The sequence below is a fragment of the Nelumbo lutea genome, chromosome 3 (genome assembly GCF_056320005.1).
Source record: "Nelumbo lutea isolate HS-2025 chromosome 3, American lotus-T2T, whole genome shotgun sequence".
In the NCBI taxonomy this organism is placed as follows: domain Eukaryota; kingdom Viridiplantae; phylum Streptophyta; class Magnoliopsida; order Proteales; family Nelumbonaceae; genus Nelumbo; species Nelumbo lutea.
This window is the reverse complement of record NC_142686.1, coordinates 84,432,032-84,498,639: the sequence shown is the minus strand read 5'-3', so window position 1 is coordinate 84,498,639 and position 66,608 is coordinate 84,432,032. Positions and strand designations below refer to the sequence as shown.

Genomic DNA, 66,608 nt, shown 5'->3' with positions numbered 1-66,608 from the left:
CCAGGAGGCGAAATCTCAAAAGGTACTGCAAGTACCACCATGACACCGGGCCTGATACGGAGGACTAATACGATCTCAAGAATGAGATAGAGTCCCTCATCCGCCGTGGGCACCTTAAGTAGTTCGTAGGAGGAGAGGCTAGCACCTCATCCTCCCAACAACAACAACACCACCACCACCACCACCACCAACAAGTGGCAGGCATCACCGACATCATCGCCGGGGGCATGGCCTCAGGTGGAGACTCGGCCTCGGCCCACAAGGCCTATGCCAGGTAGTTGAACATCCAGGGGCCAGCCCCGAAGAAGTAGAAGTACTCAGATGGTCTGAAAAAACCGAGCTGTCCAAAGGAGACGAAGACCTAAAGGGGGTCACAATCCCCCATAACAACACCCTCGTGGTCACAACAATCATCACCAACTACATGGTGAAGAAGATCCTAGTGAATAGTGGCTCCTCGGCCGACATCCTCTTCTATGACACCTTCGAAAGGATGAAGCTCGCACCCTAGTGGCTCCAGCAAAGTGACGTTCCCCTTGTCAACTTCTCTGGTAGTGTCATCAGACCGGAGGGAAAGAACACCCTACCCATCATGGTAGGGACTGAACCAAACCAAGTGACTTGGATGAATAAGGGAAGCCATCTCTTCCTACAACCTAGCCCTCAAATTCCCCACCGAGCATGATGCCGGAGTTGTTTGTGGGAACCAACAAGCCGAGGCCAACTAGCCAAGGACCTCATCTCGGTTCCCCTAGATGAGCCAAACCCTAAGAAAGCAGTCCGCGTCGGGTCCAACCTTCCCCTTGAATGCTTATCTAAACTAGTAAATTTCATCCGAACTAATGCTGACGTCTTTGCTTGGTTCACCGCTGGGATACAACCAAATAAAGATGCACCCCGAGGACGAGGAGAAGACCTTGTTCATCACCAAGCACGACACATACTGCTACAAAGTGATATCGTTCAGCCTCAATACTACAGGGGCCACCTATCAACACCTTGTGAACAAGGTGTTCAAGAACCAAATGGGGGGGGGGGGGGGGGGAACATCGAAGCATTTGTAGATGACATGGTAGTGAAGATTCTGAAAGCCGAAGCACACACCTTGGACCTAGCCGAGACCTTTGACACTCTGCGTAGGTTCAACATGAAGTTTAGCCCAAGCAAGTGTGCCTTCGGCATAACCTCGGGCAAATTCTGGGGCTTCGTTGTCACCCAAAGAGGCATTGAAGCCAACCCAAACAAGATACAAGCCATACTAGACATGGCACCCCCTTGATCGATAAAGGAGACTCAAAGGCTCATCGGAAGAATAGTTGCTCTCAACCGCTTCATGTCAAAGTCGGCCGACCGCTACCTTTCCTTCTTCAACGCCATCAAGAAGATGAAAGATTTCCATTGGACGAAGGAATGCCAGCGTGCCTTTGATGAACTAAAGCTATACCTCGCCTTGCCTCACCTCTTCGCCCGGCCGGCCTCAGGGGAAACCCTGCACTTATACTTATCGGCGGGGGATGAGGCCGTCAGCTCAGTCCTAGTAAAAGATGACAGAGTACAAAGACCTATATACTATGTCAGCAAGGTCCTCTGCGATGTCGAGACCAGTTACCCCAAAGTGGAGAAGTTAGCCTTCACCTGCGTTATCTTGGCTAGAAAGCTCAGCCGTATTTTCAAGCTCACACCATTGTGGTTCGGACAAACCAGCCCCTTAAGGTCGTCCTCGCCAAGCCTAAGACCTCAGGACGCCTGCTCAAGTGGGCAGTCAAACTGTTTGAGTTCGACATCCAGTATCAGCCAAGGCCCACAATCAAAGCGCAAGCCTTAGATGATTTTGTAACAAAGTGCACCTTCAATAGACCCCTCGGCCGACCCCTCGAAGATGAACTAGAAGAGGCACGCTCGATTGAGGAAGCCCATCCAACATGGAGACTCTTTGTTGATGGTTCGTCCAACACCAAAGACGGCAGAGTGAGCCTCATCCTCCTCAACCCTAACGACATCATCATAAAATGGGCACTGCGATTTGACTTCCCAGCATCCAACAATGAAGCCGAGTATGAGACCTTCCTCGCGGGCTTATAGCTTGCCAGGGACCTTGGCTCCAAGCATATCGAAGTACTTAGCGATTCACAGTTGGTGGTGAATCAAGTCAACAGTGAGTACGAGGCCAGAGAATAAAGCATGGCCAAGTACCTCGCCAAAGTTCAAGAGCTAGCCCACCACTTCCAGTGCTTCTCCCTGCAACAAGTATCGCGAGTTGAGAACACAAGAGCCGATGCCCTCTCTAAGCCGGCAAGTACCTCGGACACAACCATCTGTTGCACTGTCCACATAGAGAAGCTACCTCGGCCCTTTATAAAAGAAGCCCAAGTACTCCCGTTAGAGGCCGATCCATCTTGGATGGACCCCATCATCGACTTCCTACTAACAGGACAACTGCCCGACAACAGGAACGAAGCTAGATGACTCCAACGTCAGGCAGCACACTACACCTTCCTGGAGGAAAAGTTGTATAGGAGATCCTTCACCTTGCCTTACCTCCGATGCCTCCATCAGGAGATCTGCGGTAACCACCATGGCGGCCAATCCCTAGCCCAAAAAACACTAAGCCAGGGATACTTTTGGCCAACTCTTCACAAGGATGTAGCCGAGCTGGTACGAAGGTGTGATCAATGTCAAAGACATGCTAACCTCTACCATTAACTTAAAATAACCCTCTCGGCTCTCAGCAGCCCCTAGCCCTTTGCCAAGTGGGGAATGGACCTCCTTGGCCCCTTCCCTCAAGAAACAGGGGACAAGAAATACCTCATCGTCACTATGGACTACTTCATTAAGTGGGTAAAGGCCGAACCCTTACCCACCATTATAGCTTGAGCAATCTAGAGCTTCTTTTGGAAAAACATCATTTGTCACTTCGGCTTCCCCCACATGCTGGTCACTGACAACAGGAACCAATTCGACGATGCTAAGTTTCGAGAAGGGTGCGCCTCCCTCGACATCAAACAATAGTACACCTCAGTGGGCTATCCCCAGACAAACGGCCTAGGCGAGGTCACAAATAGAACCATCCTGGACGGACTGAAGACCAGGTTGGACTAAGCCAAAAGCTTGTGGGCTGGTGAACTACACAGCGTTCTCTAGGTATATCAAACCACACCTTGGACGGCCATGGGAGAGACCTCATTCAGCCTAACCAATGGTATGAAAGTAGTAAATCCAACAAAGATCGGCCAATCAACACTTCAAATTGAAGCGTACGACAAGGTTGAGAACAGTGAAGCACTTAGAGCAAACTTAAACTTACTGGAAGAGGCCCAAGAGCAAACACAAATTAGGGTGGCCACCTACCAGCAACGAGTGACCCACTACTATAGCTCCAAGGTGAAAGAAAGACATTACCAAGAGGGAGACCTCGTCCTTAGGATGGTCACGGTCCCAGAACCTGGAGTAGGAAAGTAGGACCCCAACTGGGAAGGCCCCTATAGGATCAAGCAAGTCGTCGCCCCGACACCTTTCGTTTGGAAAATTTAGATGGAAGCCCTGTTCCTCAGACATGGAACTCAGAGAATGATAACTCCGTATTTTGATGCCTTAAGGGCATCATTTCAGGGTTACTTTAGACCATAGACTAGCTAATTTGTACACTTTTTCTAGTTAAATTCAATATTGTGACCTCTAAGTATCCCTGTGCAAATTTTGGGTAAAAACAGGAAAAATTATAGAGTTTCCTATAGATTTTGGGAAACTAGTGTGATTCCAACTAAGATAAGGGGTGTTTTTGTGAAAAAACTAAAAACAGGAGGGTGCCTCCTATCTGCCAAACCCAGATAGGTGCCTCTCCTATTGTATTAGCATACTCCCCTCTCCTTAGAAAACCCTAGGGCGCCCCCCACTCATTCTTTTCACCTCTAACAAACCCTAGTCACCCCAAACTATCAAATCTCCACCCTCCACTCTCTCCTGACCTCTAATCTCAACCATCCAAGCCTTAGCAACCCCTCATACCCTTAGATCTCTCCCTAGACAGCATCCTAACCTTACAACTCACTCCTTAAACCACAACCAATCACCTTAGGGCGCCATGTCACTCCAACCAATCACATTTCTCCAGCTCTAGGCAGCCAAATCTGCTCCCTCCATTCTAGGCACACAAATCTCAACCCTACATATTATTGGGTGCCCTCTCCTTCTCTTCTCAGCCTTAGGATCACCTTAGAACAATCCTAACCCTCCATTCTCAACCCTAGGGCACCCATATTTCTGCAAAAACCCAACTGTCGCCCCTCTCTTTCTCTTTAATCCCAAACCTATCATTTCTTCTCTATAAAAAAGACCCAAGGGGTCCTGAGAAAGGTTGAATTATGCCCCCAGGTAAGACGAAAGGTTGTTTTTAAGAAGTTCAAGGGTAGAGGAAGAGAACGCCCAAGAAAGAGGATGGGTTCCGGCTTGCAGTTCGCCTAGCCACTACTACCACCTCTGGATCTGGATCTCAACCAGCTTCCTACAGTTTTAGATTTACTTCTTATGCATATTTTTATTTTCCGCTCTTTAATTTATAACTTTTATTATATTTCTACAATTCAAATTAAATTTTTGTCTTCCTTTCTGCATATCTGAAATTCGGTCAGGTAAGACGGAAGGCCCAGCTCAAGGAGTTCAAGGGTCAAAGGATAGATCCAGACAAAGCTACCTTTGGCTGAGTTACAGATTTTTTATTTAGTTTTTTATTTTTTATTTCTGTTATTTATTTTTTTTTCTGCAATTTTTACTTTTACCAATGTTAGAATTTTGTTTTAATGGATTCCAGTTCAGTTAATTAAATTTTGTGTTTTTGCAATCTCAAATCTTGTTATTTTGTCCGGATTGAAGCACATAACAATTTTTCCATCGCTTCCTTGTTGATACGATCCCTTTCTCACCAGTAATTGCGTTTTGTAGTTGCTTTGAGAATAAGAAAACTTATAAATATTGAAACCAGTGTTCCGAAGTGGTTAACAACACGCTTCCAGACACACCAATTTTTTGGCGCCATTACAGGGGAAGCAACGGAGAAAAAATTTTTATTTGCTTTGTTCGGATCTATTTCATTATTAGTTTTTATTTTCGTTTGATTACTTGATCTATAATATCATTTTAATTCTTGTTTCTCTTTGATTTTGCATGACTTAATAGCAAAATGTGGGGTATCGGAGCGTTGCTAGACTACTAAAGAGAAGAGAAATTGGGATTGCGATTCAAGTGTAGTCGTCCCAATTTATTTTTTATTTTTCTTTTTATTTTTGAATTCATCTTGGTATATTAGTGTTCTCAAATCTTTGGTTATTTATTTTTATTTTTATTTCTTAATGGATTCGACTATATTTTTGAGGATTAATTTTTTTATTTTGTTTCGACTATAGACATAGTTTTTATTTTTGTTTCAATTCTTGAGCGAACTAGATTTCTGTTTAGGATTGTTAGGGTCTGTTTTTTTCTTTATTTTTAGATTAGAAACTCATTTCATTTCTTGGATTTTTATTGTTGCATACTCTTATTTTTTTTTATTTTCTGTTTAATCCTTAGAGTAGCGAACTCCCTTCTTAATCTTTAGTTCTGTAGTATTATTTTTTTGCAAAATTAGTTCCTTTATTTTTTTCCTTTCTGTGATTAATCGTTGTTATAATTAATTGCTCCTTAATTAGTGGTTTAATTGAATAATTGATTGATAATTAGGAAATTGTTTAAAATTTGGAATTTCATTTTAAATTTCAAAATTTGAATTTGAATTTGAATTTCAAAATTTTAAATTCAAAAATAAAATTTATATTTTAAAATTTTGCATTTGCATTCCAACATTTAGGGTTTGATATGTTCAAGAGCATGCATCATATAGGATTATTTAATTATTGAAATTATCTTATTAGTTGTTAATGTGTTAGAGTTTTTCATTCTTTCAATTGCTCTCTTTGTTGAATTAATTTGTTTTTTTATTTTATTGTTGAATTGCATATTAGAGATAATTGTTAATGCATTGTAATTAGTTGCATTTATTTTGTTTATTGTGTTTTTCCGTTAATCCATTTAAGGGCAATTTAATTTTAATAAGATAAGGTGGGGATTTCATCACCCTTCCTTGGCCTAAAAACCACCACCCTTTCATGTGTGGTTCACCCTAAACCTTGATTTAAAATTTGGATAGCAAGATCCTTTAAGGGGGCCCACACATTTGGTTCAAATGGGTGCTAAATTTTAGGGAAGCTTGTAATTACTTTCCATAGCTGGCAGTTGGTGTCTAAGGAAAGAGGCTAACCGGCTAAGCCTAAGTGGATTTTGTAGTTACTTAATTAGGTGCTTGCGAGAGCAAGGGGAGCCTCCCACATCCCCATCTCTTATCTGACTAACCAAAGGAAGTGGCATAATTCCAAGTGAACCTAAGAGGATTCACATTAGTTGAACCACAAGTATAGGGAACCTTAGTTCAGCCCCTAGGACATGTGTTTTGCGTGTTTATGCTTAATCAGAAAAAATAAAACAAAATAAAATGAATTATATGGTCAGAGTTTGTGGAATGAGAAACTACTTCCAACCTAAGCCACGAATAGATTGGAACCATGTGCCTCAACAACTAGATAAGATTAATGGGACAGCCTAAAGCTTGATCAATTCTTCACTTATAACTAGCAACTGGTCCCATTTACACCTTAACCTAACGTTTGTTCCATTTATGCTAGCACGACCCACAAAGTTGATGATTATCCAGCGATGGCCTAGTTTTCGCCATTTATTCAAGAACAGGTTCAAGCAGCTCAGAGTTTCTTGAGGCCTAATAATAATCCATTTTCAAATACTTAGACCCCTGGGTGGAGAAATCACCCTGACTTTTCTTGGACAACACATCAACCTAACACACAGTCCTACCAGTACCATGCATCTAACTCCATGGTCCAGCAATTTCAGAGGCCACAAGTGCAGAGCCAATTCTAGTAGACTTACCCTAGGAATCAGCCAGTCCAACCTTATTAGGTTTACCCACAACCTTCTTAGACCAGTCTAGGTGACAAATTCATGTAGTTTCAGCAGCTGATTCTAGATCAATAGTAGTCCATCGCTAGATTAGAAAGACAAATAGGATAGCTAGCCGAAGCTAATGAGAAGAGAGAAGTATGACAACTACCGAGTCAACCGGTTATGAATCCTAGAAATCAGCCACTAGGTTTTCCTCCACAGAATGTTCAACCACCTCCTAAGAACCCTCAGTTTGAAAATGCTAAGACTATTACGACCATAAGGCATGGGAGGATTTTAGAGGACCCGTACGAGAAAAAGAAATTTGAAAACATCAGTGAAGAACAAAAGGAGCAAGAAGACCATAAGTTGGGGGGGGGGGGAAGAAAAAGGAAAGAAAAATTTAGAAGCACATATAGTGAACCGACTTGAAGTTCCCTTTCCAACCGCACTCATAGTCGGGCCGTTGTGAAAGACGAAAGAGGATTGCAATGAGGAGATCAGGGAGTTAATCAAGCAAGTCCATATTAGCACCCCTCTCCTTGATGCAATACAAAATGTCATAGCCTACACCAAGTTCTTGAAAGAGTTGTGTACTCAAAAGAGGGAGCCACAATCAGCCCCACAAAAAGTGATGCTCTCGGTAGATGTTAATGCGGTTCTCCTAAACCAACTCCCCTAGAAAATGAAAGACCCTGGTGGTCCTCTAATAAGTTGGGTTATCTCTCGAATCACTTTCAATCGAGCCCTATTGGATCTTGGGGCCAGTGTAAAACTGCTCCCCTCTATTATTTATGAAAGGTTCAGGATCGGCGAGTTAAAACCTACCCCGGTAATTTTGCAATTCGTTGACCAGTCAGTCAAGACTCCACAAGGTGTTATTGAGGACGTCATTGTCAGAGTAGAGGATTGTTACTTCCTAGTGGATTTTGTCATCCTAGACATGACCCCAACCGAGGAATTAAACAATAACCCAATAATCTTAGGACGTCCGTTTCTAACAACTGCTAATGCAAACATCAACTGTAAATCAAGAAAAATGGACATTTCATTTGGGGAGCAGGAAGTCCGATTAAATATATTTAGTGCCGCTAAGTATCCAAACCTAGGGGAAGATGAGTTCAAGGTTGATGTAGTGGACGACCTTGTAGATGCCCTGTCTACCCTTTGGTTAGCCCAATCTGATCTTTATCTATGTAGAAAAGAAAGCGAGTCTGGAAGTGTAGATGTGAGAAGTGAGTGAATGCATCTGGATGAAGACATTAAACTTAGCGCTGGTTGGGAGGCAACTCAATAAAGTTTTCAATTGCTTTTACTTTTAAGATTAAAGTTTTTGTTTTCTTGATTCGAGACTAGTTAGCAGACCTTGAACCCCTTGGGAAAACCCTCTTGATTGTTCCCTTTGGCCCAAGTCCCTTGGTAACATTCTAGTCATGCCATTAGGGACAATGGCACTTAAACTGGGGGTGAGGAAATAGAGATAAAAATTGAAAAAAAAAATAATAATAATAATAGCTAAGCCTTTAGAAATGCAGAACTAAAATTTTATTGAGAAATTTCTAAGTGTTTCCACTAAAAGAGATTGCCAAACAGAAAAAGTTGAGGAAACTGATAGAAGAATATTGAATTTTGCAAAAATTGGTAGCAAGTGATAGGAGTCAAAAGTGGTCTTATTTGAATATTGTTGAAACCGTTTAGAAATTGGACAATAGTCCCAAGTTTGCCATGACAGGATAAGAAGGGAAAGAATGAGAAATTAGACAAAAAATCTTCAAATTAATAGAGATATTGGACTACCCCAAGCAGTGCTGAATTTTACACACAACAAAAGAAAAAAAGGAAAAGAGAGAATAAAAGGTCAATGGACACCCTAGACATAGTAACCGGGTCTCTTCACCTAGGTGTCGAGATTCACGTCAAACGGGAAAGGGAATGCCAAAGACAATCACCTAACACTTAGTAACCGGGTCTCTTCACCTAAGGCAAGTGTCGAGATTCTCATCAAACGGTGAAAAATAACAATAAAAATGTGTGTGTATATCAAGTTTAGGGGTAGAAATCCACTGTGAAAAATGATAAGAAGAGTACCCGCCAGATTTTAAAAATCAATCTCATCTTATCAAGACAGTTTGCACATGGAAGGATACTGGTTGGGAGGCAACCCAATGTAGTTTTCAGTTGCTTTTACTTTTAGGATTTGAGTTTTTGTTTTCTTGATTCAAGACTAGTTGGGAGACCTTGAACCCCTTGGGAAAATCCTCTTGATTGTTCCCTTTGGCCCAAGTCCCTTTGCAACATTCTAGTCATGCCATTAGGAATAATGGCACTTAAGTTGAGGGTGAGGAAAGAGAGAGAAAAATTAATAATAATAATAATAATAATAAGAGCTAAGCCTTTAGAAATGCAAAAATAAAAATTTTACTGAGAAATTTTTAAGTTTTTTCATTAAAAGACATTCTCAAAGAGAAAAAGTTAAGGAAACCGATAGGAGAATATTGAATTTTGTAGAAATTAGTAGCAAGTGATAGGAGTCAAAAGTGGTCTTATTTGAATATTGTCGGAATAGTTTAGAAATTGAAAAATACTCTCAAGTTTTCCCTTGGCAGGATAAGAAGAGAAAGATTGAGAAATTAGACAAAAATTCTTTAAATTTATAGAGATAGTGGACTACCTCGAACAATGTTGAATTTAATACACAACAAAAAAGAAGAAAAAAGGAAAAAAGAGAATAAAAGGTCAATGGACACCCTAGACTTAGTAACTGGGTCTCTTCACCTAAGTTAAGTGTCGAGATTCACGTCAAACGGGAAAGGGAATGCCAAAGACAACCACCTAGCTCTTAGTAACTGGGTCTCTTCACCTAAGGCAGGTGTTGAGATTTGCATCAACCAGTGGAAGGTAGCAATAAAAATGTGTGTGCATATCAAGTTTAGGGGTAGAAATCTACTGTCATAAATGATAAGAAGAATACCCTCTTGATTTTAAAAATTAATCTCAGCTTATCGTGACAGTCTACAAATGGAAGGGTATATAAGATTTTTAAGCCAAGTTTCTGTAATGTTCAATAAATGATGGTTTTGTTAGACAGTTTTGTATGCCCTTAGCTTCAATCCGATTTAATGTACTTTTGACATTTAGTGTAGATAAATAAAGTGCATGTTTGATTCATGTTGTTTGGTATAATTCTGTGTAAGACCCTAAAACTGGACACTTATAGAGACTTGTGTTAGTTTTAAATGTTTAAATCCGTTGGATAAGTCTGGGGAGATTTATCCTGCCAAAGCTGACACTGGTGTGTTGCCAAATGTTGGGGTGGCCTGTCTCAACCGCCAGAGTGAGACCCAAAGCACATGCAGTGTAGGATTACTTGAATCTTTGAACCTGACCAGATTTCCAATATTGCCTTGGACCTTGGAGATTAATGGGCAAAACTGAAAAGTTATACCTGACCCCTAGACTTAATTATGATACTGCACTACGTGTCGGATTGGGCTGTCTTTGATATGCCAATCAGTGAGATTCTTAACGGGGGTCAAAACCTGGGTATGTTGGGACAGTTTGAGAATCTATCTGAGTGGGTGATCATACTGAAAGGATCAGCCCCTTTGTCGGACAAAGGTAATGATCAGGGACGCACTCTCTCTGATGGAAACCAAACTTCCGGTAGTTAATTTCAATCGTTGGAATTTTGTTTTGCAAAATTTATATATAAGATATATAGATATGTATGGTTTCAAAATGTTTGCAAATGGTTTTAATTCTCGGGATCCATGTGAGTAGAGAGTGCAACACTGTTCCTTGCAGCCGAGGGAGAGGTCCTCTCTTTTCGGGCAGTGTTTGATCATTATGGACTGAAAAGTTAAGTGTAAGACCATTTAGGGTTACACCTAATGGGTTAATCTTGCATCTACGCACAGTCCCTGGGTTTTTATAAGATGGCTTGGCCCAGGGACCACTTAATGTAAGTGTTGGGCCCAAAGAGTCCATGTAATGGGCTCAAGGGGTTCATTGGGCTTTCTAGTGAATTCGGCTAGGCCTTGTAACAGAGGTTGGGCCGAATCCATGTGGCTGATGTGTAGATCAATGCTTGGGTCCCATGCCATACAAAGAAGCCCAACTGGGCAGCAGTTTGGAAGCTTGTTGAGCACTTAATACATATTGGGCCTAAATCCCATTTCAAACTGGCTGATTTAATTACCCACTTAAAGGGGCAGATCTGATATTAGGGCAAACCAAAGGGTTGGGTCTTGACCCTATTCACTCTTGGAGACCAAATTCAAATAAAGATTTGAATCTGGTAACCTCCTAATAAGATCAGGAATGGGTTGACCTAATATATAGATAGGATTAAGATAATTCCCTATCTAAATACAAATTGGATTGGGATAACTCCTAATAGGATTATGAGGTTTCTTAATCACTAAGAAATAGGAGAAGCCCTAATCTTGAATTACCATCGCCGCCATTCACTACCTAGTTCGATCTCTCTGAGAGGGAAGATCAAGAAGGTGTTCTTGACATCAGTCTTTGTTGAAAGACTGATTGTGTACGATGTTCTTCGCTTCCATCGAAATCTTGTGAAGAATTTGGTTCATAGGACGAACAATGCTGGTTCTGCTCCAGCATCACTACGCCATCTTTAGTGAGAACAGATATTGGGAGTATTCTTTGAGCATAAACACCAACGTTGGGAGATACCGACTCTCCATATCAAATATAACTCTTCCCTTTCTCTTTGGTTCAGATCTGGTTCGGTTTTGGTTCGATTAGATCTTTGAATATTTTATTCTAAAATCAAGAAATATAATTCTCAGTTGTAAGGAAAGAGAGAAATTTTTGAAATTCGCCCACCCTATTCCACTGCATTCTTGGCGTCCATATGATGGATCTCTCCCTCCTTTCAGAGGTTGGGGGTCAGATCTTTGCCACACTACCAGCAATGGAGTGGGCTTGGGGATTGGGGATTTTGGCCATGGGGCAGGAATTGGTGGGAGGTACCCACCCTATTGCCATTCCTGACAACAAAAAAATCTTATCCAAAGGAATTGGGTGATTTCAACGTTTCATTGTGATTTTAGAGGACTACAGAACAGAATGCAGGATCAACCTTGACTGAAATTACAAAATAGACCAAAAGCAAGAGTAATGAAATTGTTTCGATAAAGGCATCAAAGGAATTTTCATCGCTTGTCTCTATGACACTTATTCTGCCCTCACAACTCTCCATGTGTTCCCAAGTTCTAACCATCGCGGGCGCCAGTGACGACATGAATTTTGATTTCAGACGAGTTCTTAGCTGCCTGATGCGTCTGTGATGTTTCTTTCTACCATTTTGTTTATAATAAGTCGATCCATTAACTGCATCAGTAAGCCAAGATTTCGGAATTCTGTAGTGGTCTCATGGTCACAGACTCAAAGATCAACCATTGACAACACATGACATTACTAGTCTTATCCCCTCACTCAGACTGCAAAATGCACTTCAAACGGATTCAGCAACTGACACTACATTAATGATTAAGCCTTCCACTGATGCAAGTATGAAAAATCATCAATATTGACATTGACTAAAATATGTTGATATACTACAAATACAAAGTTCACATCTTACATCCCCTTCCTACATTAATGCTACTACTCTGACAACAGTATTGTTTCAAGTTTCAATTGCTTAACAATTTCTTTCTCAAAACACAAACAAAAATAAATTGTTTTACTGTACCCATTTGTTCCTCTTTTTTTCTTTCTTTTTTTTTTGACAAGTCATTTGGTTCCCCCTACACATACACTTCTGCTTACTCGGACTCCTTACTAAGACTATCCTTCAAAATTGATACCTCAGTAACCATGTTAGACTGCTTGCAAGGTGAACAACATAATGTTATTGTTTGCGTACCAAGGCCAATATTCTTTGCCATGTTCTAGTCACAGCAGAAGGTGCAGAGATCTGTGCTTCAATAATCTTTTCTGCTACAGGCCCCATCTCATGTACAAATTGGACAGATTCTGAGAGTCGATTGAGTAAGTTTATCAGGGCAATTACTTCATTCCGTTGTAGTTGCAGCTGAAAAGCCAAAGGCAATATAGAAAAAAAGTAAGTCATGATTCAGGAACAAATGAGGGCTATTTACTCATCCTTTGCATACATTGCTAAGTGTATGCTCCTGGTCAAAGATGCAAGATGATCCAATAAGCGTGGCTAAACTTGTTAGAAACAATTTCCACCCTACTAAATCAGGGTTTGTGTAGGAGGAATAAGAAAAATTATGTTTTAAAACCAACATTATGATTAAGAAACTTACAGGCTGGTCCCATTTGTCATGGCCATCAACAGAGAAGAGAATCTTCAATGCAGTTCCTAAACCAAGAACTTGAAGCTTTCCCCAGAGTCGACACTTTTCACATCCAATGCAATCCATCAAGGCACTAGAATATGTAGAGTTGGTTATTTAATTACTAAAGATACTAGGAAAGCATATTAAAATGAAAAAAAAAAAAAGCAGAGGAAAATCATAGCTAAATGGAAAATCACTCCTCACTTGACATCCAAGAAAATTTTAGACCAAGTACACAAGTGGTGTATGGGACTGCTTTGACCAGAACATTGCATGTATTACTAATCCAGATATTATGCCATCATACAGGAGGTACATTTTGGGGTGATGCATCACCTAGGTGGTGTGTAGCGGTGTAGGCACGTCTTGGGGCTCGCCTTGCCCAAACGCTATATGATTTATATATAAACTTTTCAAAGTTTTATATATTTCTCATATTTTTATATTTTAAGTATATAATTCAAGGATAGGCATGATACACCAAATCATTATTTTTATTTCTTTCATAAGATAATAAATTTTTTCATTAGTTTCTCATTTTGTTGGGATTCTGATAGAAGGGATATTCAAGACCTTGAAGAAGAAACGAGTTCAATAGATATCCTCGTCAAGGTTCAAGTGATACACTAAAGCCCCATTCGTTTACCGGTAAATAAGCTTGGGAAAGTTGGTCAATGGGTATCCTTTTCCCATTAACCAACTTTACAATGTTCTTTTTGCATTTACTAAAGGACCCCACGGTAAAATAAGCCCACTTCCCTGGGTAAAACTTACCCATCTCCCTGGTGAGTAACTTTCCCACCCGGGGGGAAATTTTTTAAAGCATAATGGGATAACTTTGTCCATTTTCATATTAGCTTACCTGGGAATCCTGGAAATCAAAAGAACATGGGTAAGTGCACTTACCCGAGTAAGTTACAAAGATGCAAACAAACAAGGCCTAAGTATTTGAAGAAGCAAGGGAAATCAATCAATCATAGAAGGTATGCTATTTTCACAGGTCTTCTCCTCATTCTTCTTCTGGGAACAAAAGAAGGGTGGACTAGAACAAAAAACAGGGGCTCACAAGGCTCCACCTCTTCTTTTTCCATTTTTAGAAGAAAAATTCTTCTTCATTCTTTTCTATAACTAAAATAGGGGCTCTGTCCCTTCTGCTACTTCTATTTCAATGGCAAAAATAGGAGTTCATCCCCTTGTTGTTCTGTTTCTTTTTTGAGACATTAAGCAAACACCTAAGCAACTAGGTGACTAGCGCTCCCCTCTCGCTTAGGTTCACTTTGGTGCCTTGAAAACTATGGTAGAGAATTGTTACTGCAGGGTTCGGAGCTTGCAGGGACATAATTGATTACCTTTTTCCATGAAAATATATAACAATAGTAATGCTTTACTCAAGAATAACCAATAATTGAACGAAAGAAAGTTATGAAATATACCTAATGTTTCTGAATTGTTTCTGGATCTGCTGCTTCAGCTCAGGTCCACTTTGACCTTGCCATAACTTGGCTTCATCAAATGGCAGAGGGCATGCTGCTTGTAATTTGGGATTATAGAGCATCTGCCTCATCAAGGAACATGTTTTTAGGTCCTCTTCAGGGTTGCCAGTGTCATACTCGGCTTGTTCCAAGTAATCTTCTGCCTGAAATATAAAGAATAAAAGCATGCATTCAGAATAAATGTCTTTCTGAAACATTAACAACTGCAATTTCCAAAATTTTAATGCAGTGTTAGGACTCACTTTTGTCACAGCTCGGAGAACAAAGAGGAAAGTGAAGTACAGGTTCCTGACACGCTCTGGATATCTTAACACCCGGTCATACATCAACTCGAGATTTTGGCCCCACTGAAATTTCAGCAGAAAATAGAACACAAAATACCAGATTTAGATATCACTCAATGTCCTCATTTTTCAGAAGAATTACACTGAAAATCCATGATGGACACAATCTGTGCCCTTCTTACTGAATGAATCATTCAGTAATACACTGTTAAATTAAAGGATTACCCCAAGATCACATCAAGCAAACAATAATGAAGCACAGTGAAATAAAATGCATTCGGGGACAAGAATAATTGAAAATGTTGACCTAGATTTGGGTCATGACCAATCCAAGAAGTGCCTAAGGACTGACCATATTAGGAATATTGGTTGGTAACAAATGCGTCATTGTAAAGGACACTAATTTTGTTATCATCAAGAAAAATTTTACTCTCTAAAAGAAACAATATGTTGCAGGATGTGAGAAAAACATGACAACCAGATTGGTAGTTTCATCAAGGAGATAATCAGCAGCTATGTGAATTGAAATGGAGGAGTGAAGTCCAGAAATCAACTTGTATAACACTCTCTCTGCACAGAACTCTTCAGATGGATCTGCACAAAAATCAACAGAAAGATGGTTGAATCAGTCAAACTCGTCAACATGCTAAATTCCAAGTATAATAAATACAAACTAGCAATTGCATGCAATATACAGAAATACCATGGAGAAGTTAGAACCTGTCACTAAAGAATTAAACAAAGCTGAGCAACCAGTTACAATTATCAAGGATACAAAGGTTCTTGTTCTCTATAGTACTGGCATCTGTAGTTGAAAAATATGGTACAAAAAACTAATTCCAAGAAATAGGCACAAGCAGGCCCAACATCCTTTTTTTTTTTGAACTAGCAAGAAACTTGTCAATAAAGAATTTAACAAAGCTGACCAACCAGTCATCACTATCAAGGACACAAATTTCTTACGCTCTATAAAATTGGCATCTGTAGTAGAAAAAAAGGCACAAAAAACAAATTCCTAGCAATAGGGCATAAGCAGGCCCAACATGATACAACACAGCATGAGTGGTGAGCCTAAAAGTATTACATGATTAACAACATAGCCCAAAATAAGCTTTCTCCAAGGGTCCCTTGCTTTACCCAAGTATCAGCCAAAGCATTGGCTGACCTCTTTACCCACTTGAAGATTACTCCAGCTTCCCTTGGTAAGCAAAAGTTCTTCCTCCTTTGCGTCTAAAGGTCCATATCCCAAAGCATTTTGTCTGCAGCCATCCTATTAACGGTTTAGAGTCTCCCTCCACCTCAAAATTTTGAAATCCCCCCAGCTTGGCCAGCCTCAAACCTTGAAGTAGGGTGATAATCTCAGATTTTAAAGAGCCTCCCACATCTATAGGACCAGAGTATAGCGCTGTCAGCCTGCCCTCCCTGTCCCTAAATACTCCGCCAAGTCCTGAGGGCCCCGGGTTGCCATTGAGCTTCCATCAAAGTTCAGTTTTTACTCTTTGTTGTGCTGCAGGTGTCCATTGAGACTGAACCACAATCCTTGCAGTTGAAGTGTTTGCCACTATCAACCACCCCCTAAAGATATCCTCAGCCGAAGAATCTTTGAATAAATCAAATGCTTTCAGCCAGTCTATGACCTTAACAAGTATGCAGTCGATGACTTGGTCCTTAGTTCTCTCCGCCCCTTGGAAGAGTCTATTATTCCCCTCTTCCCATAGTGACCAAAGGATAGCTGCTCAAGTGGCTCTCCACATCTCCCTGCCCCTTTTCTTTGGTAGTGTGAGGAAACTTGATTCAAAAAGACTTTCCATATCCAGAGGGATCCAACTACAATCAAAGAGAGAAGAAAACAAATTCCACACAAAAGAAGCAAAAGGACAACATGATAGCAGATGTCTAAATGGCTCACCACAGCCCAAGCAAAGACAAGTAGACAACAAAACTTCCTTTGTGGGAAAAGATTTTGCCAAGTGAGAGAACTCAAGGAAGCTAGTTAAGAAAGAAGCACAAGAACTACAAGGGGACATTGACCAGATTCGGCTGTCCAAACAAGAAGAAATCCAAGAAAACCATGCTAAGAAGGGATATAAATTCATCTCTACCAGACCCATTTCAGACTCGCTTAACCCTCTCCTCAGTCCCAAATCCCAAGAGGAAATTACCATTACCAGACCCGTTACCATACTCGAAGGAAATTATTCTCTATTGTATAAAGATTGGGAACAAATAAACAGAAATCTATCTTTAAGAGAGATATCTCCAAACCAGATATCTTCCCAAAAACACACTGTCACCTGCACAAGCATCAAACCTGATTTACAAGAGGAAGGAGGGCAACAAACTATTAATTGCTTTCCAAGGAGACAACCGAGATGCCCTAAGATCAAGCCCAACATCCCACCCATTGTTTGCCATGCCATGAATGCTCACAATCACTTTATGCCACGAGTTCTATTGTTCCAATGGAAATCTCCACAACCATTTTCCCAACAATGCCGAGTTCCTTAGCTTAATATTGCCTATCCCCAAGCCTCCACTATCCCTACTCCCAGACACCATCTTCCTGTTAGACAGTCTTGTATGCCCTTAGCTTCAATCGGATTTGATGTACTTTTGTTATTTAGTGGAAATAAATTAAAGTGCAAGTTTGATTCATATTGTTTGGTATAATTTTGTGTAAAACCCTAAAACTAGACACTTATAGAAACTTGTGTTAGTTTTAAATGTTCGCAGCCATTGGATAAGTCTGGGGAGATTTATCCTGCCAAGGCTGATACTGGTGTGACACCAAGTGTTGGGATGGCTTGTTTCGGCCATCAGGGTAATACCCAAGGCACATGTAGTATGGGATTGCTTGAACCCTTGAACCGGACCAAATTTCTAGTATTGCCCTAGACCTTGGAGACAGATGGACAAAACTAGAAAGTTACACCTGACCCCTAGACTCGATTATGACACATCACTAGGTGTCGGATCGGGCTGTCTTTGATGTGTCAATTAGTGAAATCCTTAGTGGGGGTCAAAACCTGGACATGTTGGGGCAGTCTGAGAATTCATCTGAGTGAATGGTCATAGTGACAGGATCAGCCCCTTTGTCGGACAATGGTAATGATCGGTAATGCACTCTCTCTGATGGAAACCAAACTGCCGGCAGTTGATTTCAATCGTTGGAATTTTGTTTTGCAAAATAAGATATATATATATGTATATGTATATGTACGGTTTCAAAAGATTTGCAAAAGGTTTTAATTCCCGGGATCCATGTGAGTAGAGAGTGCGACATTGTTCCTTGCAGCCGAGAGAGAGGTCTTCTCTTGTCGGGTAGTGCTTGATCATTAAAGGCTGAGAGGTTAAGTGTAAGACCATTTAGGATAATACCTGATGGGCTAATCTTGCACTTGCCCACAGTCCCTGGGTTTTTATAAGATGGCTTGGCCCAGGGATCACTTAATGTAAGTGTTGGGCCCATAGGGTCCATGTGATGGGCTCAAGAGGGTCACTAAGTCTTTCAGTGAATTCGGTTGGGCCTTGTAATAAAGGCTAGGCCGAACCCATGTGGCTGGTGTGTAGATCAATGCTTGGGTCCCATGCCATACAAAGAAGCCCAACTGGGCAGCAGGTTGGAAACTAGTTAAACACTGAACACTTAATGGGCCAAAAGCCCATTTCGAACTGGGCTGATATGATCACCAGTTCATAGGGCGAATCTGAGATTAGTGTTGGTAAGAGGATTGGGTCTTTAACCTTATCCACTCTAAGAGACCAAATTCAAATTAGATTTGAAACTGGTAACCTCCTGATAAGATAATGAGTTAACTAACTTAATCTGTAGATAGTATTAAGATTAACATCTATCCAAATACTGATTTGGATTGGGATAACTCCCAAAATATTGGGAGGTTTCTTAATCAAGGAGAAAGAGGAGAAAACCCTAGCAGAAATATCAGATTTCGAACTAGGGGGTTTGAGTAAGAAAGAAACACATCCTGCAATCTGAGATTTGATCTCTCACAAACTCCAGAGAGAAGAGACAATTATGCCCTCTTCGTCCCTGGACTTCTCCTCCTTCAGCCGCCGCCACTACCTGTTGGAAGATTGGATCTTTGCAGCAACAGGAAGTCAAGAAAGCAGTTCTTGACAAGTCTTGCAAGAAAGACACTAGGATTCGGTGTTCAAGGTTTCCAGAGGGTTCTTGTGAAGAATCCAGTGTGTAGGACGCACCCTGCTGGTTCCGTTCAATCCACATCTGTGTCATCTTCAGCAGGAGCGGATCTTGGTTACTTCTTTGGGCGTGAACACCAACTTTGGGAGATATTATTTCTCCGGATCAGGTATAATCCTTCCTGTTTCCTTTTGGTTCAGATCTGGTTTGTTTATGGTTCAAATAAGATCCTTGAATAATGTATTCTAAATTTAGGGAATATGATTCCCAGGTAGGAAATTTTTTTGAAATTCGCCCCCCATTCCACACCTTTCTTGGCGTCCATTTGATGGATCCTACCATTCTTTCACTTCCCACTTCACCAAATGATCTTTCTTTGTATCTCCTGGATTCCACAAAAAAAAAAAAAAAATCCCTCATTAGTTTCTACGATTGATTGGCCACTTTAGTGGGGATCCTAAAAGTTAACAAGTAGTAGACTAGCAAATTAGTCAAGGTTGATATTATGAGAGCTATTGTCCCCTCTAAAGAGATATAGTTTTCTCTTCCAACTTGCAAGCCTCTTTGTAAACCTTTCCACTAATCGGTACTAGAAGCTATTAGAGTATGGGTCGCACCCCAAGGGTAGTCCCAACTCCTAAGTAATGTAACAGCCATTCTCCTAAGCCATGCAATGCATGGGAATGAAGCGTTTTGAGGAAAAAAAGTCATAAAATATCATTCAACGTTTGCTTTATAGTGTTTTAAGTAATTATAAGATTTAAGAAGTGAAATAAATGATGATATGCAACTAAGATTTATAATAAAAGGCTAGAGAAAAAGTAAAAATATCCTTCTTCATAGATAGCTTTACCTTAGTTATACAATTGTAGTGGCATTAATACAACTATAAAGCCAAATAAAAGATAAACAACCCACCAAATCTTTGATGAGGGGTTTGTATAGATTTAAGAGGAGAGGAGGTTAAAACATTGATTGTTGAAGAAAGAGGGAAAGAAAATTAAAAAGATTTTGTTAGAGATAGTTATGATGAATTTTATTAGAGAGAATCAAGACTTCAGAGGTTTTATATTGTGATTTTTTACATTTTTATTTTAGAAATTGTTAGAATCGGCAGTATAAGGGTAGTTTGGTCATTTGCCTTTAATTAAAGATGAGTTGTCTATTTTGTTTGGGTTTAGGTTGTGTATCCCATGCTTGATGAGGGACAAAGTTGTCTTTTGTATTCTAATGCAAAGACCATAAATATAAGGTGGGTCAGCTAAGAGTGATTGACTTTCTTTTCTCTTCTTCTTCTTCTTCTTCTTCTTCTTCCTTTCTAACTCCAAACCTAGGACTGAACTAGTGTTAACCGAACCATTCACATGGCATCAGAGCACTAGAAAATCAGTCTAGAATTCAATTTCTCCTTTCCTTCTTTTCTCCTTGGATCGCCATATCAGACCTGTTTCTTGAAACAACTCATAAACCAATTGAAGGCTCGATGAGAGACCAAAAAGGAGTGGTCGTTTTTCCTTCTAGGAGGTAACTATGCCTCCAATTGCTGTGGTGGTCTTTGTTTTGGTGGTTTGCTAGAAACCCTCTAAGCAATGACTCGAAGAGGGCTGGTTGTGGACAAGTGGTGAACAGAACCCTATAGTCAGTTGATAGCATGGTGTGTTCTATCTCTTTTGGACTGGATTTTGACCATGTGGCAATTCTGGATGTGTGTGACAGCAGTAGTTTTTTTTTTTTTTTTGGGTGCTGAACCTATGACAGCGTAGTGTCTTAACAACAATTATTTAATTATGGTGTGGTGTGTAGTGTGTGGTGTAGTGCTGAGTAGTGAAGGGTGATTTTCTTGTAAGTTGAATTCCTTCTTTCGTGGTGTGTCATGACCTTTTTTTTACAATGGCAACAACTGGAGAGAGTAGTGATAATAAAAGTGGTGTTATGATTTCCCCCAATTACCTAAATGTACAAATAACCTCACCAAATTGAATAGTGAGAATTATGTGCAAAGTATAACTTTTTCTATCAAATTAATCAATAATCAACCTAATTTTTCAATTGGATTTGGATACGGATACAAAAGGATAGTACATTTCTGCACTCACAAAAGAGAAAAATTTGGACTTAAAGAAGATTCCGCCAATTCATTCCTAGATCTAATGGATATGTCATTGAGTCAGTATCCTGTATCAGAATGTAATACAATGCAACGCGTGTATACATTTGTTTACCTTCATATATGATCTATGGCAGGGATATATACGAAATGAAATGTACCATCAATTTCTTTTCAATCGGGGATACATATGTATCCTTAACATATTAAAACGACTGCCATTATTGGTATCAAACCAATAACGATTCATACAAGCTAAATCTTCTAATCGATAATTGGGCTCGTGACCTTTTTTTTACAATGGCAACAACTGCAGAGAGTAGTGATAATAAAAGTGGTGTTATGATTTCCCCCAATTACCTAAATGTACAAATAACCTCCACCAAATTGAATGGTGAGAATTATGTGGTATGGGCTAAATCGGTGGAAGTGTTATTGAGAGACAAGAAGAAGGTGCAACATGTGAGGGAAGAGAAACCCTCTTCTGACTCTCAGGGGGGTATAGTGAGTGGGAAGAGGAGGATGCACACAAATTATGACTTGGTTATGGAATAGCATGCAGCCTAAAATTAATGTGAATTTTATGTTCTTGGGTACAACTAAGGAGATCTGGGACCATGCTAAGAAACTTTATTCTAGACAAGATAACACCACTAGAGCATACCAACTTTTTATTAGGAATACTTTAACCTGAAGCAGGGAAATCAGAATCTAGAGTATTATGCAAGTACAAAAAATCTTTGTTATGAGCTTAAAGTGTATCATCATCCTTTGGCTTTGAATATTAAAATTCAGTAGCAACATCAGGAGCAGCTTGATGTGACAAGGCTTTTAGTGGGATTGAAATCTGAATATAAACCTGTTCAGGCACAAATATTAGGTGGATCTGCTCTTCCCTCTCTTGAGGAGGTGTTTGCCCGGCTCCATAGCATTTCTATTGAACCTATGAAGCATTCCACTCTCTCAGATAGGCTTGTTTTTGTGGTGGTGAAAGGGGGAGGTCGTGGAAATAGAGGTGATGGAGGTGGACGTGGATTTCTAGGGAACCGAGGTGGTCCTATGTTCAACTGTACTAGTAGTTGTAGTGGAGGTCAAGATTCAGGGGAAGGTCGTGGTAGAGGATGGAGTATTGGTCCTAGGAATTGCACATATTGTGGATTAGAGGGACATACTATTAACTTCTGTTATGACTTACCATGGTGGCATGGTCCACCCAATACTTGGGCCAATCGTGCTGTGACTAGTTGTGGTGGCGCAGTTAGTGAGAACCAACGAGCTTATTAGACACCCTCTACATCCACAGGTACTTCTAGGAAGGAAATGGTGAGTATCCCACATGATGAATATGAGAAATTTCTTCAGGTATCCTCTCATCAGAACACTACTCTTGATCATTCAAGTATAGCTTATTTGGCATCCAAGCCCTCACATCGGATTATTGACTCTGGGGCCTCTGATCATATGACTGAGACTCCAGGTGTGTTTTCTTCTCTTTCCCAGTCTTCTACATCCCAAACAGTTACCCTTGCTAATGGTTCTACTTCTCCCATTTGTGGTGTTGGTAATGTTGATCTCACTTCTTTATCTTTATCCTTTGTCTTATATATACCCAAATTTCCTTTTAACCTCATGTTTGTTAGTAGATTAACTAAATCACTTAATCGTTCTATAACCCTTTATCCCTCTTCTTGTGTGTTTTAGGATCTCAAGATAGGGATGAAAATTGGTGAAGGCATATGAAGCAGGTTGATTGTCCTTGATGGTGGTGATCCGAAAGTAGCACTTCAATCATCTCTTACTCCTCTCCAATGGTACTACAGACTTGGTCATTTGTCACTCAAGGCCCTGAAGTTACTTGTTCATCTTTAAGTCATCTTTCGTCTTTGGATTGTGTGTCATATCAATTTGGAAAACACCATAGGGTCTCTTTTCAGTCCTAGGGTTGATAGTCGTGTTTTGTGTCCTTTTTCATTAGTTTATTCAGATGTTTAGGACCAAAATAAAGTAGTGTCGTACAATGACTACAAGTACTTTGTAATTTTTGTTGATGATAATTCAAGGATGACGTGGCTTTATCTTATAAAAGACAAAAGTGAGTTCTCTATTTTCTAAAAGCTCCATGCTGAAATTCATACACAATTTGATGTCCATAATAAGATTCTTCGTTCGGATAATGCAAAAGAATACAATGCAACACCATTTCAGCAATATTTAGAGCAACACGGGGTAATTCACCAACTTCTTGTTCATATACCCCACAACAAAATGGTGTAGCTGAACGGAAGAACCGACACTTACTTGAAATTGCTTGTTCCATTATGCATGATATGAATGTTTGGACCCATTGAGTCCCCTTCCTTTAAACTGGGATTTCGGTTTTCATAGGGGTTTGAGGGATGGTGAGTTGATTTGTATCACTGAGCTACTTCATTTACCAAAGTTTGTTTGTTTGGACCCCACTTCTTCTAATCAAAGAGTCTGGACTCCCCTTCCTAAAGGTGTTTTCACTTGCTCTTCTTTTCAAAAATCCCTCAGTTCCAACCCCATCTCCCAAGGGTTCCCCTTCAAAGAAATTTGGGCCCAACCTATCCCTCCAAAAATTGTCGTATTCTGTTGGGAAGTCTACTATGGGAAAATCAATACCTTGGAAAAGTTGCAGAAAAAGAGACCCTCTCTATGTCTCTCCCCGAATTGGTATTTCTTGTGCAAGGCCCAAAATGAGGACTGTTTCTATTTGCCGATTTCCTACTCCCTTGCTACAGACTTATGGAGTTTGAGCCTTAGTTAATTTGGAGGGAGGTGGTCTTCGCCAACTGATTTGAGTATGTTATTTAACCCTTCTTTTTTTGTTTGGCACACTAGAAGAGGCAAGTTCATGTGGAAATGTGTCAGGGCAGCAACCTTATGGACACTATGGGAGGAAAGGAATGCAAGAGTTTTCGTAGAGAAGGAAAGAGGATTAGAAGAAGTGAAGGACTGCATTCTAACAAGAGCAATATATGGGCTGAAAACCTTGGAGATATTCGATGATTTCTCTTTTGATGATTTGTGGAGGAATTGATTAGTAATAGCTAATACTGCTACAAAGAAGAACAAACGCCTATCAGAATGGGATCCGTCGTTAGAATGTATCATCAAGTTAAATTTTGATGGAAGCAGCCAAGGTAACCCTGGGCCATCAAGTATTGGGGGTGTCCCGAGGAACAAAGACAGCAACATTATCTCCTTATTCTCAGGATCGATGGGAGTGGGGGACTCTACGAGGGCGGAAATACTAACTACAATACAAGGAACTCAGATTGCCAACCAGCTTGGGGTGGAGCATCTCCTAGTTGAAGGGGACCCTCAGGTGGTAACGAAGTGGCTGCTTAACCCCAGATGCTACCATTTGGGGCTACAAAGAACTCATCAAAAAAGTAAAGTGGTTAACTAGGAATATGAGGTTTGAGGTAAAATGGGTAAGTAGGTTAGCTAATACTATGGTTGATTCTTTGGCTAAACAAGGGGTATCCAAAGAGGTCCTCTTTTGTGCTACTTTGTAAGTTGTTATAATATAGTGGAAGTTGTACTTAAACTAACCAGGAGAGGTTGCATCTCGTGCCTCTCCTTGGAACATTGTACTATTCTCCTCTGCTGATTAATAAATCTCACTCATTTATTAAAAAAAAAAATTATGCATGATATGAATGTTCCAATGCATTTTTGGAGTGATGCTATTCTTACATCATGTTTTCTCAACAATTGGATGCCCAAGTCTATCCTTGGATGTCAATCCCCTTTCTTAGTCTTGTTCCCTACTCTTTCTCCATTCCCTCTTACTCCAAGAGCTTTTTGTTGTGTTTGTTTTGTTGATAATTTAGGGCTTGGACTAGATAAGTTAGATGCGCGTGGTACAAAATGCATCTTTCTTGGCTATTCCAAAACCCAAAAGGGGTATAAGTGCTATAACCCTAGTTCTCATCGGTCCTTTGTGTGTTTTGATGTTACTTTCTTTGAGTCTATTCTGTTCTTTTCTAGTTTTGATGTTCCTCCTCCTTTTTTTGTTTCCTCTTCCAATTCTAGTTGAGGACCCCATTCCTACAGTTCCTATTGTGTCTCAGCCATCGTCTTCTCTAATGCATGTTAGTACTGAAAGGCCACCAATCACGCAAGTGTATACTATTTCCTATTATGTTTCTGTTGTTCACCCTTTCGCTTCCCATCGACAGTTTATATCTCTGTTATCCTCTGTTTCCATTCCTAAGAATGTCTAGGAAGCCATTACCTCTCCAGGGTGGCGGCAAGCAATGGAAGAGGAATTGTCTACACTGGCAAACAACCACACATGGGAGCTTACCACTCTCCCTCATAGTAAGCATGTTGTTAGATGTAAGTGGGTATACACAATGAAATATCTTCCAGATGGCAGTGTGAAACAGTTGAAAGCTAGGTTAGTGGCAAAAGGTACTCTCAGTTGTATGGTGTTGACTATATGGAGACATTCTCTTTTGTGACTAAGATTAGTTCAATTCGGGTGTTGATTTCTTTGGTAGAAATGTATGATTGGCCCCTCTTTCAACTTGACATTTAAAATGCTTTCTTACATGATGATCTTCTTGAAGGGGTATATATGGAAAAACCACCAGGGTTTGTTGTTTAGGGGGAGGATGGTAAAGTTTACAGACTTGGAAAGGCAATTTATGGGCTAAAACAATCTCCACGTGTGTGGTTCGGCAGATTCAGTGAAATAGTGAGGGACTTTGGCATGAAACGGTGCCAAGTAGACCATTCTATGTTCAACCATGAATTAGATGCTGCAAAGATTTTGTTAGTGGTGTATGTGGATGACATTGTCATAACTGGTAGTGACAGGTTGAAGACCTTTCTGCATGATCGCTTCCAAACAAAAGACTTAGGTAAGCTGAAATATTTTTTGGAAAGAAAGTGTATCCTTGATTTGCTTAAAGAGATAGGATTGTTAGGTGCCAAACTAGCTGAAACACCTACGGAACCAAGTGTAAAGTTGAATACTAATGCAGGTGAAAAGTTTGAAGATCCGAGGAGGTACAGGAGGTTGGTGGATGAGTTGAAATACATGACTATTACTCAGCCAGATATATCATTTGCAGTAAGTATGGTGAATCAGTTTATGCAACATCCTCGGGTTCCATATTTGGATGCAGCTCTAAGGATTGTTGGATACTTGAAGGAAGCTTTAGACCGTGGACTGTTATACAAGAGTAGAGGAACTTTTGATATAGAGGGGTACACAGATGCTGATTGGGCCGGATTTGCATCTGACAGGAAATCCACTATAGGGTACTGTACCTTCCTTGGTGGCAATCTGGTGACTTGGAAGAGAAAGAAACAAATTGTAGTAGCAAGAAGCAGTGTTGAAGCTGAATATAAGACCATGGATCATATTACATTTGAACTAGTGTGGCTGAAAAACCTTTTGCAAGAGATGGGGTTCTCAGTTTGCTAACACTACAAACCTACAACAAGGTGAATATTGGATTAGTTGGAGAGGTCTACCAGTGGAGCTCTCTCTTGTAAATGACCAACTTAGTTGAAGAGACAGAAGGCAAAGTGAGAGTGAGTATTCTACTCTTCTAACTGCTGGTTGGAGATTTCCAAGGCCACCAAAAATTCAAATTTTTATTTGGTTACTGGAAAATGAAAGACTACCCACAAATGCTACCTGAGGAACAAGAACATTTTCTTGGATGACCAATGCTACTACTATGGTAAGGAGGAAATCATCCGGTACTTGTTAGTGACCAGTGGAGCTTCTACACAAATCTGGATATTGTTCCCTCAGCTCTACAGATAGTTTTATATATAATGCCAACCCTCTAAAGTTATCAAGGATCGTTATTGAGGTTAACAAAATGAAAGTCCTTCTGGGAGTTATGGATGACTCCCCTTAATTTTTTGGGAAGTTCTGATGGAGCAAAAAAATAGAAATTCCCAAAATGACTTTGCTTGTCCTATGTGGTGGTCCATCAAACTTCTTATGTCATGGTCCCAAATAAAGGAGACTTAGAATAGTGGCACTAATTCTGCAAGCATCTTATACAAGAAAAACTAAAATAATGCTATGACAGGCTCTAATATGTTAATATCCAACCATATTTTGGTGGATTTGTGAGACATTCAGAAAATATGCCTTTTCTTTGAGACCATGAAGGGATATTTATTGTTTTAACACAATTTAAGAAGCCTGGTCTGCTCTACATGACATCCATCTTGATAGGTTGTGTGGCTACTGGAAAACCTGTCAAATTGGAGGCAATTGGTGTTGGGGGAAATCACCCTAGTATCACTCAACATATCATCAGTAATATTCAATAACTAAATCAGCAACATCTTGACATAGTCAAAATTTTGCATTCCTTCATCAATCTAGTTGACTTGAGATACAATTATCAGGGCCTCCAGTTCTTGCAAAATCAAGCTGTTCAATCACTGTGAACAATTGCAGTAGATCTTAATGGACAGAATAACCCCTTCCTTGGGAAGGGTGTTTTGTTTACCGAGTTCTTGTACCCTCTCCAAATAAAAAAGAAAAGAAAAAAAAGTAAAATATAGAAACAAAAGAAACAAACAAACAAAACAGCTACTGCACCAGTATACAACAATTTTTTGGGAAAGGATTAGAAACTTATTTAACAATGATCAAAGTCTCCACTAATATCAAATACAAGGAATATACTCACATTTTGGACAATTCTCCATGTAAATTGCATCCCATATCCTCCTAGCTGATGATCCACTGTAGCCAGTGTAACGTTCAGGGTTTAGCTGGAGATTTACGTATGTCATCTCATCTGTAAGAGAGAGAGAGAGAGAGAGAGAGAGAAGACATCAGTTGGCCTTCAATTTTGTCCATCAAAAAGAATTACAACATTCCTGTTACTCTTGTATTGAAAGGAACTAGAAAATGGCCCTGCTAGCAATCAATTGAAGAGAGTTGTAAATCTTGCATTTGCCACATCAAATTTTCCATGCATTGCAAAGGCAGTCAAAATAGAACATTGCTTGGGCAATGGTAAAATATAGGGCCAACAAGTATGAGAATGTGAATTTAAGTCTAAGAGCAATCATTTCGTACAAAAATACTGGAGATTAGGTTTGAACCCAGTCCACCTCCAAGACTCTGGATGGCCTGGACCAGGATTAGATAATGGGCTTTTGTCTCAAGGGCAGTCGTAAACATTGAATCTCACAAGCTTAAGTAAAACCTTATCGAGAAAGTGGTTTAAGCATCATAAAGTTCACATAACTGCATCATGTAGATATTAGTTAGTAGTTACAGCCAACAACATTCAGGTTGCATAAATAATGATAATGATATGCAACAATAATATTACCAATATCTGCATCAGAAGTAATGAGGATTTACCATTATCAGTCTCATCATCTTTTGTCCATGGATTGTCTATATCTACCCAACCTCTGAAAGCTTTGGTATCTAGTGTTCGGTCAACAATAGCCTGTGGCTTTCCCTCTTGACATATTAAATCATCAGATGAAAGTGAATGACGAGATGGCTTTTTAAATGGTTCAGGAAACTCATTTGCAGGGCATTCACAGACACTGCAATCCCGTAAACGGCACATGCCATCATCGGGCCAGAAAGGACAGTCACACCACAATTTAACCTATCACAGAAAAAAAAAATCAAGAAGTTTCAGTTGAAAATCATTCAAATTTCAAACATTTCTTATGCATATAATCACCTTAAAAAATTAGAAGGATAAAATAAGAAAAAAAAAAGAATATTACATTGTTTAGATTCAGATTTGGATAGATACTTGTATCTTACTTTGTGCAATTCCTTGTCTAGGGTTGAATATAGTTATGCCATGTTTGTTTCATGATGGTCCAACTCTAAACTCAAAAGACTACATGAAGCAAACTAAAGCAGCTTTTATCTTACAACATAATATCCAATACATTTTAATTTTGGTAAACCACACTGCACTTTATACAGGGGATATTGTTGTGTATTTATTACTATATATGCCACAGGGTCATTACTGCCTTTTTACCTGTTTTTTATTATGTGTACTGTCACCCTACTATATATACTAATAGAGGCACCGCCAGCTTGATTTTTTGGCCCTCACTCTCTTCTCTTCTTTTCTCCTCTCTTCTCTCTTCTCTCCCCTCTCTCCTTTGCTCTCTTGGATCAAAACACATCTACAGGTTACGAATCTAATCTGAGATGACCATAGGGCTCTCCATTCACTTTTTCCTCTTGGTCATGTGCCAAGAAAACCCAGAAACTTAGAAATCTGATGATGTGAAAGAGATTAGGAATCTCCTGTGGATCCCATCTGTCTCCTCAGTTTTACGCAATGGAGTGACATCAAAGTTCTTCCAAGCATATAGGGGGCTGAGACAGGGGGATCCCATCTCTCCTCTGTTTGTGCTGATTATGGAGGTTCTGAATCTGCTGCTAAACAAAGGGGTTCAGCAGGGCCAGGTTGAAGGTTTTAAGGTAGGGACAGAGGGTCCTTGCATCTCTCACTTACAATATTTTGATGATACATTCATTTTCCTAGATGCATATGTGGAAGCGGAACAGGTGTTGAATTTAAGAGCAATTTTGGCCAATTTTGAGTTGTCAGGGTTGAAAGTGAATTTAGGAAAAAGTCTTATAATTGAAGTAGGGGAAATTAGCCAAAAAGAAATGACTCAGCTTGCAGTAACCTTGGAATGTCAGATTGGGGACATACCTTTTTCCATATTTGGGCCTCCCAGTTGGGGCTAAATCAGCCTCAAATAGCAATTGTAGACCTCTTATAGAAAGAGTGGAGATGAGGTTGGCAGGGTGAAAGGCAAAATATCTCTCTAGGTGGTAGGATTATACTTATTAAGAGTGTATTGTCGAGCTTACCCACCTATTACCTATCCTTGTTGAAACTACCAACTGATGTGGCCAACAAGATAGAGAAACTGCAAAAGGATTTTCTTTCGGAAGGGGCAAGGGGGATGAAGAAGTTTCACCTAGTAAAATGGGTGAAAGTATGCAGGCCAAAAAAGTTGGGGGTTGGGGTTTAGGAGAATAAAAGTTTTTAACAAAGCCTCCTAGGAAAATGGCTTTGGAGGTTTGGGTTGGAGAAGGAAAAGGAGTCTTTGTCGAGAAGGGTGGTACCATGGTAGTAGGGAAGTATGGGGTGGTAAGGTTTGGGTGGGAGCCGAGAGAGGTGTCAAGCTCTTATGTGGTTTGTGTACAGAAAGTCATTATGAAGCTCAATAAGGAGTTCACGGGTTTGGTGAGTTTTAGTGTGTGAGATGGGGCTAGAGTAAGGTTTTGGGAAGATGAATGGTGTGGTTTTGGGAAGTTGTGTGAACTTTGTCCAAGACTAGATATGCCATGGACCTATATTCAGCTTCAACACTAGAACGAGAAACAACACTTTCTTTTTCACTCCTCCAGGAGACAAGGTTACCTCCTACAAAAGCACAACATCCAGAGGTAGACCTTCTATCATCAACACTCCCAGCTCAATCAGCACCTGTGTAAACCTCTATTTTCATATGATCATTATTCTTGAATAATATAGCTCTACCTGGGCACCTCTCCAAATATGCTAATATCCCCTCAACTGCAAATAGGTGAATAGTTCTAGGAGAGTGCATATACTGACTGACAACACTGACTGCATAACTGATGTCCAGTCGTGCGAGACAAAGATAGAGGAATTTTCCAACTAACTATTGGAACATAGCTTTATCTTCAAATGGCTCTCTACCCTCTACACTAATCTTGTGATTTTGTTCAATAAGTGTGTCTGCAAGCTTAACACCCAATTTTCCAGTTTCTTCCAATAGATCTAGAACATACTTTCTTTGAGAAACAAAAATCCCATGTCTAGATCTAACTACCTCAATACCCAAGAAGTATCGTAGCTCTCCCAAATCTTTTACCTCAAGCTCTTGATGAAGGAATTGTTTAAGAGACTCAATCTCACTGTTATCATTCCCTGTCACTACAATATCATCCACATATATAGCTAGCAAGGTCAAGGAAGAGTCCACTCTCTTAATGAACAATGTATGGTTTGATTGGGCCTGTACATAGCCGAATTTTTCAATGGCTTGTCTGAATCTATCAAACCAAGCTCCAAAGGACTGTTTTAGTCCATACAAGGCTTTATTCAATCGGTAAACCTTCTTTTCCGTTTCTGCATCATAAAATCCATGAAGCAACTGCATGTAGACTTCTTCCTGCAAGTCTCCATTGAGGAAGGCATTTTTAACATCCATCCGGAACAACTGCAATGGATAATAAAACTCTAATAGTGGTCATCTTTGCTACTAGAGCAAAAGTCTCCAAGTAGTCTATACCATAAGTTTGAGTAAATCCCTTTGCAACTAATCGGGCCTTATACCTTTCAATGGAATCATCAACATTATATTTTATAGTAAACACCCATCTAAATCCAACCGGTTTCTTCCCTTTAGACTGGTCAACTAGCTCCCAAGTATTATTGCTCAGAAGAGCATCCATTTCAACATTCATTGCATCTTTCCACTCAGGAACTGACATGGCTTCCTACACTGTTTTGGGGATAAGAATCTCAGCAATGGATGTGAGAAATGACCTGTAAGAAGGGGACAGGTGATCATAGGACAAGAACTGGGAAATGCAATGGGTTGTGGATGTGGTGCAATGCCATTTGCCTTTACGGACTGCAATAGGGATGTCAAGGTCATCCAAAGGAGGTAAGGGCTCAACAATTGAAGGTATCTCAGTGGAACTTGGATCTGATAAAGGGACTGTAGTACCTAGATTTGGATCCATAGAAAGAACTGGGACTAGCCTAGACTGCTGATGACCGAAATCAACTTGCATCCACTACCTATGATAGACTCTCAAATCCCAACACCTCTGACAACCCTCCCCATTACATCCCTCATTACTCAAAGGAACAGGTAAAGGAACATCTAACAAGTTAACCCCACACTCCTACTCTCCCCCTGAGGAGAAACCCTAGGATAATAGGATACATCCTCAAAGAAAGTAACATCCATAGAGATAAATCTCTTCCCATAAGTGGGTTCATAGTAGCAATATCCCTTTTAAGTTTGTGCATAACCAAGAAAAACACATTTAGAGGCCTTAAGATCAAATTTGGAACAATGAGGTCCAAGAATCTGAACAAAGCAGGTACAACCAAAGGTTTTAAGGGGAACAGTAAACAATTCTTTATCAGGATATAGAAGGATAAATTGAGGTTTCATGCCAAGAACCTATGAAGGAACTCAGTTGATGAGATACACTGTTGTAAGAATAACATCTCCCTAGAAACGAATAGGCACATTGGAGTTAAACATGATGCTTCTAACCACCTCCAATATGTGTCTATTCTTCCTCTCAGCAACCCCATTCTGCTGTGGTGTATGAAGACAAGTACTCTGGTGGATAATCCCATGATCAAGCAAATAACAGGCTAATGGGTTAGCAAAGTATTCTTTCACATTATCGAATCTGAAGATTTTGATTTTGACCCCAAATTGGGTTAAAATCATCTGATGAAAGATCTGGGTCAAAGCAAGAACCTCATCTCAAGAACGCATAAGGTAAACCCAAGAAAAACGGGTATAGTCATCAACAAACAACAAGAAATATCTATATCCCCACATAACAATGATGTGATTAGGGCCCCAAACATCAGTATGCACAATATCAAAAGGATTACTACTTTTTTTTTCAATAAATGATTACTACTTTTATTACTCAATGTGTTCTATAATGCTTTGCAAGCTCACAACTCTCACATCTCAAACCAGACATCTGAATAGACTCAAATAAATTATGAAACAAGCTCTTCAAAAACCGAAAAGATAAATGACCCCACCATTTATGCCAAAGCATAATCTGACTAACAGACTAAGAAACAAAAGACTTCCTATCTTCACTATCTTCCCAATGAGAACTCTCTCCAAGCAAATAGATCTCATTCGTCTCATAGCCAGTCCCAATCACCTTCATTGTCTCCAAGTCCTGAAAAACACATCGATCAGGGAAAAAAATTACTAAACAATTCTGATGTTTTGTAATGCTACTGACTGAAAAGCAAGTTAATATTAATCTTAGGAACATGCAAAACTGAAGATAAGGAAATGGTATTAGATAACTTGATGTCTCCCTTGACAGAAATGGGAACAAGGGAACCACCAGAAATGGACACTTTATCTCAAACATTAGATAAGTGATAGATAGTGAACAGTGATGGCAAGCCAGTCGTATGGTCAAAGTACCTGAATGAGCAAAAGCTAATGTGGGAGTAGCTAATGGCAGCTGAGATGATTGAGTTGAATTGCCAACTTCCTTTTCCAATTGAGTCAGAGCAGCCCAAATAGCAACTAGGGTGTATAGATGTATGCCTTTTGTGCCCGATGAGGATGCACAATCAGTACTAACAGCCATATTAGCATTACCCATTTTGTTCCTGAGTTTTGCTAGAACTAGATGAGGGTGCAGCTTCCAACAGGTGTCTTTAATATGCTTAGGTTTCTTGAAATGTTCACATACTAGATCCCGTTTGTCTTTCTTCTTTATATCCCTCTCCATATCACCCCCAGACTTAGGTTTAACAGTTGCCAAGGCTGGTGGAAAGAGCTGATGCCACATCATAACCTTTCTCCTAGTCTCTTCACTATTCACTAAGGAGTAGACTTGTGATAGGGTCACACCATCTCTTGTTAGTAGTTGTTATCTCACAATATCATACTTAGGATTCAGATCAGCTAGGAACTCAAAAATCCTATTAATTTCAACCTACTTTCTATGAGTCTATGCATCCTTTTAACTCTCCCACTAAGTGTTTCTAGGTGGCCAATTTCATGCCACAAAGATTTCAAGGTAGAGAAGTAAACCGAGATTGGTTTCCCTCCTTGCTTAAGGTTGTTAACCTCACATTTCAGCTCATAGGCCCTAGCAACATTAAGGGGTTAGGAGTAGGTCTCTTTCATGACATCCCAGATTTTTTTAGTTGTTTTTGCCCACAAATAGTTCCAGATGATATGTGGCTGCACAGAGTTGCACAGCCATGTCATAACCATGGTTTCAAATGTCGCTAATGTCGCCCGACATATGTCGATGTCGAGGCTCACCAACATGAAAATGGATGGTGATATAAAAATTACATTATGTCGGTCAACATTTCCTATATTTCGGAAATGCCAACCAAATCGGTCCAAATAACCAAAAAAAATACAGTTTTTCCTATTATGTCTACAGGATGTCGACTAATGTACATTAAAAATATAATATATTAGTATATTATATTAATACAATACAATATATTAATATAGATTACTCCATTAATAATTTCTATTTAATATTTCAAAAAAAATTATAAAAAGAATTAACAAAATATAAAAAAAAAGAATAAATTAATTACTTTTATAATATAAAACATAAAATATTTTTCAAGTAATAAAATATTAACTAGTTAGTATTTTTTAAAATATTTATTAAAATAAGAAAATGTTTATTAAATTTTATAATAAACCATATTCTACATTTAATATAAAAAATCAGAATAAATTTAATAAATCTTATACTAAATCATAATTTATCATAAATTTAGTATTAAAAATCATAATAAGTTCATTAAGTTTTATAATAAATCAGAATTTATCATAATCTTAATACTACAAAAAGGAGAATCATTTTATTAAATTTATAATAAAACATAATGCATTATAACTTTAATATTTAAAAATCAGAATAAATGTATTTCTATTTACTAGTGTGAAATAAATATATTAGAATTTACAATAAATCAGAATTAAAAATAAGAAAAGAAAATATCAGATAACCTTGTAAAAATATCAAAATGCATAATAAGTCAGTAAATCGTCATTTACTAATTTGTTATTGATCTTAGTTTCTTAGCTTTATATAATGATTAGGAATAAGATAATAGTCTAGAAATATGTATTAATGCTTCTTTTATCATTTTACAGAATATCTTTGCATATTTCCACAATGTCTCTAATTTTTACAATATTTCCCCTCGACATTTCCGACATATGTCCTATATTTTGGTAAGCAACATTTTCATTGACATCGACATTTTAAACCTTGGTTATAACCAAATAGTTCTCCTAAACCCATTTGGTATAAAAGTTTGGACGTCCTTAGTTGGTTCTTTTACATCTCCCAACAAGTGGCTCAGTTTTCCTCTACCCCAATGGCCATTATGGCCGATTGAGCCCATTCTAAGTAATTTGATCCATCAAACTTAATAATTGTAATCAAGAAGGTATTCTCAGACATGTTACCAGAATTGCTAGTCCCAAAAACACCTTCCCCTTGATTCTTGAACTCCATTCTTGATCAAGAATTAATAAAAAAAACCCTTTTTTTAACTACTGTAATAAGAGAAACAACACCCAAACAACTGATAACAGCCGGTCTGGATCTTCCAATGAACAAAAAACACAGTTCTGAATAAAACAAGTTCAAATTCTAATCTAAAACCAACATCAGTTCTGAATAGGGTTTTCTCTCAAAACCCTAAAGAGAACACAGGAAAAAAGCAAAGATTTTCCAGTCGCACCTCTCAAAATAAACCAAGATGATCTTTTCTAAAGTCAATCTCAAGAAAAAGGCTTACTTTATGAAAAAAATCTCTGGTCGCCAACTTCTAGCTAATGCAAAACCCTAATCTTGAGGATCCAAAGCTTCTTATGATTCTTCTTGATCACTATAACTCTCCTAGGCTTCTACAATCTCCTTAGTAGAAGTCGCGCACTACCAATAACCTCCAAGAATCAGCCGTTCCACCTTCTCTGTTGAAAAACTTCCAAACCTAAGAGGTTTTCATGTAGTCAGCCTAATTAGACTACCATAAGAGCTCATAGGTTGTTGGCTCTGATACCAAGTAGTTGATCAAGACCACAATCTGTCTTGAATTTAAAAAGAAACAGATGCAAAATTTGAAGAGAAGAAGAGAGGAGAAGAAGAGAAGAAGCACACAAAGAGAATTTCGGAAAAGAGAGAGGGAAGGTCATAACATCTGCCAACCCACTCTTAAGATTGACTAATAAATGTTGACTAATTGTAAAAGGGCTGAATTGCCCTTATTGCTTACATGGCAAAAAGAATAAAAGAAAACTAATAATAAAACTGAAATAACTACCAACTAACACTATCATAACTAACTGAAATAATACTGCCATACGAACACAGTGGGGACCACATCAGTGGGTTCCACATCAGTGTTCTCTACACTATATATACTAATAAAGGCTCCGCTAGCTTGATTTTTTGGCCCTCACTCTCTTCTCTTCTTTTCTCCTTTCTTCTCCTCTCTCCTCTTACCCTCTCTTCCTCTTTGCTTTCCCTTCTTTATTGTTGATAATAGATATCTAATACTTTGTCTTAGCTAAAACCCAAGTCCAGTAAAATCTTAAGTTATCTAAGTCGTGGCAAACTAATATTCTTGTTCAAGCAACCAACATTAAGATTTCAAATTGGTCCTTTAAATTACATTCCAATGCATTTGGCTACACTTTTTCAATAAAAAGTAGGAATTGACTAATCGAGGTAATCAAGCATTTTTATTTCTAAATTTGAAAACTTAGTGTACCAGAATATAATTTTTGTTGCTCCACACTTTCCGCAAAATCACAAGGTCAAACAAACAGGATATATCCTCCATGATATTGGTTTGCTACACTGCTATCTTACATAATTCTAAAACATGTCAAGGAAAAATGAAGTGTTCACTAAATGCAACTTCCAAGAATCTCTCTTTTTTTAGATCACAAAAATTACTATTCTTTAAAATCAGAAACTTATTCTGAAATAGTGAAATTTCATATTTCATCATGACTAAATGGAAAACGTGATTATGATTTATAACTACATAATTTGTGCAACCTAACTATAGGTGACTTAAATTTCATTAATTAAGATGAATATTAAATATATATAGATGCACAACTCCAGCCCCCATGAGGGGTGACCACACAGCAACCCTGTTTCAATTCCTCTGTACAAAACTAATTGTATGCATCTCTTTTCCTTGTCTGTACAGCATCAGAAGACTCCCCAAAAACAACGATTTCTATTTACCCAATCCCTTTCTCAAGAAATCAGAAAACCAATTGCTGATCTCAGACCCATGAATAAATTGTTCCATAGTGGTCAGGTCCTTTGCTATCTCTTTGCATCCAACCCACTACAACCTTTGAGTCCCCCATTCATGATCAAGGTTGTGATGTTAACACCCTTGTTTAACCTTACCTTACCCCTTGTCAATCTCCTCCCTACTTGTGTCTAGCTTTTGGGAGTGGGTTTCTTCTCTTTCAGGTTGTAGGTGGACCCCTTCTTTGGACATGGAAATTTGTTTCAACCCTCCTCTTTTAAGTTTCCAAGGAAGAGAGGAAGGATTATGTGGAGATGTATATGGACAGCAAGAACTTAAGACAATGTAGGATGAGAGGAATGAAAGGATATTCAAGGAGAAAGTGTGCAGCAAGGAAGCAACCATGGAAAGCAATCCAGTCAAAGTAGTGCAGTGGGTTAAAACAACAAACATTTTTTAAAATTTTCATGAATAACATCTTTAGAGAATATACAAATGTAGTGTGGTCATCGACAAGAAGGGCAGTTTCAGCTGTTTGGAAGACACTAGGTGCTATCCAAATCAAACTAAACTTTGATGGATGGGCAACCCAGGACCATCAGGTATAGGAGTATTTAGGGACCAACGTGGTATATACTAGCCATATAGGAACTGGTAGGCTTTGGGGATTCTATATAGGTTAAGAGTTGGAACTTGGAAGATCACTAAACTACAGGAAAATAATGGAAGAAGTGGAACAAAGCTGGTTGTGGGATGGATGAAACACAACAAGCAAGAGTCTTGGAAAAGTGGAGACATTATAAAGAAGCAAAGATATTTTGGCTAGGGAGATGTGGACCACTTTCACTTGGGTCTATGCTAGGTCAGCAAATGGCTTGGCTGATGTGATGGCCATACAAGGGGCAAACAGGGATCACTTCTTTGGGACCAAACTTAATGTAATATGTAACTAGTCAGGTTAGGTGGCTACCTGCCAGCCTAAATTGGGTTGGCTCTGGCTGTTTTGTACATAATTCATTCCTTTACTCAATTAATAAAATGTTCTTTATTGTTACTGATAAAAACAACTCAGACCGCATATTGGTGATCAAATAATTCAGACCTTGAAATATCGGAAAAAAGGGGTTGCGACAATCTCTTTTAACAGGGGATGTAACACTTCCTTATTAACAGTGTCGACAGTCTCATAGTCACAGCAACAATCCTCCACAATGCCAGTGTACTTCCGTAAATCCTGCACACAAGTTCCATGGGAGGAATAAAACCCATTAGAAGAACAATAGACTGACAAGTCTGAATTGATCAAAGATAAATCCAAATTCACATCCACAAATTATTTCATTAGAAGTACCGTATCAGAGTCAGTATATCAATACCTTCACTTGGACACTACTGTTGTTCTAAGAGAGATGACAAAAAGAATAATGGACTAATAACACAAGTTCCACATTCTCAAACCAGCAGATAATCAATGTTCTGAGGAAAATAAAGATCACATTACTGAATTCAGATAACTAAAATAAATATCACGTGGAAAAACACCAACAGCTCTTGTTCAAGTTTTCCACTAAATGTACAAATTTTGAAAAGAAAACAAGTAAATTCAAGAAAAAGTGTATTCAATGTATTTTTTCATCATCTACTAATCCACAACGACTCTAAAAATGTTCAAAAGAAAATTAAAAAGAAATCACGAGCAATTAAGGAAAGCAAACAAAATGCCAAGTTCAATGAATACAGAGAATCGTCCTCAAGATTTATCAGATTCATGCCAGGGGTAGGTGAACATTTAGATATTTGAAGGATAATACAATGAGGAAAAAGATCCCTTTGTCTGGAGTTTCTTATCCTTTTGATCTGGTACAGAACAAGGAATCCACAATCAATGAACTATGAAGTGATCGGATGACAGATTATATGGGTGCCGAGGTTACACTGGAACGTCAATGACTGGTAGGCTGATTCCTTGATCAGCTTGCTGGAATCTCTCATCAGAATTCACCTTCAAATGGGCACTCAAGATTTTAGAATATGGAGGGCAACCAATTCAGGGTTCCTTGGGGCTTTGAAGAACCCGGCTCAAGCCCACTTCCCCTGGATGAAGACTTGAAAAGTCCAGGTGCCAACCAAGGTTGCTCTTTACAATGTGGACTACCCCAATGGTTAGGATTCTGGCCATCAACAACCTAATTTCTTAAGGATTAGTATTAGATGATCGACGCGGCTTATTTGGGCAAGGTGTAGTATCATCTTTGGCTCCTCTTTGACGGTATAAAAGAAGGGTTCGGTTATGTAAGTTAAGCATGTTTTGTTTTGATTTCATTCTAATCGTTTTCCTGCCTTGAAAGAATCTCTCCCTCAGCATTTCATCAATATAAATTATCACTTATTATAAAAAGAAAGAAAGAAAGAAAGAGAGAAAACAAATCGAAATTGAGAAAAAAGAAATGCAGGCCATACCACACACTTGCAATCCTTATTATTCTGCGCAAAGAGTGGGATCTTCGGAGCGCTTCTTGATGTCGCTGCAGTCGCGAGTAACACAGCAATCAGAGCTCCAACCACCCACCCCCATCTCCCTCTTCGACCATTCTCCCCAATCTCCGAGTTCGACATTACTGATCAAAAGCCCCCACTAACCCCCTCCGTAAAATCCTAAAAATCCTCAGATGTTTCCGGAATGCATCGGAACAGAAAAAAGGGAAGTTGCAATGAATCCTTTATCCATTAAAGAAACCTCTGCAAAAAATAAAAGTCGATAGACTTCCGCGTCAACGGGCGGTCAATGCAAAACTCAACCACCGTGCTGTTAATTCTCTCTCTCTCTCTCGTGAAAAGTCAGCTACCGTCGCCGTCTGGTTTCTCTCCTTCCCAGTTCCTCCGTCAACGGGTCCAGGATTGGTATGAGACGTAAATATATCAAAAAATGAGGAGAAAAAGAAAAGGCGGTTTTAGAAAATCAAGACAAACGCCAACAATGGGATTATGGGACAAAGCCTAGCGTTGCCACGTGGCTAATTGGACGCGGTAACCGGAGAAAAACTGTGTTTGTTTAAACGTTCAATCATACCATCCCGTATCTACTTCAAACAATGGCGTGGGTAACGGGCTACGTAACCAATTAAGAATGGAAACGTCAGTGAACTCTACACCTAACCACGCTATATGTCAATGGGTCAGTGATGTGTTCATTTTTTATTGGTTAAGTGACGTTGTTTTACCATGCTTGGCACCCGATTGGTACGCATACGTCACATATATTGTGGGGACATGCTCTCACGTGCCCATATGGGCTTCCCCGCAACGCAGAAGTCGGTTCTGACATGTTTATGATTGTCAGATCAGATCCGAGTTCGACCGGAACACCTAAACCGTTTTAGACGAACAGTCCGGCCATCTGGTTCGAATCGACTGAATCCAGAAAACGGTTCATGAATGCTCCGATCGTCCGGTCCAAACTGAATCTGACGACATCTATGATTGAATATTTGAATCAGAACTTCGTCACTATATTCCACGTGCGGTGGTGAAAAATAAGATGAGAGAAAAAAAACAATAAATAGTTATAAAATCTAAAATAGGCTCAATAATACTTCTCAAATTTTTTCAAGATAAAACTCATTCCTTTATATTTAAATTTATTGATAAAAATGAAGGCAAATAGCATAGTTGGTTATTAATATTAAATGAGTTGAAAAGAGGTAATTTTAAGATATTCAATGCATTCAATTCTCTCTCATTAAATCTAACTTTTAAGGTATTAATTTGCATTCACCTCCATTTGATCATATATTTAAGGTTTTTTTGTTTTCTCTCATCATTAAATTTTATAATTAAATCCATATATAATAAATTAATAATTTTAATAACATAAAAACTTATACTTTTAATATCTACTCGGGAAAAAAATAGTATTTTCATCTAGGTGGTGGTAATAAATTAAACCATTTGGGTCTAGACCTATTCATGGGTCGGGCTAGGCCGGGCTCGGGCCAGGCTTTTAATCATCATTAATGGAAATACACTGGCCCGAGCCCGAGCCCGAGCCCGGCCCGACCTACAGGCCTATAACTTGGGCTCGAGCTGAGCCCTGATAAAAAGCCTGAAGCCCGAGCCCGAGCTCGAGAATGAAGCCCGAAGCCCGACCTAATAAAAAAAATTACAATTTTTCCTATTCAAATTAGAATTAAAAATTCATATGGTTTTTTTCCTATTTAAATGAACAATGGGCCTACAAGATAGTTTTTTTCCCTTTCTTTTACGTTTTAAAACACAGTTTTACATTCTTAAATCAAAAAATTTATTCAAATGGACACAATCACATAACCCATTTTAAGTCTAATTTTAGGTCGAGCCGGGCTATTTTGACAAAACCCGAGCCCGACTATAATTTATTGTAGGCCGGGCTTTTTGGCCCAAGTTTAAGCCCGCGAGACTATAAACATGTTCAAGCCCGTCCGGGGGCGGGGCCGACCCATCGGGCCACCCAACCCATGAACAGGTCTATTTGGGTCACATGGGTCAATCCGTGTTGCTACAATTAAATAATAAAATTCAAAAATATATAAAATGCAAAAAAAAATATAGAAACTAAAAAAAAATGGGAACATTTTTAGCATCATATATTTGGCATATTAAACAATAATTTGTATGATAAACAATGTTTTAAAAACCGACCAACTTTTGCCTTTGGGTCACAAGTCACCACTTCGACTATCAAGGTCAAACGAATCAAACTATTCTATGTCAATACTATATGTGTGTATAAAAATACATATTTTATCAATAAATAGTATAATTATGTTTAACATATATTACATATAATATATGTATTATATATGTATTATGTTACATTCATTTATGTTTTTAATTCAAATTTTAATTTTTTTTTACTTCTAAAAAATATTAAAACTTCAATTTGGGGCCAAAAAAAGGAGTTTCTTACGAAAATAGCAAGGCAAGGCACCTAAGGCCCTTGAGACGTATAAATCTTGAAAAGTTATTCAAAATTAAGTTAAAAAAAAAAGATAACCCCAATTAGACATCGGAGTGCAAAGTTATGGTTTCCAAAAGTTTGCACATAATTAAGTGTGCAACCATCAGGCAATGGTTGAACTGAAGGGATGAGAGATCCATCGTATGGATAACCAAACCCTACAGATAGGTAGGGCGAAATTTCAAAAATCTCTCTCTCCCATTTGGGAATCACATTCCTTGTTTTAGAAAATCAGCATTTTCAATGATCAATCTTGAACCTAAACCGAACCAGATCTGAAACCAAAAGGTAGGAGAGGGATATACTTGATACGGAGTAGTAGTAACACCCAACAAAGGTGTTCACACCCAAGCCTTTAGGAAAAATTCGATGGAGGGTGAGTGAGCACGACTTCAACCCATATTGATTGCTCCTACAGTGGAGAACGAACTAGCAAATGCGGCAGGAGGAAGAGGGCGCAAGAACAGACAATGGCGTAGTTTTACTGTTGCTGTCTTCACTCTTTCTGTGATATGAGATCTGATTTTTTTGTGTAACTGGAGGTTCGCCCTCCTCCTCCTTTTATAGCCTTAAAGAGATCAACTCCTAATCCCATTATGAATTTCCTAATTCAAATCCTTATTTGAATATGAACTATTTTTAAGAGATAAGGATAAGCCCTTATCTTATCTACATATTATATCAACCCTCCTAATCTAATTAGGAATTTCTTAATCCAAATCATTATTTGGATTTGGACTCTCTAAGTGGATAGGAATAACTCTCTATCCTATCTACTGATCTAAATCCCAGAATCGCCTCTCTTTAATTAATCAAATTAAACTAGTTCGAATTGGGCTTTAGGCCCATTAAGTCTATGTGTTCATTCGGCCTCCAAACTACTGCCCGGTTGGGATTCCTTGTATGTGTGGAACCCAAACATTGATCTACACATCAGCCACATGGGTTGAACCTAGCCTCTGTTACAAGGCCTGGCCGAATTCACTGTAGGGGACAGTGAACCCTTGAGCCTATCACCATGGGCTCTTAATGGGCCCAACACATACACTAAGTGGTCCTTGGGCCAAGCCACCTTATAAAAACACAGGGACTGTGGGCATATGCATGATTAGGCCATCAGGTATTACCCTCAATGGTCATACACTTAACCTCTCAGCCCATAATGATCAAACACTACCCGACAAAAGAGGACCTTTCACTCGGCTACAAGGAACAGTGTTGCACTCTCTACTCACATGGATCCCAAGAATTAAAACATTTTGCAAACATTTTGAAACCATAATATAAATGTATATCTCTATATAAATATATTTTGCAAAACAAATTTCAACAATTGAAATCAACTATTACTAGTTTTGGTTTCCATCAGAGAGAGTGCATCGCCAATCATTACCTTTGTCCGACAAAGGGGATGATCCTGTCACTATGATCACCCACTAAGATGAATTCTTGGACTGTCCTAACATACCCAGGTTTTGACCCCCTCTAAGGATCTCACTGATTGACATATCAAATACAACCCAATCTGACACCTAGTGTGGTATCATAATCGAGTCTAGGGGTCAGGTGTAACATTCCAGTTTTGATCACTAATCACCAAGGTCTAGGGCAATACTGGAATTCTGGTCTAGTTCAAGGTTTCAAATAAACATACACTACATGTACCTTGGGTATTACCCTAGCAGCTGAGACAGGCTACCCCAACCAACTTGGCGGCACATCAGTGTCAGCCTTATTAGGATAGATCTCCCTAGATCGATCCATCGGCTGTGAACATTCTAAACTAGCACGAGTCTCATATGTGTCCAATTTAAGGGTATTACATAGAAACACACCACAATAACATGAATCAAATATGTACTTTATTCATTTACATTAAATGTCATGAGGTACATCACTCTGATTGGAATTAAGGGCATACACTATCTAACAACTCCCACTTGCACTTAGGTCCAATATGGTATAAGTCAGAGTCCCAGACTTTCCACGTGTTTCTCAAACACTTTTTGTGTCAGTGGCATAGTCAATGGGTTTGCCATATTTTCTACTGAATCTACCTTTTAACATCAATCTCCCGTATATCCAGTGTTGTCACACAACAGTGGAATGGGTGATGTGCTAAATTCCAAATTCCAGAATGAACACCTTCATTCATAAGGCAGCCTCACTTACGACAATGTATTTGACTTCGATTGTGTAATCCACCATGGACCCCTTGCAACAAACAGCAAACAGTCCTATCGTGAAAACATACCTAGATGTAGACTTTCTATCATTTAGATCTGACTGGAAGTCAGCATCAGTATACCCCTGGATCTGTAGTAAGCTACCATTGAATACCAGACAAAACTCATTTGTCCTTCGAAAGTACTTATGTATGTTTTTCACAACAGTCCAGTGCTCCTGCCCTAGGTGGCCTCGAATCTGCTTACTACACTCATTGCCTGAGCGATGTTAGGACAAGTGCACAGCATGGCATACATGATGCTCCCTATAGCTGAGGCATAGGGAACGTCCTTCATGCCCTCAATCTCCTCTGGAGTCTTGGGAGACATCCCCTTGGAGAGAGTGACTCCGTGCCTAAAAGGAACATTTCCCATCTTGGAGTTCTCCATGTTGTATCTTTTGACTATCTTGTCAATATAAGTAGATTGAGATAATCCTATTATCCTCTTCGATCTATCTCTATAGAGTCGAAGACCTAGTATATAGGAGGTTTCTTCAAGAGCTTTCATGAAGAATTTTTGTGAAAGCCATACTTTGACCAAAGTCAACATTCTACATCATTCCCAATGAGTAGAGTGCCATCCACTTACAGAACCAAGAACATAACCTTATCTCCACTGGATTTCCTATAAACACATGGTTCATCCTGATTCTATTCAAAGTCAAACATTTTGATGGTAGAGTCAAACCGAATGTTCCAATTCTTAGAAGCTTGCCTAAGTCCATATATGGATCTATTCAATTTACATACCATGTGTTCTTAACCCGCATCTATGAAAACTTGCAGTTGCTGCATATAAATATCTTCAGTAAGATCTCCATTCAGGAACGCAATTTTGACATCCATTTACCAAATCTCGTAATCATGGTATGTTGCTACAGTTAGCAAGATCCTAATGGATTTAAGCATGGCCACAGGCGAAAAGGTTTTCTCATAATCGATGCCCTTTTTGAGTATACCCTTTCACCACCAGACGAGCCTTGTAGGTCTCAACTTTACCATCGGGGCCCTTCTTCCTCTTATAGATCCATTTTCAACCAATTGCTTTTGCCCCGGGGACGGATCTACTAGAGTCCAGACTCCATTGATCTCTATTGAGTCCATCTCAGATCTCATGGCATCTACCCATTTCAAGGAAATATAGATTCTGTATAAGTCACGAGATCCTCCTCACAAGTCATAGCATCCACCAAGTAACTATCCTGGTCATAGTCGAAACGGACTGGAGGCCTAAAAACCCGGGTAGATCTTCTAGGTTGGTTATTACCTGGAATATGTAGGACACCTTCTACTACTCCTAAGCTCTCCTCATCAAGAATAACTTCCTAACGATGATCGTTCAGGATGTAATCGTCCTCCAAGAAATGGGCATTTCGGTTATAGAACACCTTCTATTCTCTCGGGTCATAGAATAGGTAACCCACAGAGCCCTTGGGGTAGCCTACGAATAGGCAACGACTGGTCCTGAATACCAATTTGTCCCCACTCGTTCTTTTAACGTGTGTTGGACAACCCCAAATCTTCAAGTGTCTCATATTTGGTTTCTTTCCGGTCCAAACCTCATAGGGAGTCTTCAGAACTGATTTGATTGGAACCCGGTTCAGCACATATATCACAGTCTCCAATGTGAAACTCCAAAAGAATATGGGCAACTCTGAGTGTACGAGAAGTGATTGGACCATATCCAATAAGGTCATATTCCTCCTCTCTGAAACACCGTTTAACTATGGTGTAGCAGGAGGAGCTAGTTGTGATACTATCCTGTTGACTTTTAAATAATCCCTGAATTCGTCAAAGAGATACTCGCCACCTTAATCCGATCGAAGAGTCTTAATTTCTCTCCCTAACTGTTTCTTGACCTCTTGTCTGAACTCTTTGAACTTTTCAAAGGATTCAGACTTGTGTCTCATTAGGTACACATAACCGTACCGAGAATAATCATCGGTGAATGTAATAAAATACATGTACTGGTTATGAGCCCTAACACTCATGGGACCACATACATCAATATGTATAAGGTCAAGCGTGCCTTTAGATCTTTTAGGCTTACCGTTAAATGGTCGTTTCGTCATCTTACCCTGACAGGTGGGAAGATCTTCTACAATTAAAAAATCCAAATGACCATCCTTTACCAACCTTGTGATATGGTCTATATTAATATGGTCAAATAGGTAATGCCATAAGCACGTGGGATTAACTGTATCACGGATTCTTTTATTGGGAATATCAATCGACATAGTTTCGGCTATGTTAGTTTCTAGAGAAGGATGAAGAACATAGAGGTCATTCTCAAGTTCTTCATATGCGATGAATTTGTTATTTCTTTTAATAGTAATCGTATTACCGAAAAGAATAGAATATCCATCCGCACACAATTTTGAAACAGAAATCAAATTTATTCTCAAATTTTGTACATAAAGACAATCTTTCAGTACAATTGGTCATTCTCTGAAAAATAACTCTACGATTCCTATAGCCGTAGCTGCAGCACTTGTACAAGTCCCCAAGTAAAGAGTTATTTCTTCGTTACTCAATCTTCTAGTTAACTTGAACCCCTATAGTGAGTTACAGACATGAGTCGAAGCCCCAGAGTCAAAACACCAGGAACCAAAAGTTACCAACAAATTGGTTTCTATGACACAAGATTCGAAATTACCTTTCTTGGATTATAGGTGTTGAGGACAGTTCCTCTTCCAGTGGTCAATCTATTTGCAGAAGTGACAAGCATCTGATGCTCTATCATTCTTCTACTTCTTGGACTTGGCAGCCTTCTTCTGGGACTTTCTCTTCTTCTTGCCCAATTTTCCAGCTTCAACAAGCATGGCTATGGGCTCATCCTTCTTAATTAGTTCCTCGGCCCTCTGCAACATATTGCTGAGTTTCTGGATGCTGACATTCAACTTGTTCATATTGTAGTTCATGATGAACTAATTGAAGGAATGAGGCAGAGAATTCAGGATGGCATTTACCTTCATGACATGGTCAAGCCCAGATCCAAGAGCCTCAAGTTCATTAATGTAGCCCATCATTCGAAGACAATGGTCATGAACTTGTTGGTACTTGGACATCTACGCAGTTATGAACTGTTTCAAGACTTTCTGACGAGTAAAACGACTCTGCTCCTCATACATCATTCTTAGACTATCCAATATGTCCTTCGACAATTCGATCTGATCGAATTGCCTCTGTATCGGATTATCCAAAAAGGCTATGATGTAGCAGTGGGCTAGGGAATTCTTATCTTCCCATTCTTGGTAGTCTCTCCTTCGGGGCAGGATTCTTTGCTATCACCCGGACACTCCAGGGTAGGATTCTTTGCTATTTTGTCCAGTTTTTCAGACGTTAGGACCACCATAAGATTACGGTACCAGTCAACATAGTTTGGGCCCTTTAGTTTGTTGTCATCTAACAATTTAGTGAATTGTCCATTTACCATTTCTGATAAAAAGCAAGCATCAGTCCACAACCTAATTTGATTCATGTTATCTACATAGATATGGCTTTTAATCTATGTTCCATTTCCATTTATTCATCTTCAAGATTTCCCTCCCATCTCAGTGACAAAGACTGCGATTATGTTTCTAGAAATGTGGGAAATCACATAGGTTGCATGGAGCCAACTGTTTCAGTTGCATAACCCCACCACCTTTCTGTAAAGGATCATATCCACTCATCGTATGAGCTTTCCCTTTGGCCTCTGTCTAACAAGGTTCATTGCCATTTTAGGTTAAACCTTTCTGTCCAGTGAGTGCTCATCCATCATATTCGTGAACACCAAGGTAACATGAGAGAGTATTCCATTTTAGGATAGACCCCTCTCACATCGGTCTATGACGTCCCTATCATCTTATGAAACATTCCAACAGATCCCAGAGCAAATGAATAACCCGATTTTATGGTGCATTTCCTCATTATTGAAGGACCCATCTTCATGCTAATGACGGAAGGCCTTTAGAGAGTTCATTATATGAATCACCCTATCATATGCACTCATATTTCAGGAGGGAACAAAAGTTACACCCTAGTTTAATTTAGGTCAAACCAAAGTTGCTCCCACTAACTTTCATAAAGCCAGATTTCAGGTGGGCCTTAAACGACTAGGGTTCCGCACAGTTTCTTTTTAGGGGAGGTGTGGGTCCCACCACGAAGGGAGATCATCCAATGATCTTTAGGGCACCATGCAATGATGTGCATTCAGCCATGGTGTGCGCAAAAACGACTATCGTATTTACATGGGCCAAGTACTTATGGCCCATGAATGTTGCACATCACACATCCATACATCACATGTAGGGATAGAATTGATCCAATCAATTAATATCTGTAAAGGCCATTATTAAAGCCCAATTTAATCCATAATATTATTGATTAATATTATCTAGGTATATGGGCTGAATAGCATTAAGCAGTTCGGCCCATATAGCTTTTCTGCAGTTAGTGGGCTTTAGTAGCTTTGACCCCTTAAAACTGGGCCTTACAGGTGTGGGCCGAATTAAGCCTTACAATTAAACATCAATCACTTGACCCAAGAGTGGAAAATTAGGGCTGAGAACAACCCCCATCGAACCACAGATTCGATTCAATCTGGTTCGAATGGGTCTAGGGTTTGATTTTTAATTCAAGAAATTGATATGAAATTAAATAACTGATTAAAGACAATCAAAATCAGTACTAGGGCTCTTCGCACATCTGCTACCTGCAAAATAGATGTTAGATCTCAGTTTGCAGTTTCACAAACTGCAAATCGTAGTTAGCGATTTCTCCATCTGCAAAATCTCCTTCTCCTGCGCATCCAACTTTGATTTTGAAATAAAATAAAATAGAAAAACCATAATTTTCTATTAAGATTACATCAGATCGAATTCCTATACATTCGGTCTAGAATTTAAAAATATAATAATAACAAACTGATGAAGGACGATTTGGCCCGACCTATGAAATGATGGCACATGGACCTGATTCAGCATGAGCAACAACTCAACATTATAGCCTAGTAATGACTAAGTAACGAGCTTATAAAGAAGCTCGCTGAAGAATGAGCTCGCTCCAACGCGAGCTCCAAGTTCCCTGAGCTACCCCAAAGGGGATATTCTGAGGCTACTTTGGCACACGAACTAGGGAAACCAGCTCACTCAATCCCCTAAGCAGATAAGTCATCCCAGAGACCAATTCTAAGGGTAACCCCGAAGCATTCCTAAGCTCGCTACAAAGTAGCTCGCAAGTGAGCAGCGCAAACGTTTCTCAAGAAGCTTCTATCTGATAGACTATACCAATCAGACTGTGTCGCATCCCTTGACTGATGGTGCAGTCCATGTCCTTTTGACAGTCTGCACCCACGTCTCTCAACAGGCGAAGGCGTGCCTGCCCTCAAAGACGTGTCACCTATCCGAACAAGGAGTACGTTGCAACGGCCACCTGCGCAGCCCTGGCAGGTAACGACTGTAGCAGGGGCCTAGTGGCGGTTACTCCTGATTTGACAAGAGCGCCCCTATAAAAGCCCTTGAAACAGAGGAGAAAATGGATCTTGAGACTTTTGAATACTTCCGCACTCTCATACTCTCAACTTGAGTCTATATTTGCTCATGAGCTAATCTCTCGAGCATAGTGATAAAGCGCGACCTACACTCTTAGCTTTCACACTCTTCTTTTCTCCTTCCCAAACATTCTGACTTAAGCATCAAAGTATTCCCACCAGGTAAATCCCCAGGAATCCTTCTTTTCCATCTTCTCAGGTATCGTCTGTTGCCAACAAGGAGCAAGTTAGCAGCCAACTAGGAGTGCCCGGGTCATGCCTTATCATTTGGTGCATGTGCGTGGCCTTCTCCACCACCTTCAAGGGAGTCGCCCGCACCTAGTACCGAAACCTCATGCCTAGCTCGGTAAGAAGTTGGGCGTGGTTCATCCAAAATTTCACTTCTTACTTCGTCACCAGCAAGAGGTTCCCACGAACCCAAGAGAGCCTCCTCAGCGTAGTGCAGAAAGAAGGGGAGTCCATCCGGAGCTACATCAAGCAGTTCAATGACGCTTGTTTGCAGATATCCGACCTAGATCCTGTAGTTCGCCTCACAGCAACCAAGCGAGGTATCACTCATAAGGAGTTCAAGTGGCATGTAGTTGTCAACCAACCCAAAACCATAACCGAGTTCCTTAAGCTCGTGGATAGGTTTATTGGGACTGAGGAGGAGATCAACCAAAAGGGCGAGCAGGCCCCAGAAAAGAGAAAGAGGGAACTAGAACCCCCGTCCCAGGGTGATAACAGGAAGAAGAAGGACATAGCTTGGGGGCCGAGGCTAGTCCAGTCCTCCTGAGCCCCAGCAGTAGAAAGGGACTACACGCCTCTCAATACCAAATGGGCTGAGATCGTCATGGTGATCAAGGACGGCCCGTATGTGAAGTGGCCACCTTGACTGAAGGCCGACCCTAGCACCCGGAATAAAAATTTGTATTGTAGTTTTCATAAAGACCACGGTCATAGTACCAAGAGTTGTAAAAACCTCCGTGATGAAATAAAAGAGCTTATCTGTCGTGAATATTTAAGGAATTTTGTACAAAATAATAGTAAAATAAAGTAGGTCAATAGGGGGAGCAAGGCAGGGACACCCCCGAATCTAGCCGACAAGAGGAGCAACCGTAGAAGCAGCCCCCTGAAGAGAAACCAGTTCGGGGGATTATCCATGTCATAGTCAGAGGGTCAATTGTGGCGGGTTGCACTTCAGCAGTAGCTCGCGAATCCGACAGGGAAGAGCAGAACCCTCCAAAGCGGCCAAGAATAGAGGACCCCATTTTCTTCACCTAGGACGATGTGCGCGCAGGGTTCACTACCCCCATGACGACGTGCTCTTCATAAAGATGAGAGTCAATGACTTCAAAGTCAAGCGGGTCCTCGTTGATTCGGGTAGTTCGACAAATATCCTCTTCAAAACGGCCTTCGACAAACTCCAGCTTCCGAAGAGTGACCTAAAGCCCGCAAACACTCCCTTGGTCGGCTTTAGTGGAGAGGAAGTTCGGTCCCTAGGGAGAATAACAATACCTGTGGAAATCGGCACCTGGCCTAGCATTGTAAGGCTCAACCATGACTTCTTGGTGGTCGCGACCCCCTCCCCATACAACGCTATAGTAGGTCGACCGATTACCCATGCTTTACAGACTGTGGTGTCCACCTTCTACTTGGCCATGAAGTTTCCCACAGACTTCGGTATCGGGGTAGCGAGGGGTGACCAGCTTGAGTCCCACAAGTGCTATGTTGCCACCCTCAAGGAAAAAGCTAAGGTGGCCAACGACCTCAAGCTGGAGCGACCTATGGAGTAGAGCGAGGAGCGAGCTGCGCCCATGGAGGAGACTGTCCCCATTCCGACCTTGGTAGAGGATCCTACTCGAACACTTTAGATCGGCGCTTCCGTCGAAGAGTCCATGTGGTCTGAACTGGTATGCTTTTTACTTAAGAATTTAAATGTTTTTGATTGGTCTGTAGCAGAAATGCTCGACATAGACCCCGACATTATAACTCATAAGCTTAACACTGATCCTGTAGTTAGGTCCGTTAAGAAAAAGAAACGCAACCTAGCCCCGGAGCGGTGGAGGGTAGTCGACGAGGAGGTTCAGAAGCTCCCTGTAGCCGATTTTATTAGGGAAGTCCATTACCCGAGCTGGGTGGCAAAGTCCGTTCTGGTGAAAAAGGCTAATGGTAAATGGTACATGTGCGTTGATTACACCAACCTGAACCGAGCTTGCTCAAAGGACTGCTTCCCACTCCCTAGGATTGACCACCTAGTGGACGCGACCTTGGGGCATGAGTTGCTGAGCTTTCTAGATGCCTACTCGGGCTACAACCAAATCAAGGTGGACCCAGTAGACGAGGAAAAGACTACCTTCATAACAGAGCTTGGCCTATACTGTTACAAGGTCATGCCCTTCGGGTTAAAAAATGTCGGGGCAACCTTCTAAAGACTTGTAAAAAGTCTGTTTGAGCCATTAATTGGCCAAAAGGTGGAATGTTATGTAGACGACATGGTCGTCAAAACCTGACTTTCTTGTGATTTAATACAAGACTTGAACTTGGTTTCTGAAAATTTGCATAAATTTAGTATGAAGTTTAACCCGAATAAGTGTGTCTTTGGAATCACTTCGGGTAAATTCTTAGGGTATATTGTGAACCGGTGTAGCTTTGAGGCCAACCCAGACAAGATAAAGGCCATCTTAGATATGAGACCACCTCGGAAAGTGAAGGAGGTTTAGAGATTGAACGGCAGGATAGCCGCTCTGAGCCGCTTCATGTCCAAATCGGCAGACCGCTGCCTGCCTTTCTTTAAGGCAATGAAAAGCAAAGGGTTTGAATGGACCCAAGACTGTCAGCTCACGTTTGACGTGCTCAAAAAGTACCTTGCTAGTATTCCGGTTTTAACCCAGTCCGAAGAAGATGATGTTTTAGAGTTGTAACTCTCGGCCAGTGACGAAGTGGTCAGCTCGGTACTAATAAAGGAAGTAGACCGGGTCCAACGGCCTATCTACTACATTAGTAAAGTGTTGCAAGGAGCAGAGACGAGATATCTAGAGATAGAAAAATTGGCCTACACACTGGTTATTGCAGCCCGAAAGCTCTGCCTGTACTTCTAAGCTCATACTGTTTTTGCCCTCACCAACAAACCTCTAAGGCAAGTCTTACTCAAGCCTGAGGTCTCCGGTCGACTGACAAAGTGGTCCATTGAGCTCAGCGAGTACGATCTCCAATATAAGCCGCGAACTGCTATAAAGGCCCAAGCCTTAGTGGATTTCATTCCAGAGTGCACTTTCAGCTCCGAAGTCCCCAGGCCGGTTTAGCATGAGGCCCCTAGTTCGGGCGAGCTTGAAGCTCCTAGGCTGGTTGAGTCCGAGCGCCATGAGGTAGCCGCCAGTACGGCATCTCTCCTAGTGAGGCCAAGCACGAACTGGGATGAGGAGCCCTGGATCCTTCACGTAGATGATTCCTCCAACCAACAGGACAGCAGAGCCGGGATAGTTCTGCACTGCCCAAGTGGCACAAAGTTGGAGTACGCACTACACTTTGAGTTCACGGCATCCAACAATAAAGTGGAGTACAAAGCGCTGATAGCCGAGCTAGCTCTAGCTAAAGAAGTGGAATCCAAACACATCATCCTCTACAGTGACTCTCAGCTCGTAGTCAACCAAGTCACAGGCGAAAATGAAGCCCGTGAACCAACTATGATCGCCTACTTAGTCAAAGTACAGGAGGCTCTGCTCAACTTCCAGTCATACTTTATCAGGCAAATTCCAAGGTCAGAGAACGCTGAGGCCGATGCCTTGTCCCGGTTGGCCAGCACTAGTGATAACACCATGAGGACCTGCCTTGGCCTAGCATTCTCGGGGGGGGGGGGCAGAAGAGGTGACTCCCGTCGTTCAAGCAGAGCCGAGCTGGATTGACCCGCTCGCGAGCTTCCTGATACATGGGACCCTCCCTGCGGACCGCAATGCTGCCAGAAGGGTAGAGCATCAAGCGACCAAATACGTCATAATAGACAGAAGATTGTACCGATGATCTTACACGCTCCTCTACCTGCACTGCCTGCGATCTTCCGAAGCTGAGCTCGTACTCCGTGACACTCTTGTAGGCCTGTGCGGCAGACACTTGGGGGGCAGGGCCCTTGCCCAAAAAGCACTATGGCAAGGGTATTACTGGCCAACAATGAAAGTAGATGCCATCAAACTCGTCAGGAAATGTGACAAGTGCTAGAAGCACACCAACATCCATCATCAGCCCGCTGCCGACCTCAAATACCTCACCAGCCCGTGGCCTTTCGCACAAAGGGGTATCGACATACTCGGGCCATTCCCACCAACAACAGGCCAAAGGAAGTTCTTAGTGGTAGCAGTAGATTATTTCATCAAGTGGGTAGAAGCTGAACCCCTTGTAACGATTGCAGCCTAAAACTTCCAAAACTTCTTTTGGAAGAACATAGTGTGCCGGTTTGGTTTACCTTGGGTGCTAATCTCTAACAACGACACGCAGTTTGAAGACATAAAATTCCAAAACTAGTGCCAAGATATGGGAATACGACAGAATTTCACTTCGGTTGCACACCTTCAAGCGAATGGTCAAGCAGAGGTTACAAACATAGCTATTATTCACGGACTGAAAGCACACCTAGATCGAGCTAAAGGATTGTGGGCAGACGAACTACCCAGCGTTTTGTGGGCCTACCGAACTACAGAGAAGGCTGCCACAGGAGAAACTCCCTTCAACCTCACTTATGGCACGGAAGCAGTCATCCCAGTTGATATTGACATTCCCTCGTTACGACTAGAAACATACGATGACAAGGCAAATGAAGACGAGCTACGTACCAACCTCGACCTACTCGACGAAGTAAGGGACCTCACATATATCAGGACTGCAACTTACCAACAAAGAGTAGCCCGGTACTATAATGCCAGGGTCAAGAAGCGAAACCTCCGTGTTGGCGACCTGGTCCTTCGAAAAGTTATGGTACCTGAACCTAGTGTTGGCAAGCTCGAACTGAATTGGGAAGGGCCTTACCGAGTGAAACGAGTTCTCGGGGAAGGAACATACGAGCTTGAGACCCTCGAAGGGAAATGAGTACCTTGGGGATGAAATATTGTCAACTTAAGACAATATTACCTATAACTACTGAGTAGATCACGAGTCACTCCCAAAGCCTAAGGTCCAAAATGCCGAGCTAACATGATCTCGGTGCAATAAGACCCAGTCGCCTCTATGGCATGGGCGAACTACTGAGTAGACCACAAGTCACTCCCAAAGCCTAAGGGCCAAAATGCCAAGCTAACATGATCTTGGCACAATCAGACCCAACCGCCTCTATGGCACGAGCGAACTATTGAATAGACCACGAGTCACTCCTAGAGCCTAAGGGCCAAAATGTCGAACTAACATGATCTCAGTGCAATAAGACCCAATCGCCTCCATGGCATGGATAAACTTCAAGAACAGACTATAGGTTACCCCCTCAGTCTAAGGGCTAAAGCATCGAGCTAACCAAAACCTCGGCATCAAGAAAGACTTGGCCGCTTCGGTGGTATAAGCAAAGTATGAAATGGTAGAGGCGTAAGCAGCTCAGGTTCAAATCCTACGAAGCATGGCTCGTGTCAATGCGTTGGTTGAACTAAGGAACAACCGATAAACACATAGCTTGGGCATGCGTGGCACCGTGGGGATGCCTTAAAATATCAAAAGATGGCTTGGGACAACAATTGCTGAAGGGTCCTACTTCGAGTAAGTAGCTTTAAGTAACTTGAAACGATGAGATCATTTTGGCAAAAAGGAAAATTCATTACTGTTAAAAGAAAAGGACAAAATAAAAATAGCAAATGACAAAGCAATAACAGAGCTAAATAGCTCGGGAAAGTTTGACAGAAGGTGAAAGGGCACAACCGCCCAACAAAAGATCTTTTCAAGACTGGGTTTATGGCACCCGGGAGCCACCAGAAGTCTAGACAAATGCTGCCGAAGCCTCAGGGATCCGCCTCCCCGTCCTCATCCTCCGGAGAGTCAGGCTCTTCTTCCTCCACCTAGTCCGCCATCTCAGGAGATAGGTCCTTCATAGTGATGCCGTCGAGGTTGAGACTGAAGAATTTCTTTCAGACCAACCACCGACAGAGCTTAAACCTGGAGTGGTACGAACTTGAGCCATACTCTACCTTGAGGTCATGATATTCTTGGGAATCTTTGAAGTCCCAGACCGCCTTCTCTCGCTCGGCCTCCACCATGTTGTCGAAATTCCAAGTTCGACCCAAAAGAGTGGGCTCCAAATCCCGGACCTATTGGCGAAGGAGCTCCCTCTCCACTGCCACCCTTGACTCCTCTTCCCTGTAATGTGCGCTCTCTTTAGAACTCCTGGCAATCTGCTTCTCTTGGTCTTGGACGAGCAGCTCCTGGGACTCGCTCCCCTTGCAAGTGTGAAGGAGCTCGCCCTGAGTCTGGTCGAGCTCACCTTGAAGCTTTTGAATGTTGACCTTTTGGTTATGAGTGTCACAGGAGTGGACGTGCATCTGGAGGGCCATGGCATGTATGGCGGTGTTTACCTGCCAACAAGAGACTGGAGTCAAAAGACAACAAAAAAAGAAAGGAGGATAAAGGAGGATAGAATGACCACTTACCACCATACAATGAGAGGCGGCAAGCGCGGCAAGATCCCCAGGCTCCATTGCTCCCCACTTAGGAACCTTCTCATTGCAGATTGCTCTCTGGCTCCTCTTGCGAGCCACAATGAAGTCGTTTATGCTCTCCCAGTTCCCCACTGGGAGCCACGAATAGGGAAACGACCGAGAAGGACCCAGGGGGACTACCTCTTGCTACGGGAGCTCGCCCTCCTCAAGGCTGGCCCCACCGGCACCCCCTTCGGGTGGAGACGGTGGAACTTTGGGCGGTGGAGAGGTGAAGCCCAACTCAGCAGACCGGAACTCAGTACCCTCAGAGGGGGGAGTCTGGTTGGGGTGCAACCTCTTTACTTTGTGCCTCAGGTTTCTTGACAGAAGGCGGCGTGAATTAACACTAGACATGATGGCTGCCAAGAAGAAACCATAAAGTATTAGTTCGGTAAGAACAAAGTATATGTATATACACAACATTGTGACAAGGTACTACGCGACCTAAAGAGGCAACCTACCCGGGCTCAGGCCGGCCTGCACGAGCTTCTCCTCGTTCAAGTAATCTGAATAGAGGAAGCCAAATAATGCCCATGATAGCATCGTTTTTTGAGTATCAGGATCCAACTCGTCCCCGGAGTCCTGGATGGCACCCCACCAAGAAGTAGGGAAGGGCAACCCCTCAGGGTTGCGGACCAAAAAATAGTTTCGCTTACAGGCAGGAATTTTATTCAGAAGCTCGTATAAGAGCTTGTAGCCATGGTGGGGAGAGAAGTAATAGAGATGCCTCTCCGATGGAGCCCCGGGAGTGGCATTCTTTATACAAAGGATAGTAGAAAAAATGTCGAGGTTCAAAGGAAGACAGTATTCACAACACAAGGATATAGTCCCAACCATGTTCCAAATGGCATTGGGATGAAGCTGATCGATAGTGACGTTAAAGTGGTTTAGCACCTCCACTATCAAGGGGTGCAGGGGGAGACGCAGGCCAGCCTCGAGCTGCTCCTGGTAGATGACTATCTCATTGGGACAATGTTCCCACAGAAAGTTACCGGTGGGAAGATAGTAGATGAGGTCCCTAGGAAGGTGGAAATAGCTAATTAGAGACCTAAGTCTCTCCTCTATCATGGAGGAAGGGCTGTAAGTATCGGGCTCCTTCCCCCAGGAAGTGGAGGCTCCGTTACCGGAGGTCTCCCGAGCCCCCAGGGCCTGTTCCCAAGCTCCCCCCGAGTTCGAAAGAGCATCATCATCCTGGTCACCTCCCCGATGACGAGTATGGTACGGGTACCCAGATATGACTGTGTTAGACAGTTTTGTATGCTCTTAGCTTCAATCAAAATGATGTACTTTATGAGTTTATTGTAAATGAATAAAAGTGCATATTTGATTCATGTTCCCTTGGTATGTTTCTGTGTAATACCCTTAAACTGGACACTTAATGAGACTCGTGTTAGTTTAGAATGTTCATAGCCAATGGGTCAGTCTGGGGAGACCTATCCTGACAAGGCTGACACTGTGGTACCACCAAGTCGGTTGGGGTGGCTTGTCTCGGCTACCGGGGTGAGACCCTAGGCACATACAGTGTAGGATTTATTGAATCTTTGAACTGAACCAGATTTCCAGTATTGCCCTGGACCTTGGAGATTGATGGGCAAAACTGGAAAGTTATACCCGACCCCTAGACTCGATTATGATATTGCACTAGGTGTCAGATTAGGCTATCTTTGATGTACCAATCGATGAGATCCTTAGCGGGGGTCAAAAACTGGGTATGTTGGGACAGTTTAAGAATTCATCTGAATGGGTGATCATAGTGACAGGATCAGCCCCTTTGTCGGACAAAGGTAATGATCGGGGATGCACTCTCACTGATGGAAACCAAGACTTCCGGTAGCCGATTTCAATCGTTGAGATTTGTTTTGCAAAATATATTTTGTATGAGATATAAAAGTACATAAATTATGGTTTCGAAATGATTTGCAAAAGGTTTTAATTCGCAGGATCCATATAAGCAGAGAGTGCAGCACTGTTCCTTGCAGCCGAGGGAGAGGTCCTCTCTTGTCGGGCAGTGTATGATCATTATGGGCTGAGAGGTTAAGTGTAAGACAATTGAGGATAATACCTGATGGGCTAATCTTGCATCTGCCCACAGTCCCTAGGTGTTACAAGGTGGCTTGGCCCAGGGACCACTTAGGGTAAGTGTTGGGCTCATAGAGCCCATCTGATGGGTTTCACGGGGTGCACTGTCCATAACAGTGTATTCGGCCAGGCCTTGTAACAAAGGCTGGGCAGAACCCATGTGGTTGATGTGTAGATCAATATTTGGGTCCCACGCCATACAAGGAAGCCCAATTGAGCAGTAGTTTGAAAGGTTAAATGAATACATAACCTTAAATGGGCCTTAAGCCCATTTCGAATTGGGCTAATTTGATTAGTCACTTAAGGGGCGAATTCTGAGATGGATCAGCTGATAGGATTGGGCCCACACCCTATCCACTTAGAGAGTCCAAGATCTAAATAAGATTTAGATCTGGAAACTTCTTAATTAGATTAGGAGATGGCTGATCTATTCTGCAGATAAGATAAGTGTTATCCCTTATCTTAAAGGGACTTCTAATCCAGATATGATTTGGGTTAGCAACTCCTAATGGGATTAGGAGCTGATCCCTTTAAGTCTATAAAAGGAAGAGGGGGCGGCAGCCTTTAGACATCACAAGCAAGCAACAGATAGTCTTGTCTTCAGAGCTGAAATCACAGAAGAGAGAATCTGCACCCTACAAATACTCTCTTGCCGCCTCCTTCCTGCAGCCGCCGCCTTCAGCAGTTCGATCTCCAGTTCTTGGGAGAAATCAAGATTGGATCTTGATTCCAATCTTTTGGAGAAAAGATTGGTGGGAGTTGTATTCACAAGTCGTCCAAGTGATTCTTGAGAAGGGTCAAGTTCTTTTGGAAGAACACTGCTGATTCTGCTCTACCCTGCACTGCGCCATCTTCAGTGGGAGCAGATTTTGGATCCTTCCTTGGGCGTGAACACCTCCATTGGGAGATACTACTTCTTTGTATCAGGTATTATCTCTCCCTACTCCTTTTGGTTCAGATCTGGTTCAGTTTGTGGTTCAAGAATGATTCTTGAAAATATGATTTTCTAAATGGGAATTCGATTCCTAGTTGAAGGGAGAGAAAATTTTTTGAAATTCACCCCCTTATTCCGCAATCTTTGGGCGACCATGTGATGGATTTCCTATCCCTTCAGACTGATAGTGATCGAGACTCACCGAAAGGGACAGAACGAAGTGAACTGAGGATCTCGAGTATGCGTGACCACAAAATCCGAAGACAGCAAGATGGCATGAGGGAAAATGAGACCCAAAGGGCCCTTCTATTTATAACCTCCACACCTCCGAATCAATGACTCAAATTAAGGCAGATCCGATGGTTCGCAGGTGTACTGACCGCATGCCTTCTGAAAACTGAAAAGCGATTGGCTACACGTCACCCATGTTTGAGGTAATGACCACTGCACAACATCCGGAGTTAAGAGCCACTTCAACACATTTTTGGAATTCGAAAAGTCAGAAAATCTCTTGATTCCCGCGAACGCATTTAATGTGAGCAGTCAATCAAGTTTGAATTTCGGTCAAATCAGTCCATCATACTTCATGAACTCCTCGCGCTAAGGCAATACTCTCAACCCCAGGAGTAGGGGCAATTCACCCACGTCTCTCACCAGGCGAAGGCATGCCTGCCCTTCGAAGACGTGTCACCTATCCGAACAAGGAGTACGTTGCAACGGCCACCTGCGCAGCCCTAGCAGGTAACGACTGTGGTAGGGGCCCAGTGGCGGTTACGCCTGATTTGACAAGAGTGCCTCTATAAAAGCCCTTGAAACAAAGGAGAAAAGGGATCTTGATACTTTTGAATGCTTCCACACTCTCATACTCTCAACTTGAGTCTATATTTGCTCGTGAGCTAATCTCTCGAGCATGGTTATAAAGTGCGACCTACACTCTTAGCTTTCACACTCTTCTTTTCTTCTTCCCAAGCGTTTTGACTTAAGCATCAGAGTATTCCCACCGGGTAAATCCCCGGGAATCCTTCTTTTCCATCTTCTCAGGTGTCATCCATTGCCAACAAGGAGCTAGTCAGCAGTCAGCTAGGAGTGCCCGGATCGTGCCGCATCACAAACAAAAATTTAAAGAACTGCAAATTGCAGCTTTCCTACCCCATTAAAGAATTCAATCTCCACCGTACGAACAACCCATAAATCAAGAAAAATATAAAGAACTATTCTAAATATCATTCAGATTTAAAAAGATTTAATTTCAGATCAACAACCCTTAATCTAGGAACCGATTTCCCAGAAAATCAATTATCTACGCAAATCGGGTAGAACAACTTCTGCCCATTTGCACAGGTTCAGATCTAATCTATTTCAGTTCAAGATTTCAACCTAGCTATGATACCACTGAAGGGATGAGAGATCCATCGTATGGATAGCCGAACCCTATAGGTAGGTAGGGCAAAATTTCAAAAAGTTTCTCTCTCTCCCATGTGGGAATTGCATTCCCTGTTTTAGAAAACCAGCATTTTCAAGGATCAATCTTGAACCTGAACCGAAACAGATCTGAAACCAAAGGGTAGGAGAAGGATATATTTGATATGGAGTAGCAATAACTCCCAATGAAGTTGTTCACACCCAAGGAAAACTCCAAAGACTGCTCCCACTGAAGATGACACAGCGTAGGGTGGAGCAGAATCAGCAGGTTTCACAAGAACCGATTCATTCAGCAAGAATTCGATGGAGGGTGAGTGAGCACGACTTCATATCAATTTTTCTATCAAGAACCCTTCTTGATTGCTCCTACAGTGGAGAACGAACTGGCAATGGTGGTAGGAGGAAGAGGGAGAAAAAGCAGAAGATGGCATAGTCTTACTGTTGTTGTCTTCTCTCTTTCTATGATCTAAGATCTTTTTTTTTTGTGTAATTGGAGGTTTGCCCTCCTCATCCTTTTATAGCCTTAAAAAGATCAGCTCCTAATCCCATTAAGAGTTTCCTAATTCAAATCCTTATTTGGATCTGGACTCTCTTTAAGAGAAAAGGATAAGCCCTTATCTTATCTACAAATTAGATCAGCCCTCCTAATCTAATTAGGAGATTCCTAATCCAAATCATTATTTGGATATAGACTCTCTGAGTGGATAGGAATAACTCCCTATCCTATCTGCTGATTTGAATCCTAGAACCACCCCTCTTTAATTAATCAAATTAAACCAATTCGAATTAGGCTTTAAGCCCATTAAGTCTATGTGCTCATTTGGCCACCAAACTGCTACCCAATTGGGATTCATTGTATGGTGTGGAACCCAAACATTGATCTATACATCAGCCACATGGGTTCAGCCTAGCCTCTGTTACAAGGCCTGTCCAAATTCACAGTAGGGGACATTGAACCCCTGAGCCAATCACCCTAGACTCTTAATGGAACCAACACTTACACTAAGTGGTCCTTGGGCCAAGCCACCTTATAAAAACCCAAGGACTATGGGCAAATGCAAGATTATCCCATCAGGTATTGCCCTCAATGGTCATACACTTAACCTCTCAGCCCATAATGATCAAACACTGCCCGACAAGAGATGACCTCTCCCTCAGTTGCAAGGAACAGTATTGCACTCTCTACTCACATGGATCCCGGGAATTAAAACCTTTTGCAAACATTTTGAAACCATAATATTTATGTATATCTCTATATAAATATATTTTGCAAAACAGATTTCAACGATTGAAATCAACTGCCGGCAGTTTTGGTTTCCATCAGAGAGAGTGCGTCATCGATCATTAACTTTGTCCGACAACGGGGATGATCCTGTCACTATGATCACCCACTCAGATGAATTCTTAGACTGCCCCAACATACCCAGGTTTTGACCCCTTCTAAGGATCTCATTGATTGGCATATCAAAGACAACCCAATCTGACACCTAGTGCAGTATCTGTTAGACAGTTTTGTATGCCCTTAGCTTCAATCCGATTTGATGTAGTTTTGTTATTTAGGGGAAATAAATAAAGTGCATGTTTGGTTCATGTTGTTTGGTATAATTCTGTGTAAGACCCGAAAACTGGACACTTATAGAGACTTGTGTTAGCTTTAAATGTTCACAGCCATTGGTTAAGTCTGGGGAGATTATTCTGCCAAGGCTGATACTGGTGTGCCACCAACTATTGGGATGGCCTATCTCGGCCACCAGGGTAAGACCCGAGGCACATGCAGTATGGGATTACTCGAATCCTTGAATCAGACCAGATTTTCAATATTGCCCTGGACCTTGGAGACAGATAGGCAAAACTAGAAAGTTACACCTGACCCCTAGACTCGATTATGACACTACACTGGGTGTCGGATCGGGCTATCTTTGATATGCCAACCTTAGCGGGGATCAAAACCTGGGTAAACCTGGGTATGTTGGGATAGTCTGAGAATTCATCTGAGTGGGTGATCATAGTGACAGGATCAGCCCCTTTGTCGGACAAAGTAATGATCGGGAATGCACTCTCTCTGATGGAAACCAAACTGCTGGCAGTTGATTTCAATCGTTGGAATTTTGTTTTGCAAAATTTTTATATATGTATGTATGGTTTCAAAGTGTTTGCAAATGGTTTTTAATTCCCGGGATCCATGTGAGTAGAGAGTGCGACACTATTCCTTGCAGCCGAGGGAGAGGTCCTCTCTTGTCGGTAGTGCTTGATCATTAAGGGCTGAGAGGTTAAGTGTAAGACCATTTAGGATAGTACCTGATGGGCTAATCTTGCACCTGCCCACAGTCCCTGGGTTTTTATAAGATGGTTTGGCCCAGGGACCACTTAATGTAAGTGTTTGGCCCATAGGGTCCATGTGATGGGCTCAGGGGTTCACTAAGCTTTTTCAGTGAATTCGGCTCGGCCTTGTAATAAAGGCTGAACCGAACTCATGTGGCTGGTGTGTAGATATCAATGCTTGGGTCCCACGCCATACAAAGAAGCCCAACTGGGCAACAAATTGGAAACTAGTTAAACACTGAACACTTAATGGACCAAAAGCCCATTTCGAGATAGGCTGATATGATCACCCATTTATGGGGCGAATCTGAGATTAATGTTAGTAAAAGGATTGGGCCTTTAACCTTATCCATTATGGGAGACCAAATTCAAATCAGATTTGAATCTGGTAACCTCCTGATAAGATCAGGAGTAAGCTAACTTAATCTGCAGATTGGATTATGATAATCCCCTATCCAAATACTGATTTGGATTGGATAACTCCTAATTAGGAGGTTTCTTAATCAAGAAGAAAAGAGGAGAAACCCTAAGAGAGAAAAATATCAGATTTCGAACCAAGGGTGGTAAGCAAGAAAGCTTCCTGCGAATTGAGATAGGATCTCATACACACTCTAGAGAGAAGAGAAGCAATTCAGCCATCTTTGTCCTTGAAGTTCTCCTCCAGCCGCCGCCATTTTTTCTTACAAGATTTGATCTTTGCAGAAGAAAGAAATCAAGAAATCAATTCTTGACAACAATCTTGCAGAAAAGATTGTAAAAGATTTAGTGGTCAGAGTTTTTAGAGGGTTCTTGAGAAGGATCCAGTGTGTAGGATGCACTCTGTTGGTTTTGTTCCACCTACAGCTGTGTCATCTTCAGAAGGAGCGGATCTTGGTGTCCTCTTTGGGCGTGAACACCATCTTTGGGAGATACTGCTTCTCCGGATCAGGTATAATTCTCCCTTTTCCTTTTGGTTTAGATCTAGTTCGATTATGGTTCAAGTAGGATCCTTGAATATTGCATTCTAAATTTAGGGAATATGATTCCTAGTTGGAAGAACGTAGAAAAAGTTTTGAAATTCGCCCACCCATTCTGCAACCTTCATGGCGTCCATTAGATGGATCCTACCATTCTTTCAGTATCATAATCGAGTCTAGGGGTTAGGTGCAACATTCCAGTTTTGCCCACTAATCACCAAGGTGCAGGGCAATACTAGAATTCTGGTCCGGTTCAGGGTTTCAAGTAAACCTACACTACATGTACCTCGGGTCTAACCCTGGCAGCTGAGACAGGCTACCCCAACCAACTTGGTGGCACATCAGTGTCAGCCTTATCAGTATAGATATCCCCAGATCGATCCATTGGTTGTGAACATTCTAAACTAACACGAGTCTCATATGTGTCTAGTTTAAGGGTATTACACAGAAACACATCACAATAACATGAATCAAATATGTACTTTATTCACTTACATTAAATGTCATGAGGTACATCATTCTGATTGGAGTTAAGGGCATACACTATCTAACATGAACCACCTGGGTCAAACGATTTTTAACTAAAATGGGGAGTTTGAACAGAAACAAACCCAAGATCAAGGCCAAGTGACGGTTCCAATGGTTGAAATGGTTAGGTCAATAACAGGTTGAAAACATTGATGATAAATAAGAAATGTTTTTTATTAATGATGGAAATGGAATATAAAATCTAAAATCGATTGGAAGTAAAACTACTTTTATATTATCTCTCATTAAATTTCATATCTAAAGTATATATTCTCTTATTAAATCCTATATTTAAGATATATTTTTCTCATTATTAAATTCTAATAAATAAATCCATGATATTAACCTTAATAATATAAAAATAAATATTTTGAAAATTAATTTGAAAGCAAAACCATTTTTCTTCTCTCTCAGTGGTGGGTATGCAATCCAACCATTTGGGGTCAAATGCATTAATAAACAATACCATAATTAAATAATAAAAAAGAAAATATATAATACAAAAAATAAAAAGAATTGAGCACACCACTAATATTGTATATTCATTATACTGAACTAATGATGCGCGATCTAGAAGCTCCTAGTGAAAGACTACCTAGACACTAGTCACGTAGCAAGTTGGACCAAGTTGCAAAACAAAGGATTAGTGAACCTGGGGTGGTTAAACCAGTGAGGTCGATCCGATGCTTAAGTTAGTATTGTGTTCCAAGCTGAAAGCTTGAATGCAAGTAGGCTAGTGAGCAAGTAATTGTGAGCACCTGAGTCTTAGGGGTTGATGCCCTTATATAGTTGGGCAACCGTGGGTCTCGCAAAACGCTCATGGAAACCTCGGCCCGCGACGTAGGGATCTATTCCACTTTGGAGGGTAATGTATCGGTTAATAAGGCTTACTGTTTCCCTCCAATTCGGGCGGGGTGACAATAAGGCCTATAGCTACGCAATGTGATCCTGAGAAGTTCAAAGACAATTGGCAAGCTTCTAGGTTCGGTTATGTGGCACCTCAACCTACATGGGTACTAAGGTGCCCCAACTCCAAAGTGATCGAGCACCCGAGGTCCCCTGATTTGCTAATGTGGCACCACATGTTGATTTGTCGTTTATTTGGCAGGCCACATCCATGTATCATTTACTTATTAGGTTGGGCCAAATCACCCCTCATCATGAACAAAAATAAGTATGAAATATAATAAGTATTTTTATAAATGATGAAAATAAAATGTCAAAATTAAAATCAACCTTGAAATGAAATGATGTCATAGTCAAATAATAAAATTTTTAAAAATAGAAAATACAAAGAATCACAAAAAATAAATGTTGTACATAAGATATAATGTTATATATTTATAAGAAAACAAAAAATTGGGTACATCTATAATATTATACATTCATTATATTGAACAAAAATAAATATTATACATAAGATATAATTTTATCAATAATGGAAATGTAATATAAAATTTAATGTCAATCTAGAAATCAAACTTTTTTTTTGGGTCATGGGTTAG

General features: G+C 40.7%; 1 protein-coding gene across 1 annotated transcript; it reads right to left on the bottom strand.

Annotated features, from left to right (window-relative positions):
* Nucleotides 1–12,523: 12,523 nt before the first annotated feature.
* Nucleotides 12,524–40,568, bottom strand: LOC148866155 (endoplasmic reticulum oxidoreductin-1-like). Its single transcript, XM_088980107.1, has 9 exons — nucleotides 39,923–40,568; nucleotides 38,565–38,696; nucleotides 28,750–29,008; nucleotides 28,064–28,174; nucleotides 15,575–15,690; nucleotides 15,055–15,159; nucleotides 14,753–14,955; nucleotides 13,287–13,410; nucleotides 12,524–13,048 (listed from the first exon to the last, which is right to left on the bottom strand). Exons 1-9 carry the CDS (start codon nucleotides 40,076–40,078, stop codon nucleotides 12,866–12,868), a joined length of 1,389 nt encoding a protein of 462 aa, XP_088836233.1. The 5' UTR covers nucleotides 40,079–40,568; the 3' UTR covers nucleotides 12,524–12,865.
* Nucleotides 40,569–66,608: the final 26,040 nt, after the last annotated feature.

Bases quoted from the DNA above. Each gene is read 5' to 3' on its own strand.
- LOC148866155 (XM_088980107.1), bottom strand. From the start codon at position 40,078: ATGTCGAACTCGGAGATTGGGGAGAATGGTCGAAGAGGGAGATGGGGG. The intron at 38,697-39,922 runs GTATGGCCTGCA...ACTTGTGTGCAG, and splicing joins ATAAGGATTGCAAGTGTGTG to GATTTACGGAAGTACACTGG. The intron at 13,411-14,752 runs GTATATTTCATA...TACATATTCTAG, and splicing joins AAACAATTCAGAAACATTAG to TGCCTTGATGGATTGCATTG.